Genomic DNA, 72,089 nt, shown 5'->3' with positions numbered 1-72,089 from the left:
AAACAATTAAATGTTAATGGACTTTTTTCACAAAAATATATTCAACATTTAACCACTGATATTGTTACGGACGTCAGAAAAGCTCAGCGGCACTTCATGGGGGCTTTAAATAATAACTAGCCAGAAAGGCAATTGAGATCATATACAACATTTTATCTTCCAACCTTCAACAACAATATGGCGCACTTTAAAGAATTATCGCGTATGTTAATATTGTATTATAATGTAGAAAGTAATGCTGATATTGATATCTTTAACGATACATTAAATAATTTTAGGAAAACTATAACGCAATTTATAAAATCAAATAGTTACTTATGTTAGTTAGGTAAAATAATTAGTAATTACCTATAAGTAATAATTTATTGTAATAACTTGTAAAACAGTCATAGAATTAATTTAAGCTTACCAATTTATTTATTTTTTTCTTTATTTGTGCATGCTGTGTTCACATTTAATTGATAAACAATATCTTTAATAAAATTGGTGATAATTTTACAAATGTCATATTTATTGTTTGTAAACTAAAAAAAAAATGGAAACCTCGGTATGTAACGCAAAATACGCCCCTTAATAAAAACTTTAAATTGTAACCTTTGGGGGTGGTTATTGTTATACCGAGGCCTATAGAAATTATTCATAATCAATAAAAATATGGCCGCGTCATATTCATTTTTCATGTAATATTTTCCTGTTCTGTATATGTTGCTCACCGTGCGGTATGCACCTTAATGCAGTCGGGTGGCGGGGGGAGGTAGTCGTTATACGTGGCGAGAGAGGGACATATAGAGCGGGCGACAGCGCGCTATCTCTCTCGCGACAAGATTGGTCGGTACGGTACTGTCCGGCCGGTATAGGCCGCGCATATTTTTTGTGTATAAAAAGCCGCAGCGCCAGTAGATAAATCAGTCTCATTCTACTGCTCGTGTTTGAATCATCTTTCGTTCTACCCTCCGCCGATAGCAACTATTCTACAAGACCTTCACCTGCCATTGGATTCGACTACTAGACTTCTCGCCTTACGGATACCGACCGTGGCGCTTTTCTCTGGAGTTAAAAGTCCTTTAAGAACTACGAGTCAGATCGGCTTTCCACTGCCCTACAACCAGCGAAAGGGATGACTTAATGAAAGTGGTGGACCTGCTGACTCGTCGGTAGCGCTTCAGCTACAGATATCATTGTAGACAAAGACCCAAAACTTGGAATAAACATGAACATACTAGAAAATCATCAGAACAATATAACATACACCATTCCAAAACGAGACAAAGACAATCGGGACAAACAAATCAGGGACTTAACTTATACAAAACTAAACAAAAGACTCTTATTATTATCAGATTATGAATAAAAATTATGTATTATTTTTGTAAAGTAAATAATAATCCGTAAGGGTTAGTAAATAAATTTCAAATAAAACAATAATATTTCGTACAATCAATTTATCCAAATGGCAAGCAACAGTTCATTATTGTTACATGAAGGTAAGATGATCAGTCTTACGCTTCAGATACCATTTTAGGGACTATGAAATATTCTAGTGTGAAAACACCCATTCAAACAAATATTTCACATCAACCATATCGGGAATCGAACCCGAGACCTCTTGCATGGCAGGCTAATGCGCTGACCATTACTCCACAAGGCTGAAAATTTATCATTATTCATTAGTTACACTAAAAATTATACAAATTGTAACATACCTGGCTTGGTGTAAGAGTTATTGGTTCTTCCGCAGTATCAGGAAGCTACAAAAAATATTTTTTTTATTTTTTTTCCTACACAAAAGCGTAATTTGCTACAAATGTGCGAATAAATAATAAATCAGAATCATGATCTCTACCCCATCTGCACCCAGAGGTGCATAGGGTATTGCATCGCTACATCAATCGCATGTCTTCATCATGACTGCTAGTCAAACTGCTGGTCTAGCACCAGCATCAAAGAACTAAGAAATATTCTTGTGTAAAAACACATTTTTATGCAAATATTTCATCATATCGAACCCGAGACTGAGCTGACCATAAGACCACTAGCTCGACTGTGGTGCATAAATCACTGCAATAGTACTCCAATTGCAGCGTATGTATCTGAATAACTTATATTTATTTATTATCACCCAAAGGGCTTTTACAAAATATATTGAAGGAATGTAGATGTTCAAATATGGGTAGAATGGTGAATGTTACACAGTATGTTAAGTGGCCACTTAAATCAGCCAATGACAGGTCATAAGCCCTTTAGATGCCTAGATTTCTATATTACCTTCTCTAAAATGTTCTTCATTTCTGTTGTAATATGTTAATATTATAAAGGTTATAAACAATTAATAAATATAAATACACAATTTGAAATGAAAAATATATCATCACCATCATCATCATTCCCTTTCCGCACATAATAGTGCATAGAGGTACTGCATTATTACACCAATCGAAGCGTATCTTGATTTTTTTTGTTACCTGAAGGTAAGATGATTAGTCTTACGCCTTAGGTACCAGTACAGGGACTATGAAATATACAACAACAAAAACAAACCGTCACGCCGTTTTCCCGTATGGGTAGGCAGAGAGGTTATTACGGCACATCACTCTATTATTAAATACGGATCTCGCTTTCTCTATATTCATACATCTTCTCATGCACGCGCGCTGATTATTCCGACTTTTAACATGTCCCCCTTCAAGTATTTGTTAGATTTGATCTTTATGTCTTATATTTATTTTATTTTATTTTATTCAGAAAACATACAGTCATACATAATAAGTATTAGAAACAACAATTTTTTAACATAAAAAGACCAATTAAGTTTTCATAAATTATGCAAAAGATATAAACATTAAATGTGACCAAAAAAAATGAATAAGAATTTCAAGTGAGAAAAAATAAAATATTTTATTAAATATTATAGTGTGAAAACTTGCTTCATATAAATATTTCATATTAACAACGTCGGGAATCAAACCCGAGACCTCTTGCATGGTAGAAATATATATATATATATATATTAAATACAAATAAAAATCCTATAAAATAAAATACTATTCAATTTTTTAAAAGAGTAATTGGCTCTTGAAGTTAGATAAAGTTATAGCGAATACATTTATTTTTTGGTCATCAGTGCATTTGTTCCCGAAAGAGTGAATTCTCGGGAACAGAGAATTTATGTGCGAATTTGACTTAGGATATTATATCAATAGATTTTTAATAAATATGATGCCCTATTAGGCACATCGAAATATATACATTTGACCAAATCAGGATCATCAAAAAGATTATTTACAACTTTACGCAATAAAATCATTTTTTTCCACATTCAGGGTATTATCAGTCATTCGCATTAGGTGCCAGTATAGGAGCAATTAATTATTGCAGTACGGAATTAATGTTAAAACTGATATTTCATATCTGCCCCGCCAGGAATCGAACCCATGACCTCAATTATGGTACGCGAATGCGCCAACCATTTTATTGTCTATTTAACTTTTTATACACAATGTTATTTGCACATTGGCGGGCTTATTGTCAAATGGCAATTTCTTCCAACCAACCAATACAATTATAGTATCATGTTTATAATTCAAGTTACAAAACATATTCAATAGAAATTAAAAATTGAAAAGCTAAAGATATATAAAAATAGAAATAAACGTATTTGTTTATAAATTACCTTAAATCAAAACTATTACTCAATGGGAAAGAAGAAAAAAGAGGAAAAAGGAAAGGAGGAGAGATTAAGGAAGAGAAAGGAGATGTTTTTTCAGACGTGATTTAAACTGAGACAATGTAGTAACATCTTTGATGGTGGATGGGAGATGATTCTACAGTCGAGCCTCATGGACACTATATGAGTTAGAGAAGAAAGAGGAATTGTGGATGGGTATTAAGAATAAGAAAGAATTAAGCCTTGAGAATTAGAACGAAGAGGTAAACCATGAACTGATAAGCGTTGAAATTTTTCATGCAGGTATATAGGAGCGTCAAGAAAATGAAGTACATTGAACAGAAGTGAGAGGGAGTGATAGTCTCTCCGCTGTCTAATTTTGAGCCATTTCAGTTGCCTACGATAATCAGAAACGTGGTCATATTTCCCAAGACCAAAAATGTACCTTATGCATGTATTCTGAAGTCGATCAAGTTTATTTAGTTGCTCACAGCTTAAATCAGTCATGGAAACATCAGCAAAAAAAGGCAAAAAAAACATTACATGGCGGACTTATCGCCATTTTTTTTCAGAATTTTTACCGGAGAGGAGCCATCGAGACTAAAACACCCATCCACGGATCTGCTTCTATTCTTGATTCCAACTGGATATTAGAGAAAGTCGACATTAATATTTTAGTTTTCGAAACATTTTCAAGGAAAACTTACCATTTCTTATTGTTATCTAATTACAGATTGAGTGTTGAACCTCTGAGTTGGCTCACGATACCAAGGGATCAAATAAAAAACTTTTTGTTTTATTATTTAAATATTAAAGACATATTTTTTTTAAATTTTGTATTATTTTATTTATTTATTTAGATATACGCCCAATGGGCATTTTTAAGGACATATTAATACATAGAAAATTATTATAAAGGAAAGAAGAAACACACAATGGTATATAGTAGACTTGGTGGGAGTGGAAACGGGAGAGAGGTGCTTATAATTGAATTTGATTCAGTGATCGTTTGAAATAAGACAACTTGTTATCAAAGAAATCAAGACTGGTATGTTTGTTGGCAGACCTAAGAATTCTGGGCACGGGGGATTTAAAACCATGGTCATTGGTATGAAAGAGTAAGTTTTGTCTGAGGTTTCTAAATGGGATATTTAATTTTACTGGGCTCACTATGTCGTGCGCATTAAAGAGTGAGTTGAAAATTTTAAATAGGACTAGAAGGTCGGATTTATTTCAACGGTCTTAAAGAAAATATATATTTACGCCAGTTTTAACTCATTATACATATGTATATTGGTCGGTGGATAAGCCCAACCTCCAGCCTATCTTTCTTAAAAATCGATGTTAAACTGATTCAATATTTTTTTGTGTGAACATCATAATATGAAGACCAGATAACAGAGGAATACTCTAGATACGGGCGAACTAGGGAACAGAAGAGAGTTTTAAGGGTATTGATGTTTTTGAAGTCAGTTGTGCTTCTGTTAATAAATCCAAGGAGTTTTAAGGAAGTTTTATCAGTTCAAAATTATTTTGTAGTAAGCAAATAAAAAAACTAAATCAAATAAAAGTGAGGACAAATCAAATAAAAGTGAGGACATACTTGCAGATTTTTGATAGTTTCTTCCTTAAACTTCTGGCCGGTGTTCTGGAATAAATAAATATATGAATGTAAATTGTTTCATTTGGTTTTTATTTATTTGATGTACAGTGATTGTATCAATTTGATTTTCTTATCAATAAGACCGTTGATCCAGTATTAAGATAGAATAATCCTTGTTTCATAGTATGTATCATTGTTGAATAACCTCATGAAATAAAATAAAATAACCCAACCAACAGTCATAAGCCGTACATATGACTAAATTTCTACATGTCTTTTTTCGGACGCCATATGTGGGAGTTAAATGCCAAACCGCTACTGTCCATAAACACTGTTTTTGGAAAGGCCAATAAAACTAGTAGCAAAAAGACGATTCATTTCAAGTTGAATGTGCACATTGAACTTAAATAAAAATGCTAATTTTAACATCTTTTTCTACTCTTCCATCTCTTGAAAACATGCTTTCCAGATACAAATTTTTCTACTTGCTTAAAACATTTGTTGTTTATATTTATTATGCGGTCAGTAACCTCACTTCCCCTTTTAAATACTATCACGTTCGACTTACTTTCGTTCATCGCCAATTCGCTCTTCAAGCATACATCATACATTCTAGAGACTATTTTTTGTAAATCCTCGTTGCTGCTTGCTAACAGAACTGCATCATCAACAAACAATAAGCAGCTTACTAAAAAAAATTCAATTATTGCTCCAATACTCATCCATTCTATCGGGGCTACATAGTTTAGAAATATTCCCAAATTCCACTAATATAATAATGGTAATTGAGCCAGCATCCTAAATAAAGACTTCCATATTCTCCCTTAATCCATTGAAGACGTTCGGATTTGTTATGCGTTCTGCCAGGGTTTTCGAAAATATCCGCGTACTTAGAACTCTTTACAACTCCTCGGTGCGAAGTAGACTCAAGAGCTGCTCGATGATTTGGGAGCCACATGAACTGAAGTACTCTCTTATGATAGAGAAAATCCAAAAAATGTTTTTGAGATATCTCTACATGAGAGAGTGCAGGTGCTATCCTTGGCTCTACCCGACCGAGTTTCTCCAGGGTATGCTTGGCTACAACAGTTTAAAGACTAGAAAGAATGTGTTTTGACCACACATTTTTATCGATTGTTGCGCGGTATGATCGATAATTCTGAAATTATGATAAGCATTGGTTTGTATGTTCCTGATAATTACCTAAGACAGCGTCAGCATAGATTGTTTTATATTCCGATATTCAGGACCAACCTGCCCATAGTTGTGCCTGTTGGAAGGGCTACCGCTATGCTGAACAACATCGCTCTGGATATTGATCTGTTCCATGTATTCGAAGGGGTTTTCCGGAGCAAGATTCTTCTACCACCTAGACATGAGTCTCTTTCGTGTATTTTTTTTTCTTTTTTATAATATGTACGTATTGAATATATTTTTGTAATGTATATGTTATATTTAAAAATAAATGAATAGAATTGAATTGAATTAAAAGTGCTCTCCGTCTTTATTGTAATATTTATTAATCCTAATAAACTCGCTACGGGATACAACCTAGATGACAGCATGGATTTCTACATCGTAAAATTTATTTTAATAAACTGTATCTCCCATCAGAAGTGCGAAACTCAGAGAGTGAAGTAATGTTTCAGAAAAAACTCAAAACCCACTTAGTAAAGTAAATGGTTTTACCTTAATTCCTTATTTTAAGTTAATTAAATTTATATTTCAAGAATCTATTTTGTAAAACGACCTTGATACATTGAATTACCAATAGGGGCTGTATGCGTTATCCATATCATATCATCATCATCATCATCATTCCCTTACCGCCCCAAATGGAGCATAAAGCACTGCATTGGTACACCAATCGTAGGGTATCTTAGTCATTTTTTTGTTCCATGAAGATAAGGTAATCAGTCTAACGCTTCAGGTACCAGTCTAGAGACTATGAAATATTCACACCCTTTTAAATAAATATTTCATATCAACCGTGTCGGGAATCGAATCCGAGACCTCTTGCTTGCTAGGCAAATATGCTGACATGACACCGCGTTTTATTATTATTATTATCCATGTAATAGTAACAACGATTTAAAAAAAAAAACAAAAAAGTACTATGAAAATGAAAGCATTTGATGTCGAAAACCTTTTAAAAATATACATAAAAAGGTTTCTTACTTTCGTGTGAGTTGTTATACCAGGGCTGGTATTCCGAACGCGTTTACAGCGCGCTATAATGCGTATTTAGTACGTAAAAACGCGCTATACCGCGCTATAATTTCGTTTGGAATACTAGCCCAGGTTGCCAGAATGGTTTTAACTAAAAATGTAAACAGAAAAATAAAACATGTAAAATTTTGATTTGAAGTTATTTTATTACTAAAACTTGAAAACCCAGATTATTGTTTGGAATATTAGTTATTATGCATCTAAAATAATAAATATTCAAACCGCTTTTTAAAACTGACATTATTTAAAATAAAGAGTGAAAAAAAAATTCGGGCTGTGGTCCTGTGGCTAGTGTCTTGGTTTCACAAATCAAAGGCCCGTGGTTCGAATCCCACCCTACCCTAACTTGATTCCCATTTTCTAATAGTGAGTTATTTACAATTCGTTGAAAATAGACCTCAAAAATTAATATTTAGGTAAATCATGAGAACGCAAAAATTTCTTTTTATAAAAAAAAAAGAAACATCAATAATGCAACAAATATTAATAAACCTATTTTTTTATTGTGCCCTGCGGATTTTAGCTGACATGACTTATAAGTCATATAGGTGTGACAAAATAAAATAAATTAGATACATAGCGCACCCCGCTGATGAAAGTGGAACAATTAAAAAATTCACAGTAAATAAATCACTGAAATTACTTGGCTTCATTAACAGAATATCCTTTGATTTTACTCATGTCCGTACAATCAAAACTCTTTATTGCTGAACTGTTCGCCCTCTTCTAGAATATGCTTCCGTGGTCTGGTCTCCATTCTATGTCAATCGCATAAATCACATTGAATCGGTCCAACATCGCTTGCTTCGAAAAATAGCGTGGATGCTCAGACTAGAGAGAGATAATTATTCTTATGCTGAAATAGAGTCAATGTTAAATATTTCTAGTCTACAAAAACGTAGAACTAATTCCAATTCCAAACTAACTCCATATATATGTTCGGCATACTAAATGGTATAATCGATGTTCCATCATTACTGGGACAAGTAAAATTCAATATTCTGACACGTAGATTGAGAAACAATGAAGTTCTGTTCATCGATCAGCATAGAACAAACTATGGCCTAAATTCTCCAATGACCCGTCTTTGTCGTATTGTTAACTCAAGACAAGATCTGGACTTTTTTGGTTTAAGTTTACAACGATTTAAACGAGCACTAAATAAATAGTCTAGATCTTGTCTCGATGTTCCTTATGTTTGTCAATGCTTCTTTCTTTTTTTTAAAAATGTTTTAAAATATTCTTTTATTGTAATATTTAAACCTTATAAATTGTACACATGGACAATGTCCGTTAATAAATAAATAAACAGTTGAGCAATAAATAGTTTTGATATTGCGGACATTAGTAAAATCAGAAAATATATTGTCAATGAAGCCAAGTAATTTCATTGATTTATTTACTACATTATCTATATGCTCGTTGTATGTCAGAATTAACGTTGCGTCATTTTAACTTTCTGTAATCCAAAGCAAAATAAATAAATTGTCGAAGTAGGTAGGTGTGAGGGTTTGGCAACTCTGATTGTAAGTATAGCAACACTTTCACAAATGGTTGCCAACTCTACCGATTTTTTGGTAGATCTACTGATTTTGGGAGCAATCTACCCATTTACCGAATTCTATGGTAATCTTACCGATTTTTGAATATGTTTACTGTACTGTAAATATTTTTGACAACAACACTATAGCCTCCCCTTCTCCCCGTCGCTCATTACGATTTTTGAACTGTTTGTGATATGCGAATCTGTTTTAAAAAAACAATAACAAAAAAACAACAAAACCCCCCTCGAAAACAATAAATTAGGCAGACAACGTGGAACTGTTTTCTAAAAAAACAGCAAAAACTGTTTCTCAGATAACAGGTTTTGGCAGCGTGGCTCGTCAAAAGTAACAGAGTTAATTATTTTTGTGGTACTTTTACAGCTGATAACGGATCTAGAATCTACCAATTTGTTTTTCTAATCTACCAATTTTAGCTTGATGAGGTTGGCAACTCTGCCCGCGGCACAGGTACAGAAAAATCCGGAATCCGGAATGGTCCGGAAAGCCTTCCGCAGTGCAATTCTTCAATGTTCTAACAATTCGTCTTCTAAAGAATTTCGGTTAGTTATTCAATTGAAATTATCTTTTCTATGTGTATGTTCAATTTAACCATATCCGCATCCACAATGTTTTCACAGTGTATGTTTGTTTTCGACTTCTATCTGCCAGTGGAGAGCTGAGTTTACATTAATTTTCGAATCGACTAAAGCGCCTCGATGGCAGCGCCGTGGGTGCTAATTTGTATCATTTTTCAGTCCCCATAACTATCGTCCTCAGTGGTGTGTTATTTACTTTTTTGAATTAGTTTTGTCTGTTTTCCTTAATAAAATATAGAATTGAACCATTGTAGTTTGCAGGTTCAATTTTATTTTGCGTTGCGTTTAAAATGGCGGCCGGACGGTAGTCGAGTTTTCATAATCGGAATCTTATGTTTGACAACCTTGTAAAATGTATATTCGCTGTGAAAATGTGAAAATCGTTGCAATTTGTTGTTTGACATCTAACCCTTGGATTTCCCGTTTCGGTGAATTTAAAGGGCGTTTTTTATTCATGTAAAACTACCTACATTGCTGTTGCAGTACGTACGAGATTGTTCATGTACCGTTGATTGAGACATTGATCAGCGATTATACTACGAACATGTTTACTTCATAATATATGTTATTTATTATGTATACGGATGTAACATAGCGCAAAATCGATATTTTCACTCGGTTTGGATCATGTTGAGATTAAACTGACTGCATTTGTTGCATAAATATTTAATTGTTTCGTGTTAAAAGTCGACATAATTAGCGTGTCCATTATCAATGACTGTTTTCACATATTATTATTTTATTTCGGTACCACTTAGTTTTATTTTGAAAACCTTCATTATGGATTCATCTCGACATTGATGGTTTGAATGCAGTTAAAAGTACACAATACCTTAAATTACGATCTCTTGTTTATATTTTGCTTTTGTTCACTAGTTTGTCCAATCGCGAAATATTTGTCTTCGGTGCGCGGTGTTGGTAATAAATTGTAACATTGCATTTCGAAAATATATTTCTGATGATCAACTGAAGTAACTATTTTGTTTCAGAAACTGCTCAATAACATCAGCAGAAGGCACAGCACTCCGGAAAACTGGCCAGTTGGCCGGCACCGCATTCACCATGAATTTAGAAGACAACTTAAAGTCTATAGAAAACAATGACCTGCATCGTTATTTTGTAAATTATCAAGACGACGTATCTAGTAATGAAGTTAGCATACGAATAACATGTGAGTTACCCTACCTCAACTATTACAGTGCCGTTTACCTTACTGCACATTGCAGAATTATATATTGTTTTTACCAATGTTGTATGATGTATAAGGTGTCATGTTTACGCACTCCGACACAAAGCCGGAGAAACGCTGAGAAATATCGTGGTCTTTAGCCGGTTCATCGGTTTCTTTTTAAATGTCATTTTTTTTATGATCCAAATTTGTTGCATCAGAAAGGGAAAACATTTTTGAGAAGGGAATATGGAAGTCTAGGCGCACACAGTGTGTAAAGTGGCCACTTAAACCGGCCAATGACAGGTCATAAGCCCTGTAAATGCCTAGACTTCCATATTCCCTTCTCAAAATTTTTTTTCCTCCTTGTTGCAACATATTTAGATCTAAATAAGTCCCCAGAAAGGAAATCCAGCCAGTCTGCAAACGTTTGGGCATACTCAAAACATTGTTTTATATCAAAATGCCCTATATTCTTTGAAAATAATCATTATTGAGACCTATTTCAATAACAGATAGGAGTTTGATAACAGCCACCGAGCTTCTTGCAGCTACAGAGCGCATGATGATGAGAAATTTAGTCCCCATTTACAATTTTGTTTAAATTGACAATCAGGTTTATTGTATTAATGGAATATAAAAATAAATCATTCATAAAAATAGGAGTCAGATTACAACACGTCTTGCAGCTACTAAGCTGCAAGTGTTTACTGCTGCCATGTGGCTAACTGGCTGCCTGATAATTCCCGGAAGATAGTAGGATCACATGTGTAATTACAGAGGGATGATGCCTATTGATCTGCATTGTTTTATTTTATTAGACGCAACATTCCTGTTCAATTTATTTTTTACATTAATATTAGACAAACACGTGTATGAGAGGTGATTTGTCATTTTGTATGTTATTAGAATTTAATATACCATCAATAAACATAAGTTCACTTTTAGTAGCACTGTTGTAATTGATGAATTATATATATATATATAATTAATTATAATAATAATAACTTCGATTTCGCATTTTAATTTTAAAATAAATAATTACGATACCAAAATGCATTTTGTATTTTAGTTTTGATATCAATTAGTTACAGTATTTTGTGAACAAATGTTTTTAAATTCGTAGTAGAATGGATTAATTTGCTTTTGCATTCGTTTTAAAGTTTGTGCAAATTCAGGACATTACTGTTCATGTCCTGGCATCCATAACTGATACTTAAAAATATAAATACTTATATGTTATAGTGTGCGTGCCCTCAATATCTTTTATATGGGAAAATACCTACACATTTTTTACAATGACTTCGGCATAAATATATTATGCAAATTCAAATTTCAGTTAATTGTTATATTCATATTTCTTTATCTTTTTTAGCTAATGAAGAGGGTGACATTGTCGAAGAAGTGAATGAAACCGGCACTTATTATATGGACGAACAGGGGCATTACTATTATCAGGCATCATCAGAATCCCAAGCCACCTTAATAGAACACGAGACAATGATTGAAGAGAGGGAAATCGAAGGTGATGAAGAGGTCTCTTTAGTTGATGCTGTTTCAAATGAGGAAGAGGTATTGATTTAATTAATTGAAAATAAATATTCATTATCCTCTTAAAGTCATTATCCTATTTAAAGCTTCCCTTTCCCTTGCCCTGGTGGAATGAATAAGGCTGTATAAAATAAAACCAGAGTCAGTTTTTTTTTTGTTGAGATTAGTCCACCTCATACTGATTATAGCTTTTGCGTGCTATGTCCAGAGTTATCACTGAAGTATTCATTTATAAGTTGGTTTTTCACTGTAATATTTCATAGTCTGCAATGGCGCCTGAAGCGTAATACTGATCACCTTACCTACATGCAATGGGTAATCGGAATACACTGAATTTGGCCTGCCAATTCAGTGCCCTATGCACCACTCGATGTGGAAAGGGGAATGATGATTATTTCAATTTGATTATTTTTCAGATTGTTATAAATGATGAATCTGGTAACCCAATGGTGATACCTGGCCAAGTCTACCAAACTGTGACCATCGTACCTTCAGAAGCTCCTAACGGTGACATCAGTTATGTAATTGTGGTACAACAAGGGAATGACAAAGTACAGGATGATAATAACTGCGAAGTTGTACAACCCAACAATAATTTGACTGTCTATGATTTCGATGAGTCAGAAGAACTTAATGAAGTTAGAAATATAATCAACTCCGATGAAGAGGATGATAAATCAAAGATTGTCAAAATTACTCAGAAGAAATCACAGCCAGTTGCACCCGCTCATATGTGCAATTATTGCAACTACACAACTCCCAAAAGGTATGTTAGATTAATATTATTGTTTTTTGCAGACATTTCCCCATATAGTTGTTAGTAATTTTTGATATTATCATTTATACTATCAAATTTAAATTGTGCACTTTTGTACTGAATTGCTCAAAATTGACTCTTCAAAGCAAAAAAAAACATAGAAAATTGAGTTTACATGTTTGACATTGTGCTTTGTATAATTTACATATCCAAATTTTGAAATCAGTAAATATAATTTCTTATTTATTTCTTTTACATGGTGCCTTTCTTTTTTATTTTCTATATTGGCTGGTTTAAGTGATCACATTACACACTGTTTATTACATTTACCATTCATAAAAGTCAGCAAATGGAAGAATTAAGGAAATGTGGACGTTCGAACAAAGGCAGAGTTGTGAATGTTGCACAGTCGTAAAGTGATCACTTGCAGCCATTGACAGGTCATAATCCCGGGTAAACCGTAGACTTCCATATTCTCTGTTGCAAAATATTTCAACTTAATAAATTGCCTAAATCCACACTACCGTCACAATAGATCTAGACTGGTCGCAATGACCTTAGGAGCTTATAAAGCACTGACTGGTCCCCATCTACAAGATATACATAATATACTTCACCATTCTTTTTCAGATATTTGTTATCACGGCACATGAAGTCACATTCAGAAGAGAGACCACACAAGTGTGCAGTGTGTGAACGTGGCTTTAAGACTCTAGCATCCTTGCAGAACCATGTGAACACACATACTGGCACCAAACCTCATCGTTGTCGTTTTTGCGAGAGCGCATTTACCACCTCGGGTATGTTTTTCACAATCATGCTGATACAAGTTTTGGGCGTGCATGAATATCATTTGAACGTAGTTATGCAGAAAGCTGCTATTCCACAGTTTTGAAAAAATTAGAAATTGATGTTATCGAATGCCATAAGGCCAATTCTATGTTCTGCTGAAAATAGCCAGGCCGCTTTCACACAAAAAACTAATGATCACCTTCTAAAAATAGTGTTGATCACATAAATGGCATTTCTGAATTTGCAGAAAACGCCCACAGCTCTAGAAAAATCTTGCCGTATAGATGCTGATTGGAAGATTAATGCCTCCAGAAATTAAGTTTTCTTTTAATTGTACATGGAATAAAAAAAGATGATTATATACAGAATGTCACCTCATACATTCAAAGTTTTCAAACGAGGTTTCATTGATTATTTTATCTGGCTGTTTTCTGCAAAATGCATATTTTATTTTGTGTGGTAGCCAAACTTAAAAAAAATCACAAAATTTCCTTCAACACATAATTAAATTCTTTTTTTTACTATATAATAATTAAAAAAACATTCCAACTGTTCTGTAGATTTGATTATTTACTCTTTTCACACAAGTGCTATTATCTCAGTTTCTATGGCTGGCTGCTTTCTGCATATCATTTTTACTCAACAAATTCCAATAAATCTTGAAAGACTGCTAAAAAATTTCTGTAAACAGTGCTGTAATGTTGTGTTACATTTGGCAAAAAACAAGATATTTTGAACTACAGAATTTTAAATTACATTATGTAATGCTGAACCCGGCAATGCTTTTTCTTTTTTATTTTCTTTATTTAAAAAATAAACATTCGCGTTCTTATAATATACCCAAATATTTTAATTTTGGTAACCATTTTCAGTAGCTGCTTGTACCAGATCTTTTATCCACGCTGCTCTAAACTATTTTAAAAACCATTTTAAAAAACTGTTAAATTTGTGAAACGGTAACTGTTACTGCTTCTCTTTTCAAATAACTGAAATGCCCATTTCTTGTGAACATCAGCATATTTTTTAGTGCCACAATGATACAAAGCTCGGGGCATTAACCTATCCAGACCGAAGGGGGAGATTTGAATCTCCCCATAGACCGATTTGGTCAATTTCACTTTATGTACATAAGCATTCGGCAAACGAACAAAAATTAATAAAATACACGAATGAGTAAAATATGTGTACGCGAAAACATGAATAAATTATTGCACAGTCATAAATACTTCCATTGTTTTATTCTCCTGGTGCCATATACAAGTAGGCGCTGGGGTCGTTTGGTCCCCCCGTTCGGATCAAGTGTAATTTTTGGATGCTTAGTGAGGGTTTGAATCGAACTTTCAATAAGTGGTGTAGTTTGAAAAAAAAAATCAATTTATTACACTGTATCGTTTACAGTAAAAGGCAATATTCTAAAGATGATATGCGTAGAAAAATACATTTACTTTTTTGATAACACTTAAGTTTTAACTTGGTTTGTAATCTAATCTACTGTACTGCTACTAAATTGATAATCATTATTAGCATTACTCAATTTTACTTCTCGACTGCTTTTGAAATATAATTAATTGACATTCAATACTCTGATGGATCGCTTAATATATAAATACTGGATTGTTAAAGTAATGGGACAATAATTAACCTTAGATTCATAAACATTTGTCTCACAGACCCACAAAACATGTAAACGCTTACAACTTTTATAGTGAAAGAGATGGAATGTTCAACTTTGAAGTATGTTTAAATATATTTTGCTCATTTTTATTTAATTTAATTAATAATTAACAAACAACATTTAAGATATTAAATGTGTTTAATTGTAACTTATAGTTCTAAAAAATGTAAAATCATCAATATAACATGTTCATTTGAAAGGCGAATATTTATGAATACAGTAACTCCCAAGTATGTTTATGAATCTAGGGTTAAGACTAAGATGTATTAAACAATTGAAAAGCGTACTGATTTGGTTAATTTATTGAATATAGATACGTATCTAAATATATTTTTATAATATTCGATTCATTTGCAATTTAATATTAAATAAATCCTAAAATAGTTTTTTTTTAAACGTATGTGGTAAATGAATGAATATGGTTTTCCCATCACTGCGTGTAATATTAAACCGTGTGATATATCAACAGGTGAGCTGGTAAGACATGTGAGGTATAGACATACCCACGAAAAGCCGCACAAGTGCAATGAGTGCGACTACGCTTCCGTGGAGTTGTCCAAACTGAAGAGACACGTGCGCTGCCACACTGGGGAACGTCCTTATCAGTGTGCGCATTGCACATATGCATCGCCAGATACCTTTAAACTAAAGCGTCATATGAGGACACACACTCACGAGAAACCATATGAATGTGATGTGTGCAAATTGCGATTCACACAATCCAATTCGCTCAAGGCCCACAAACTTATCCATAACAGTGAGTATTATATTAAAAAAACATTACTTAAACTATAATAGATTGTTTATATACCTAAATTCTTTTTAAATTTGACAATAATTCCAAATATTTTCAAAATTTAAAATATGACATATAAATTCATTCTTTATTTACTGTGGGCCATAGTTATAAACCTGGTTTAAAATTACGCCTAGGCATAGTGATAGAATAAGGATGGTATATATTTTTTTTAACTTACAAACCCCGCATAAAGTTATACCCTCTATATAGAGCTGGGATAGCAACCAACATGGTATAACGCTGGAATAAGCCAGCGATCTGTTACCTGACACATTTTTCAATTAGTAAAATGGATTGCATTTATCTCAAATTCAAACAATTTATAAAACATGCTGTCTTTTTTTAATTTTTTAAATGAAATATTGTTTATGAGTGTAAAAATGATCATCAAATTTACATTACATTCAAATAAATTTTATTGAGCATTCGTTTTGAAAATGATCCTTGTTGTATTTTGCAGTATTTATACATAAAAGATTTATTATTTTACATCTTTAAATTTATGAAATGAAAATATATGCGTCTAAAACATTTATCAATGGCATATTTCATTTTGTTTCATTTCGATATGTATTTTTTTAAATATGAGTAATGTCAATTTGTCCAGGGTGTTATATCTATGAAACGTCATTCTTCAATTTACATTGAACATTCTCTTGAAAGTTCATGACGCCCGGAAAATATGGTTTATTTATAGTTTTTTTTTTTTTATGAAATTCCAAGTCTTAAATACCACAATAATAAAATAAAACATTAATAAATAAATATCATATGGTTTTTTATTGACTTGGATTTTGTAAGTTATGTAGACATTTATTTACTTAGTTTTTTTTTGTTACTAACACAAATAACGCATTAGTATTTGTAACTGCACACACACACACACAGCTTGTTCATAAATGTACGCAGAAATGTGGCATAGGCAAAAAATTAACGATTGAATAAGCTTAGTATAGTTATACTAAGTTGTAAATATTTTTATAAGTAACCCTTTTCTTTTACCGGGTATACGCAGTTACACCGGGTTTAGTTATTCCGTAGTATAAGGAAATCCAATATGTAAGGCCCTATGAGAATTATAGTCTTTACCAAAATACAAGGTATAAGATAACAATAAAAAAGACCAATTAATGAACCATGCCTTAGAAATCATCCAATGGTCAAAATGGCCAAAAAAATACCTTGTACAAAACTGCAAAATTAAAATAAATGGTATTGGATTAATTCGATTAATCAAATGAGCATTCAATGGAGGTCTAGGTAATGTCCATGTCTGCAACTTAGAAGTGAACAATAGAAAAAGAAGAGATAAAGAAAAGTTTTATTTCTGATTAGTTATTAAAATTTTTAATATTCTAGTAAATATTTGTTTTTAAAATTTAAGTTGGTGATAAACCTATCTACCCATGTGAACTATGCCCAACAACTTGTGGACGTAAAACTGACCTTCGTATCCACATACAAAAACTTCACACCTCTGTTAAGCCCCTGAAGTGCAAAAGATGCGGAAAGTCCTTCTCTGATCGATACAGTTATAAAATTCACAATAAGGTATGATTAAAATAAGTTTGCCCAGTGAAATCTCTATCCATTGATGTATGATAAATAGGCACATCATTCCTATACTAGCTGCACATGGCAAAAATTTCAAAAATTCTTTAGTGAACTTAATACAAATAATATCCATGTTTAAGTAAAATATTGTTTTAAATTTGAAAAAAATCTGAGAAATGTGAGACTGACATTCTCATCCTTTTTTGTGGCTATTTTTGATTTGAACATCGAATTGAATGCCGATAAAAATGTTAAAGAAATTATTTGGTGTATGAAATATAATGAAAATGGTATGTTGTTTATGTTAACTGGTTATTGAATAACTATAAAAATCTATCTACATATCTTGTTTATAACATTTGCACAAATAATGAATTGTAATAAATTTGTTGAATACTGTTTCAGACCCATGAAGGAGAGAAATGTTTTAAGTGTGACATGTGTCCGTACGCATCCACTTCACAGCGTCATCTTAACTCTCATATGTTAATACACACAGATGAGAAACCCTTTACGTGTGAAATATGTGAACAAGCATTTAGGTGAGTTTTTATTTATTAAACTATAAGATATCTCAATAGAGATGGAATACTTTTTGAGCTGTCACTTTAAAACTGGCGATATTAAAATATAATGGCTTAACATATCACAAATTTTTAGTGTTGCCAGCGTAAAAGTTAGTTGTAGTTTCGATTCTTATTAACTTCTAGTCTTTAATGGAATACTTCTATTTATCTTTATGAAATTCCCGACAGTTAAACCCAGTACTGAAATCATTTAGATAATCTCGAGATATTGTTCTCAAATGTTTAGGCAAAAGCAGTTGCTGAAACGCCATCAGAATCTGTACCACAACCCAAACTATGTCCCCCCAAGTCCTCGCGAGAAGAGCCACAAATGCCAGGAGTGCAAGAGGCAGTTCCGTCACAAGGGGAACCTGATTCGTCATATGGCCGTTCACGACCCTCTCTCCACTGTCCACCAGAACAGCCTGGCCCTGAAGCTAGGGAGACAAAAGAAACTCCATATACTTGATGGACAGCAGGTCTGTTTTTGCGGTTTTAAATTTTACTTTTTCACTTGGTACTCATTTATAATGGAGAAGTTTAGTTTCCAAAATTTTATTAAAAAAATGCCAAAATGAAACTTCTCTAAAATGTACATAAAAAATATGCTTTAACTTTTTCTTATTTTAAACAAATGTTTTGAGTTGTCACCATTTCTCATTTCCCACTTAGTTTTCCAAACATGATTATTACACATTTTAAATGTACAACATTGGTCAGTCAAATTTGATCACCACAGTTCAATTTAAAATTTTTAAAATTGTCTTGAGTTTGCAAGCTGTAGGACAGGTGACAGTTGAACCTATGTTCTTACATTTTTTTGTGATTTCTGAAACTGAACTGGTCAGTTTGCATTGAATTGTTTCACAACTTTGCAAATGTACTCCCCTGTGGAGAATTGATGACATTACAAAGATTTAATAAATCTTTCTAAAAAAACTGTCGAAATAATATAAACAATATGTAGGACTGTTTAAATAAAACTAAACTTTAAATTTATTTCAACAGAGGGAAAAAAAAATTGAGAAGGGAATATGGAAGTCTAGGCATTTGAGGAAATGTGGATGTTCAAACATGGGCAGAATGGTGAATGTTACACAGTGTGTAAAGTGGCCACTTAAACCAGCCAATGACAGGTCATAAGCCCTGTAAATGCCTAGACTTCCATATTCCCTTGTCATTTTTTTTCCCTCTGTTGAAATAAATTTAAATATGAACAACTCCCTAGGGAGGAAATCCAACCAGTCTGCAAGCATTTGGACATAATCAAACATTGTTAAAACTAAACTTCTTCATTGATGTGTATAAAAACCTAAATACAAGAGAAATGTGTGCAAATAAACACTGTGCATTTTTTTGTTATTTACTAAGTGTTTTAGTAAACAGTTAAAAATAAAAAGGTAAAACAAAGTTCTTGCTATTTAATGTTGATCAGTTTTAAAATTTTTTAAATTTTTTAAAATTAAATATTTGCCTTATAATTTACCCAAATACTTCAATTTTGAAGTCCATTTTCAACTAGTTTTAAATAACTCACTATTAGATTATTTTTTTATAAAAATGTTTGTATGAAAATCATACAATTTAGCTCTGTTCATTTTGAAATTCATTGTTTACTACCAAAATTGAATGAGGAAATTCAGCCCTATGGGAAATTGGGTAAAAAAAATGAATTCTTATGCCCGGTAAAAATTAGAGTTACATAAATTGTACGGCGAAGTTTCTTGAAAATATACAAAAAAAAAACATAAAAATGATTTTTATAAAAACAAACTACTACATGACGTCTTTATTTCTTCCAAATCAGCCAATTATAAGAGAGCTATAATCAATTTTCATAAATCATACTACATAAAATACATTAAAACTGCAGAACTTCCTCATTGCTAGAATTTTGTCGGTATAAAAGCCTCTAAATGTCAAAATTTGAGAAAACAAGTTAAAAATGCAATTATATGTCATTTTTTTTCACTTTATCAACTGATAAAATTTCTCTATATCCTCTGAAGTTTAGTTTCAAAGTTAGTATCTATAAAAACCCACAATGGTTTTTTTTAATGTTTTTTGGTCAAAACCATTAATTAAATTTACCAGATATATATTTTAAAATCTAATTCATCAAATCAATATTGGAAGGAAATAAAATGAACAAATAACAATAGAAATGGAACAAAAATATTAAAAATACTTTTGTTGAGTCAAACATTCAAATGTATTTTTCTCTGTATAGTTAATAATGAATTTAGAGGGTTTTGTCCACTGATTTAATCTTAAAATATGGCATGCTTTCTGTCAATTTAATATAAAAGAATATTTTTTTAACTCTGATTCCACATTTAACTTGATTGTGGTTTTCAAAGAATCAATGAGGCACCACCTTTTTTTACATTTTAAAGAAAATGGTGGATGGACTGAGTTTAGTTATGGAAATTCGATTTGGAGTTTTGTTTTCATTCTGTCATTGGATGCGTTGGTAATATCTATTAAGTTACATTAAATTTAAACCGGCTCTCAGTAAGTAAAATAAAATTACCTGACATTTAGTAATTAATCTTATTAATAGAAAAACTATTTTTTGAGGTAATAATAAAATTCAATATCAATATATTGATGGTTAACATCCGATTTATTTTGGCCACCATTTGGTCAATTTTTCAGGAAATTAAATAAACAATAAAAAAAAAAAATAGCCACAAGATTGTCAATATTCTGGCATTATTTTATTTTTCTAAATTGATAGCTATCAATGGGCATTTAAATGTGTGTATATAGCTGATTTTTGGGTTGAGATAGTTAATTATTTAACCATCAATATAAATTATTCATAATTAGTAAAATGGCAGTGTTTTTTTTTTTTAAACTCGGTAAATTTATATGTTACTTAACAGATCTTACAAGCTTAGCGAATATTCATTATTTTTTTGCTATGTCAACAGTTGCGATGAAATTTAAGTGGAAAATAAATCATTGCGAATCCTGTTGTAGTAATTTCCATTTATTTATATGAATACATTTCATTTTATCCATCAGCGTAAACAACAATTTCAATCTTGTGAATTTATTGCATCTTACATGTTTTTTTTAACAAACTGCACTCTTTTACACTTGCCTTTTCTATACATAAGATATAGGTACCACGCCATTACTAAATTTGAACTAATTGAACTGCTTTTATCAGCGAACTAAAGTCCTTAAAATATAGCTTGATTAGAATGACAGCTGTCAAACTAATTTCATTAGTGATGGGAAATTACTGATTACTGATCAAATCGATTTTATCAGTTATTTCATGCAATCATAAAACTCTGTTTTTGAAAATTGATATAAAAAACGCAAAAACAAGCCTATTATAGAGTGTTAAACAAAATTATTCACCAAAAAATGAGACATTTATACTTTCATGAACAACGTCAAATGAATAATTTTTTTATTCGATCAATTTGTCCCATCTCTAACGTTTTTGCAGAATGATGTAACCTTGTATGAACGTCGTTAATAATTAGGTTTATTTTAGTTTTCTTTTAGTTTTAAAGCTGAATTTATATATTAATGTCAATTTATGTTTCAAGCATTGTATTAAAAAAATAAATGAACACGCCAGATACAAATAATTTTTCGTGTGTCAATATAAATAACTTCTTTGAAGTTACTACAAAGTTATGTCATCACTTTTTCTGACAACTTTCATTCTAATCATGTTACATTTGAAGGACTGTAAATTTGTGCACTTTTTTGTAACTTTGTATTTCTGCAGCATAATACTAAAAGTGCCTATATTCTGTTACAAATATTTAATGTTTTGTACATGTTGAAAAAATATTAATTTATAAATGTTATTTGTGCAAGCGCATTACCATTGCTACAAAATTTTGAAATTAGATTATGCATTTACAATAGATGACGGTAGAAATGGGGCAATCAAATTTATATGAATTTTTTTGGATTCCTCCAGAAGATGCAATATTTTCTTGGCAATTTTAATCACACTGTCTTGTAGAACAGTACAACATTCGAAGTTAAAGTACGAAAAAATCAACATCGAATAGTTGGATTGTGTTTTCACCAAGTTACTTTAAATTTAAATTGTTTGCCCTTAATTTGATACAAATTTTGTTTAATAACAATTTGTCCATATGCGAATGCATATGATTATGCCCACTTATTTCTCTGTTGTTATTTTTTGTTCTGTGGTTATTGTATTGGGTGTCTCAAAACCTAATTGAAGTTTGAATAATTTTAGTTGTGTCTAACATGGAACGCGGATATTTTGCAGTTGCCATCAGCAACGTTTCAGGTTAAGTCATGCAGCTTTTTTCACTTGAGCAAGACATGGAAATTGGGAAAATTCACTATTAAAATAATTACATTTTTTTTTGCACCACAACAGGCCAGGAGGCCTAATTACAGTGGTGAATTACATCACAGAGCACCCAGGCTTGAGAAAAATCACATTTTTAATGTTTGTGTTCTCACCGGGAATCGAACCCGGAACATTCCGTGCGTGAGTCAAGCGTCTTGACCACTACACCACGGAGGCCGCCGCGTAATAATGACAACTTAACAGAGACGGTTCGAAAATGTCGCACATTTTTCGATCATGATTAGGGGCCATCTCGAGCCGCTGTGGCAAATTGAATGAATAAATTGAAAACTGTTGACTCCGTTAATAAAATTAAAGCAGGTTGCCTTCCTCGTACCGGTCGATTGCTTGAAAACATTGCTGCAGTTGAGAAAGTGTACACGAACTCTTATCCACCTTTATTCGTCATTGTTGTCAACAATTAAATGTCTTCAGAAGCTCTTTGCAATGAGTTTTGACTCAAGACCTGCACACGCACACTGACAAGATTCAATTAACACATCTAAAGCCAACAGACCATGTGAAGTGCCGAACATTCGTCAATTGGTTAATGGAGCATCAACAAGTTGATGTTGGTGGTTTTTCCAAAAAAATTATCTTGGTGCACTTCCAACTTGATGGGTACATCAATAAACAGAACTGTCGAATTTGGGAGACTGAAAACCCACGAGTGATCCTTCAGCAGCCTATGTATCCACCGCGTGTGACCGTGCGGTGTGGATTTTGGACTGGCGGAATCATCGGCCGGTATTTTTTTGAGAATGCAATCGGCAATGCAATTACCGTCAATGGTCTTCGTTATCGCGACGTGTTAACTAACTTTTTGTGATATGCGTTGGATAAAATTGATGTTGATGAAATTTGGTTCCAACAAGATGGCGCAACCTGCCACACTGCGGCAGAAACAATGCAGCTATTGCAGACGAAATTTCCAGGATGAGTTATTTTGCGGCGGGGAAAAGTCAACTGGCCACCAAGATCGTGTGATCTGACACCTCTGGACTTTTATCTTTGGGGGGGTTTTTTTTAAAGAGAAATGTGTATGCAAATAATCCACAAACAATTCTGGAACTCAAAACGGAAATTCGTCGAGTTATTGACGAGATTCATCCACATTTATGTCAAAATGTAAAAAAAAAAAATTGTGAAAAGTGTGAACGTTTGCTAACAATGCCAAGGCGGGCATTTGTCGGATGTTGTGTTCCACACATAACCTCCATGTCTATATTTTACATTGAAAAGAAAACACCCTCAAAATTCGACTGCGGTATCTTTTAATAAAAATAGTTAAATTAGGTTTTGTGACGCCCCTTTATTAAGCCCAAAAGAAGCGAATGTGCTAATATTTTAACAAGTACTGAATTCAACTCTCTGGGAAGCTTATCAACATTTATTTATACTCCAGCAGAGATAGAGATCTTTTTTGAGAAAAATTTAATAGCTGAGGCATTTACAAGGTTTACGAGTTGTGATTGACTGGTTTAGGTAGAATGGAAGAATTTAAGAAATATGGATGTTTTATATAATATGAAAGATATATCATATTATGCCTTTTAAAATTTAATTCTCAAATGTTGACACTTCTAAATTAACAAGTAATTAAACAGAAAACTATTTTCACCCATTATGTTGCAGGTAAAATAATTCAGTATACTCTCACCTACCTCGATAAAAGTTTCAGTTTATTTACTTCAGGAAAATCAGTACACGGAAGGAATGAAAGAAATACAGGTGTTAATAATTACATCTAAATTTTTTAATGTTCCACCAAGTGTAAATCGATCACTTAACCAGCCAATAACAGCCCAATAAGTCTAGACTTTTTATATTATCTTTTTAAAAAGGTCCTCCATATTTGTTGAAATATCAGAGGGGACACTTAACTAAAATTTGTACACAATGTTATCATGTATATTTTATTTTTATTTATTAAGGAAAAACAACAGTTGTTGTATAAGAATACAAAATATAAAAAATAGTACATACATCCAGTTAAAGTTTTTCACAAATATAATGAGAGAACAAGTAACACAGTAAAGAGAAAAATAATATATTATATAAGACATGAGAAAAAAAGAGCTCGTAAGAAGGTTAAGGGATGAGGAAATTGAGTGGAGGAGAGGGATTTTCATAATATAGTTGACCAATTCAAAATTTTAATATCATAAAATAAACATAAGTAAAGGAACATAAACTTATTACACACTGACAAATGTTTCATTTTACAGTGTTTCAAAAAGTTTTTTTTTGAAGTCACAATATTTTGTATTAAAAATATCGAAATGGGGACAAAGTAAATTAAAGTAAATTAATTTTGGAGGCAATGAATTATATAAAAAATGCACTTGTCGTGTTGACTTTACGGGACAATTGATTGAAATACGCTCCAAGAGATATGGACTATCGATAAAATTGTTTAAAATTTTGAAGAGGAAAGACAGATCAGAAATGCTTCTATGTTTAGTAAGGGAAGTTGGACTATGAAAGGAAGAAGAGTCTTCATACGAGTCAAAATATGTAAGAGATTTATGATCCGGAAGTTTAAGGAATCTATTTTGTATTTTATCTAGTTGTGATATATAAATTGTATATCGAGGATTCCAAACAACAGATGCAAACTCAAGATGGCTGCGAACGTATGCATTATATAAGATTTTGAGGGATGCGGTTTTGAATGGTTGAGTGGTGCGTATAATAAAGCCCAGATTTCTGTAGGCCTTATTTATAGACTCCTGAATATGGGAATCAAATAAGAGTTTTTCATCCATAATCACACCTAAATCTCTCAGCTCGTTTTTCCGGACAAGACAATTACCGTTAATTTCATAGTTGAAAATAATTTTATTTATGTTTCTAGTGAACGAAATAACGAAACATTTATGAGTGTGTAAGAATAGCTGGTTATGGTAACAGTAGTCCGCTAGTTTATTTAGGTCGTTTCCCAATTCCCAACAATTATTTTCTAACTTAACTTTTAAAAATAATTTAGTATCGTTAGCAAACAGGAGAAAATTAGAATGTTTAATAAATTTGCCAATGCCTTGCATATCTTGCGAAGTAATATATTGTTGATTTTGTCAAACGCCTTAGCAAAGTAGGTATAAAGTGTCTACTTGGTAACCTTCTTGCATGGCAGATATTATTAAGTAATACATAATAAATAATTTCCACTGTAAAAAAAATGTATTTTGCGATACTGTTATATGTAGTTTTCTTTGTATTTTGGTGATATGTTCTCAGTGGTGAAAAGATCAAAGTGAAAAATACTTTACACCCTTTTCTAATAAACTTTTTAATGACTTTTATTTTTTAAATTGTTGTATGTCCGGTAATGAATATTTATTAAAGGTTTCAATAACCTAGCTCAGCCATACTCAACCTGCGGCCTACCAATCTTTTTTGTGCGATTCAAAACACTTATTATGGAACATGATAAAAAATATAACTTGTTTTGAATATCTTGAGATACGCGCGACAATCATTGCTCTCTGATGTAACAAAAAAACCTTCATCTAAGGAAATACGCTGTTAATGTTTGAGCTGGTACGCTGATAAGCGATAAGTATTATTTTCATTCTGTTTTCTTGAATCAAAAACGGGTTGCAACCATTATTTTTTATTCCTATATTTTTTTTCCTCATCTGTATAATGTTGCAGCCTGCATAACATGTGATTTTCTTCACCTTCATGACAGCGGTTAAATTTTTTTTTGAGCCCTCATGTCGCAACTTGACGACCACAAAATAATATAATTTGGTACTTGGGGAAGTTATATATTTTTGTTTTTCCAAACCTGGAATTTAAAGCTTCAACATAACCTCTTCCAGATAAAATATTAAAGAAAGCTGATGTCCCATTTTTTGCACATCCTTCATTGTTTTGCGATCACGACAATATGCATGTGACCCGAAGAAAAACATGGTTGAGCATGGCTGACTTAGCTGAAAAAATGTCGGTACTATGACTGAATGATGCATTTTTGGTAAATGAGTCTACATAATAGTTATTTTTCTCAAAACTGTATCAATTCTTTCCACCACTAAGACGATAATGTATTTTTTGCCATTTTAAAACGAGTTTCAATAGTTCATTGGCTTTAATATTCTTTTACAGGTAAAAGTCATTCCTCGTTGTTCCGGACAGTCTCCGAATGATTATATACTAGTCGAGGTTTTCCATCTTCCGAGTGAAAATAATGACACTGAAAGTAACTATTCCTTCGAGCAAGGTATACAAGGTAACACTATTAAGTTAATTCATAATCTTTAACGTTTATTGCGCACTATCCTGAGCATCTGTCCGGACGGATTAAGAATACAGTTCCGAGTGTGAAATAGAACCAGAATCTCGGACAAGTGCCTTCGACTCGATGGCTACTTGGGTAAAATCCCGAATGAGGAAATAGAGTGGAAATAAGTCCTGGAAACGTAAGCTGATCACCTGAAGTGTAAGACTGATGACCTCACCTTCATGTAACAGATGATCGATATACGCTGCATTAAGTGTACCGGTACGGTGCCCTATTTAATCTCATTTTCTACCACCACTACCACCGTCCTATTTTCCTGTAGGGGAAGGCAAAGAGGATGGATCGCCTCATGTGTTTACCCTGACAAATTCTCCTAGCTTCTTCAACATTCGTACATTTTGTCATATATATGCATTTATATATTTTGTCTTATTTGTCATCAAAATTTTCCAATCTATAGTTGAGTTGTCTATTTAAATTTTAAAATGTGTTTTTATTTTAAAAGATGTGTATAGTATAATAATTTATTATGTGAAATGTTATAGCACTGGAAATGGCCTTAAAAACCTAAATGATGTTCAAAAACTGTTAATTTAAAATTAAGTAAATTTCGAACATCAGTTATCGGCACCAACTGAAGATTAACTTCCTTTACTGTTTTAGTCAAATAACAAAGTTATCTCAATATGTGTGTATTTTTTTCATCCTTATTTTATCCATACAAAAAACATTACTCAGCAATCTTTAACCCTATTTCTTCGGCCCCAGACATTTCAAGCGCAGGGGACATCTCTACGCCAAGCAGTTTTGCTCATTTTTAAATTTGAAGGTATCGCTTTCTACATGTCAGTAAAATGCAAAACTTTTTTCCCAAAATCAAGAATTACAATAAATCTTTTGCGTAATAATTTCTTTAGAAACTAATACACTCAAACAACTGTAACCTGAGCCGGCATCCGCCAGGTGTCATATTTAGCCAGTAGCATTTTCTAACGACTGCTGAAAACAATTTTTTTGTTTAGAAAATATTTACGTTCTACGTAATTGGGTAATTGGAATGTTTTTTTCTCTCGGAAATTGTTCTATCTACCTACATTATGTTGTTACATTATAAGATTTAAAGACATTCTATTCCTAATAAATAAATAATTAATTCTAGCCATCGAAGAGATCGATGAACAAGAGAAAGACGATGAAGATTCCGAAGATGAGAGCGATAAAAATGATATGAAAGTATCTTCAAACACGGAGAGTGACATGAAGACATGTTTCGGATTTGATGTAAGTTTATGTCCGCATACTTTCTCATCACAACAATATAGCAATTTAAACAAACAAAAAGTTTTGCTATTACTGGTTAAAAATGATTGGTCCTAGATATCATCTGTGACATAACGGTGAAATATACAGTAAATTTATTAATACGTTATAAAATAAATATTAAACTGATTATATGTTTATGGAAACAAGATTTAGGTACTTTTTTTTAGTTATTAGCTGATTTGTGGCGCCGACACTTATCTTAAAAATAATAAAGCTAATTCTAAATTCGCAGTCTAAATATCACTTTCACACATTTGCACTTATCTACAGAATTTATGAACTTGTTAATTTTAATATAGTCACTGGTAAATTTACCACACGTAATAATACTTTTAAAAAAAATTTAATTGAAAGTATACTTACAAACAATAATTTAATATTACTTTTAATATACCTCACAAAAAATAGAAAAACGCTTTATTTCAACAAAACAGGGTTTATTTTTAAATCTCTGAAATATGAAAATGACACAAACGGTGTTAAATGTTATGATTCACAAACGACTTATGACTCCAGAATATCAAAGAAGAACTAAGAACTGAGTCTTTTAGAGTAATATTTGTATTTTCAATACCAAAAACATTCCATAAAAATATCTTTATAAAACCATTACTCTTCCGTGTCTTCTCACAATTAGGAATTCAATTTGGAAGATAAAAAATATGCATGTTCATAAAATGGTTAAAAATAACACAATAAAATATGCAAATTATAAATTATCGTTGTTCTAATTAAAGGGCTATTACTGTATTGCCAATTAAAAGTTCTATCATACCAACAACAAAAAACACCTGTTACAACTATACATTCTTTAAAGTTATATTTTCTTCAATAAATACTACAATATATTCTGGCAGTAATTCCATTATACGTCCACCAACTTTATCAATCATTATTTATAATTACCAAATATTTCCATTTCAGGAAGAAGAAGGTGACTGCGAAGAGATAGTGGATAGAACAATATGGAAAGAAGAAAGTAACTCAAGTTACTAAAACCCAGATTACTATGATATTGTGCAGATTTGTTTTATTATAATGTATATGTTACATAGGTATATATATATATATAGTAAAACCTCGTTTTTACGTTCTTCGATTTTACATTTTCAGCTTTTTACACCGAAATGTTCAGGACCCATTTTTCTTCATACCTTCCTTATACAAATATTCCCCCCAATTAACGTTTTTTACACTTTTCATAACCCCGGTTTTACTCTTAAAAATTCATTTGATGTGTCAAAAATGCCAAAATTATGTCGTAATAATGACGCCGCGGCCCGCGCGCCACCACATGTGCCACGCGAATGAAGAATAAAAACAGGTAAACAACTAATAAAGGATAAATTATTGTCTTAACCTAAATTCAAAGCAGGTGCATTGTTATGGAACTTTTTATTTAAGTGTCTTCCTTTAGGGTTAGTCTTAGTTTTCATTTGAACATAAACGTCATATTGACTCGTACAAATCATGATACACAGTTAACAAACGTTGAGAACCAATAAAGTTTTCATATCATTAAATTGCGATGTTTAAAGCATAACAATATTAATATTTAAAGTTATAAAAAAGATGGTTCAAAAAGCCGCGATCTATTATGATTTTTTTTTTAGTAATGCCATAGAAAAAAAAGTGATACCGTATAAATAAAATTTCCCAACATTTAGGGGAAAAATTATTTTATATTATTTTTCAAAATTCTATTTTTTTCTTTTTTATTTACACATAAAATAATTTTAACAAGCTGTTTTTAAATCAAATAAAAAAACAGATCACATAACATTGTTTGAAAAAATATAAAAATATTTTTAGTGAAATCATTGAAAATAGGTAAAAAAAATATTGTCAATTTCCACTTATCACCGTTTTTACTATTTTTCTGAAAGTATATGTACACTATAGTGTAGCAAATCAATTTCATTTTTATGTTATTCCTATTTTTTCCATACATTTTTCATTTTCTCACTAGCGTTTTCCTCAGTTTTACACTTTTTTCCTACTCCCTTGAAAAACGTAAAAAGGTTTTTTTTTACTGTAATATATATATATATATATATAGGCAAAGACAGAGTGGTATGGCATTCTATCCTCTCTGCCTACCCCCACGGGAAATGGTGTGATGGTTTGTTTGAATATGGAAAAAACAATCATGTTAAAATAATCTCAACCATGAGTTCTTCTTTTAAAAGTAAAAGTATTGTAAATTGTAAATATGTATAGTATTGTAAACTTAGAAATTTAAGATTAATAGATAATGTGACTCCGTAATTCTAAATGTATGATATACATAAGATATGTTTTAAGTTGCTTGCGTGTGGAATGGATATTGAGAGGATTTTTATGTGTTGTTTAATGTTCAAATACATTTCAGTCAATCAGCCATATTATATTAAAATATCTAAAATATATATATGTTAAAATCAAGTACATCATGTTTTTTTTCTAAAATTTTATTCTTTGAATAATAAATCAATTTTCAAATCTGCGCTTTTGAAACTGACAATTAAAACATTCTTTAAATGTTAATGAGAATCAGGAAATTGGTTTCTCATCTTACAAAATGTAAATATTGAAATATTTTATATTATAATACAACATTATATTGTACCATTGCTTAATCTAATAAATACGATATAGATATGAATAGATAATGAATAAACCTATTTGTCGAGAGTAAATTGTTCAAATTGATTCACAGTTAATATGTACACTGCCATCAAGCGTTAGGCCGTGATAGCAGCATGTTTTTTCTATTTGGCAATATTCACCAGCAACTGTCGTGGTAAATTGTTCATTCATTGGCACTGCGTTTTGAACTGAACTTTGTTATTTTACTTTTTTTTAAATCACAAATACCATATGGATATTGGCAATGAATAAAAAATTCACCCACGATGCATAGATTAATTGAATTTTGTCAAATTTTGAGATTGAAATATTTCTCAAAAACCTACGAGAATTAGAAAAGCTATAAGTATTTTTTTTTCCATTGTAAAAAGTATAAATATGTAAATATATTAATATTAATACATTATTCGATGAACTATTTGTATAGATTAAATTATTTAAAACTGATTTACTAGTAATATTTAGGTACATTATTTTATTTATTTTTAAAAATATATTTTTGTTTCAATTTTAAATTTGAAATCTGAAGATTAAATTTTTTCTCAAACATGAAAATTGAGAAAAATATTCGTAAATATGATATATTTACATATTATATATGTGAATATATTATAATATGCATGTGTATATTAAACCATTATTATTCAGAAAACTTAAACAAATTGTTTAAACTTATTCACTATTAACAAGTACATTATGTTGTTTTCTATTTTTTTTAATACGATGAAATAAAAAACCCTTACAATTGACCTATGTTCAAATTTATTATTCCATTGTGAAAATGCTTGGAAACTTGTAGAGACAAGTCAAATACTGACATTATATGGATTATTGACCTATGTTCAGATTTATTATTCCATTGTAAAAATGCTCGGAAACTTGTAGAGATCGAGTCAAATACTGACATTATATGGATTATATCATTAATTTTAAGACAAGACCCATAAAATGTAAACATTCCCTATTTTCTCACTTTATTCTGGTTTCTTTTTGAATTTAATCATTTGCAATATACAACATGTTATATTGAGTTTCGGTCAGTTTTGATTCTGAAAATCTAAAATTCTCCAGAAAGGTATTAATTATGTTTATATTACTCCTCTGGCTAATAGCTTAAATGTGTACTTTCTTAAAAGTTTTAAAGAAAACCTCCAATGTGACATGTTTTATTTCAAAGAACAAAAATCTAAATGCACTAAAATCTACAAAATATATTGACATAGCCAACAGAATATTATGTTTTGATCATGTTCTTTAATGTTTTTATTTCATTTCGCTTGTTATAAATGTATGTATAAATTAATCAATAAATAGTAAAAACTTTCATAATAAGTCTTCTTTTTAAAAGTAAGGGATTTTGTATCCGAAGGGGTTAATAAAAGGAAGCTATAGTCAGGTTGTGTAAAATAAGAGGTCGTTCTCTTCGTCGAGTTTTAGGCATGATCAATTATTATCCATTACAATATAATGTTAATATTTTTATTTTTCCATTGATTATATCTTCCGTGAGTTTATGTATGTATATCGTCAAACTAATTGAGTTTAAATTGTAATTAATTATCACATTTTTTAAGTTTCTACTAAAAAAATATTTCAGTTTTACAATATTGAAATACGTCATTAAGAATGTTTTTTTTGGCATTCTACATAATATTCTAACGAATTTCGGTTGTATTGGGTGGTTTTTTTTTATAGCAAGATACAACTTTAAATTGAAATAAAAGTTAACATATTACAACAGAGATGAAGAACATTTAAGAGAAGGTAATATAGAAGTATAGGCATTTACAGGGCTTATATATACCTGTCAATGGCTTCTTAATCTTAAATGTTCTTCATCTCTGTTGTAATATGTTAATATAAACAGCTCCCCAGGGAGTTGAATCCAGTCCTTGTCTACAAAAATTTGGACAAACTCAAAATATTGTTGAAATAAAAGTAGCAAATATTTGTTGGAATTAGTTTGTATTTATTTTGTTCAAAATGATGAAAATACACATTTTTTTTTGCAAATGATAACCTCTTATGTCTTCTGTTTAGTCAAGAAGTTGATATTTGTGTACTTATGACTTCGTATTACAAAAAAGTTGTCAAAAAATATTACTTAAGAAGCAAATTTTATAAGAACACTTACAAAAATCACTTATCTCCTAAGCCAACACTTCATAATCATTTTATTTACACATTTTTATTAGCCATTTTTTGAAAATTATTGCAATACTTCAATATGGCTTTCATATTTATTCAATCCATTTATTTTTTATGTGTAAAACGGGGGTGAGTCAAAAATGATCTTCAGTTTTCCTTCTATAGTTTATTTACCAAGTAATTGGTTTTCAATATGAATATATATAATAAGGTAAAAAGAACTCCCTTTTTTTATTCTTTTTATATCCCGCTAAGCCTCTATTTAGAGGCTTGTCGGCAGGTGGGATTGAGAGGATATGGAAGGAGGTAATGAAAAATACACCACAACACCCAGACCAATTGAGAAAAATCTTTCTTGGATTATTTTACTTGCAAATGCGGGAATTGAACCCGCAACGCCAGCTTCACAGTTGGCCGTCAAACCAACTGCGCAACGGGGCCTTAGCAGTACAATTGGTCCTGTTGTTTACAAGTTCGTATATTCCTCGCAAGAAGGTTTTAGGTCGGTTGCGACTCCATTTTTGCATTGCTTTCTGCATGTCTGTCTGGAAAATCCACAACCTCGCAAAGCATTGCTGCCCTCGCAGAGTTGCCCCTAACAGATACAAGTTAGACGGAGCAAGATCTGGGCTGCTGGGAGGGTGTTCCATTACCAGTTGTGATAAAAGTCGAGGATAAATTTCAGCTCACACCTTCTGACCGCAGAAATGGGATCACTGCTCGTTGTTATTCCTCGGTGCAAACTTAAATGTTTACACTGGTACAGTCTGAAGACAACTGGTTACGGTAATACCAACTAAACAGGCAGTATGACAACCTTTATAATATTTATATTGTAATAACCAAAGTCTAGATACATTTTGACTCCCTTGTGTTCGAGTGCACACATAAAAAAATGTGTTAACTATCTAACGCTCTCCCTTTTTTAGTATTGTAATTCATTGAGAAAAAAAAATATGGTTACTGTTAAAAAAAATATACTCTTCCTACTTATTTGAATTTTATAACATCACTTTTGGTGATCTTGTATTAGGTATATTCGTTTATTATTATTTTTAATTACAAAATGTTTCTAGCAGTACATATTTCAGCTACATAACCTATCGAATTACCTTATCAGCATTTGATATGTTAGAAATATATGTCTATCTGTACTATATATGTCTATCTGTAAATTGTAATAAATGTTTAAAATTTATGTGTGGAATAACCTAACCTAAGTAGTAGGTAATATAAACAAAACACATTTACATCTTATTCATTATTAAGTTAACTTCAACAGTCACATTATGAATGTCTGCATAAATATTTGTGAATAGGTAAATTGTAAATTATAATAAATTTGAAAACCTTACCCCATAATGTATCGGCTTTCCCTGCTTGTTAAAAAAAAACAATTTCATAGCATCCAAAATTAAATGTTAGTATTGTTTTGATCCTTGTTACAATTAGAGATATTGCTAAAGGAGCTTTAAACGGGAAAAATAAATATTTTGAAAACTCAGTTCTAACTGAGAAAAAATTACTCTTCAAAGAAAAAAATATATGTGTAAATTTGATTTAATTTATTTTTGAACATTTTTCATGCAACTGTTTGGCTAATACGTAGTTATATTTTAAAAAAAAATATTTTTTAATTCCTGCAAAATATATTCTTAGAAACTCCAACTGTATAGTTAAGTCTCCTTCAATTCTATTTTTAGCAATACATACATAATAACTCCCGAAGTTGACTTAAAATATAATATGTACTTTTTATTAAATAATAAATATGCCAAATATTTCCCAAATCGATGTTAGATAGTAACCGTCACCCTTCAACTAAAAATATAACAAAACACTTTACTATTTGGTTTTATTTTACATATCCAATTTTTGTCTGAATGAAAATGTCTCAAGTTTTAAAGCTTTTGTATTTATTTTGCTAAGGTACATTTAATGTAAAAAAGTTACGAAAATTCTATTGTTCAGCATGACTATATTATTCAAATATAAATATTACAATAAATATTGCTTCATTTTGTTTTATTTCAACCATTTTTTAAATTCCAGAAAAATATTAGCGAGGTTTTAAATTAATGTGTCCATATTGGATAATTTGCAAATCGAAATAATTTTTTGCTTGCAATATTAGATGTTTAAGGCTGTAGTTAGGTAAAACGCACGAAAAATGAGGAAATCATACAATTTTGCTATTTTAAAACTAACGTTTTTTTTAAATCACGCAATAATAAAAAAATTACACAAAAACAATAATTTTTAAACTAAATTCTATTGATAAATATACTAAAAAGTTTTACATAACTAAAATATAATTACTTTTCGACTGGCAGATTAAGTCATTTCAAATTTAGACTAAAATTTGGTATCTCGATTCTCTAAACTAAGTATTGAACTAAAAAAAATCTAATGATTTAAAGGTAATAAATTGAGCATTAAAATAGCTGAGGCGAAGTCTTAATTAAAATAAAAAAAAAGAAATATGAGCATATTAAATCACATAAATTTTTGTGACATTTTCATTTATTTCTATGTAAAATTAGGCCTTTGATAATACTTGGTTAAAAAAAAAGTAATATAAAAAAAATATTTTAGTTGAAACCCTTTTTTTTGTAGAAGTGTATTCTCCTTCTTTTTGAAGAAGATAATTCTGGTTGTAATACTAAATTTCTAACAATATCTTATTTAGGTTTTTATATACTGGCCCTTAACGGTACAAAATGGTAAAGTATTACTGAAGGCATAATTTTACATAGAAATAAAGGAAAATGTCACAAAAGTTTATGTGGTTTAAAATGCTTGTATTTCTTTTCAAAAACAAAAAAAAAATTGCTTTCACTATTTTAATGTCCAATCATTAAATGTTAAAGTAAGGTCTTTTTCCTCTTATTCTTTTAAGGCTACCTCAAGGTTCTCATTTGGGTCCGGTGCTTTTTTTACTTTTTATCAACGATATTACAATTTTTTTTAATGACGTCATGTTTTTACTTTTTGCGAAAGACCTTAAAATATATAATGTGATAAAGACCTTTGAAGATTGCCTTTCCGTTCAACAGAACCTCGATTCTCTAGATGAGTGGTGTAATGAAAATAAAATGTACTTAAACACTAAAAAATGTCAGATCATTCGTTTTCATCGAATAAGAAACCGCTCATTTTTTGTTACAGTATTGGCGGTGTTAATCTTTCTACAGTATCACTGATGAAAAAAAAATTGAATTATCTTTATTACTAGACCATGATTGTGTGTGCTCTTTTATGCGTGTTATAAAGGCTCTACCCGTTTGGTCTACGTAGCATGTATTTTTACAGTCGTTACAATTAAGAAGGTAAGTTCCTGAGTTGGAAAACTTATCTTTTTTGTCTTTAGTATTTACCAACAAATTAGCTAAGGAATTATTGTAAAAGGCTGCAGTGCATTTATTTTTAATGCTACGTAGGCCAAACGGGTAGAGCCTTTATAACACGCATAAAAGAGCACACACAATCATGGTCTAATAATAAAGATAATTCAAATTTTGCCAATCATTTAATAAAAAATAAACATTCCTTCGAATTAAAAAATAATGTAAAAATAATTCATATTGCACCTAAAGGCCATAAACTTGACAAATTAGAAATTCTCGAAATTAGTAGATTAAAAAATAAACCCGACATAGAATTACTTAACGAACAGATAACACATGTGCATTCTCCATTACTTTACCCATTGTAATATAATTTTACTAATGACTTTTTACCCTTTGTTTTTCAGAAATCATTATTTACAAAACCACACTCACGAAGGATGGGACACCAAAAATAAAATAAAATACTTAATCTCATTAAAATAGCATTATATCAATTCATTAGTTAACCCAAAGAAAATTTGTTGATAATGATACTTAAGATAAAAATAACTTTATTTAATTTACTTACATATAACGTTGAATTACCTATCCTTACCTCTGTTCTATAAAAATACATTTTACTTTTTAATAAGGATACCAGTCTCGAAGATGTCGCGAAAGCGATGAAACCGGTCACTGGATATTCCAAATTTGTGGATTAAAGTATCACTCGTGTTTTATTTATATAATAAATTACAATGAACTTCCATCAAGAATTTTCACTTACAAACTTAAATGCATAGGTAAGGTAACACTTATGGAACGGCTGCAGACATTCTGTCCAATTCTTTACTATCTTATAAGTCCACAATGTCAAGTTTATTTGTAGCTGCTCGTCAAACTATTATTGACAATTCAATTCCATAAATTAAAAAAATACTTGTTTATTTTTATTACCTTATACTTATTTTTTTTATTTTTTACTATTATATTAAATTGCATTGTAGTATTGGCAAATACGCATTTCATAGATACATATTTTTATTTCTTATTTTTTTGTGATAATATATGCTTGCTTGTTTATTAATTTAACTTAAAAATGTCTTGCTTGCTTACCGTAACACTTTATTTATTGTTTGCTTTACAGAATTTATTTCATAAGCTTATATCTTTGCATTTTTTGTTTATATGCTTACTGTTTTTTCCTGCAAACCTTTGTTATTATTGTTTTTTTTTTTTACTTTGTATAACTTTTTATCATATCCTTTTTAACTAATTTCACATATTTTTTCTGTATATTCTGTGTTTATTATTTAGTATGTTAGCATGTACTTCATTTTTATTTTTTGTAAATGCCTTTTGGGCGTTAATGAACAAAATAAATAAAATAAATTAGAACAATGTGATGCCAAAAAACAAACGTGGACATCTCCACCGTTCGTCAAACTGAGTAAATCAACTTTTTTTTCTTTGAGCGATTAATATAACCACTGAGTTCCCGTAGTGCTATTCTATAAATGTACTTTGATTAAAAAATACGATATCGATAGTGAGTTATAGTCACAATTCGTAAAAAAAACTAGGAAATTGCATTTAAATTTTGGAGATGACCATGTCTGTTTTGCGCTGTCTGGATTTGGCCAGTTTTGAAATAAATCACATTGAAGATAGACTGTTTTGTTTTGCTCTATCATTCTTGTCTCTCCTACAACCAACAGGGATGTGCTAAGATAAATTACACATTATAAAAAAAACATGGATATTAAAATGAATAAAAACAAAACTTGATCTTTAGCAATAATTAAAAGTACAACACTCTAGACAACGCAACGTTAAAAGAATTGGAAAATACTCTTAAAAAGGAACAATAATTTAAATCGGATACATATGAAATCGTATTTTTAAAATGCAATTCAGTACATCACCAACATTATCATTTCCCCATCTGCACCCAGTGGTGCATAGAAAACGTGATTATATGATACATTAAGGTAAAACTAAAAGAGTTTAACGCTTTAGTTCTAGTCCAAGAACTATGAAATATTACAAAATAAACCCATTTAATTGATATATTTATCTCAATGTTGCCGGGTATTAAACCCAGTACCTTCATTGCTTTTAAGGGTTTTACAGCACACGGAACTATATTTTTTATTAGATACTGGGCTGGGTTTTCTTCATTCGGAAGTTAATGTTTTGATAAATTGTGGAAGGAAATTGTTTTGCTCAATTTTGTTTGAATGCTTTTAAAAAGATATGTGAAATTCTAAAATATCGCTCGACTTCAATTGAGTCAATGAAAAGCATTTTTGTTGTGACCACATTTCGACTTTCAAGTAATCCCGGAGCCGAGTATTTGAAAATTTACGTACGAAATATCTTTAATTTTTTTTATTTAATAATATTGTAATTAATAATTTGATTAAAAACAGTCGAAATTCCTATCATGCACGTTTAACAACTTATAATACAAAACCATTTAATTCAAAGACAAATAATACAGTTTTGTGTTTAAAAAAAAATAAGATCCCTAAAATCCAACTAAGATGGATTTGAATTAAAAGTGTTTTGAAAATTGGACTGTATTATTGACCGAATTTCATAATAGGGGAGTTCGGTGTTTTACAGGTCATAAGCCTAGACTTTCTATATTACCTTCTCTTAAATGTTCTTCATCTCTGTTGTAATATGTTGATATAAACAGCTCCCCAGGGAGTCGAATCCAGTCCTTGTCTACAAAAATTTGGACAAACTCAAAATATTGTTGATAAATCCACCTGGTCCATGAAGAAGTATAGAAATTGAAAAAATAATATTTTCAGGCGTTGCCTAGTATGTAGGTGAAATAATTCAATTAGATGAATCTCACCCGCATAAATAAAGGTTTCAGCTCTTTAACTTCACAAACATCAACAGATGAAAGGATTTAAGGGATATGGGCATAATGGTGAATGTTACACGTGTGTAAAGTGGCCACTTAAACCAGCCATTGACAGGTCATAAGCCCTGTAGATGCCTAGACTTCTATATCACCTTCTCTTAAATGTTCTTCATCTCTGTTGTAATATGTAGTTAGTTTTTATTGAAATATTTTTTTATTATTTTTTCATTCATTTTAAAGAAACTCTTTTGTGTCTGATTTCCCGTAGGGCTGAACTTTGTCATTCGGAAGTTCGGTTTCAAGCCTAAATTTCCAAATTAGACTTTAGCAAGTCAAAATTTCTCTCAAATATCTATAAAAAAGTTAAGTTTTGCTTTATTAAAAAAACAGCAAATATAAAACACTCCTAGCCTACGTCATCGTTACGATACGCAGGGAAAACGAAAATTGGAACCCTGTTGTTTTTGGGCTCAAAATATCTTCTTAGACCATTTATTTATTTTATTTATTATGGTTCACAAACAATACAAATGACTTTGGATAATAATTACAAACTGTTATTTTTAAAAATTGTTCATCAATTATACGTGAACACAGCATGCACAAATAAAGAAAAAAATACTTTTATAGAGCAAACACAATTGTCGTTCAGTGTTAATTTTATATTAAAGAAAATTGTACTTGGTTCGAGTTCAGTAATTTGGTAAAACAGCGATGATCTAATTAAATCACAATAATAATTATTAACACAGTTTGACAGTCGCGGAGTTCACAGGTTGAGGATCTCCGGGATTCTGTTTACACTTGACGGGTGAGATTTGCGGCCGTGTATTTTTTTAATTGGCTAGATTAATTGAATTAAACGAACGAAGTGATTACAATAAATTATTACTAACAGGTTTTTACAAATTATTTTTATTTAAGCCATTAAAAAATATAGATGATTTGAATATATTTTTATAATGAATTTTTTAAAAAAACGCCGTACTTCCTTATTTATCTCAAAAAAGTCAATTAAATGATAACAAAAAAGTCATGTAGATAGGGACAGCCCTAGCAAGTTTAAGATGCTAAGGCCCTTTTCACACATGCCACGCAAATCCACCTGGCCCGGTAACTTTACCCCGTTCCCCCTACAAACGCATACACAACGTGTCAGCTTAAGGGTAAACTGGGCAAAGCTCAGAAAAGGGCCTAACTGTCATAAAACAGTTGAATTTCGAAATCACCTTCCAGTTTTTCAGTCGTATTTGTACGTTTAATGCTGAAATTAGATATGGTAACCTTTCGTGCTTTATCTGCAGTCACTTTTTCTACATTAATCGTATTGTTTTCCATTGTTATACACTAATTTCGAATAAAAAAATCAAAGAGCACATACCGCAAGCGACACGACACGACACGACAATTTTTTGGGCCATTGTCCATTGAAGCCATCTTGATAAAATGATACGATCTGATTGGCTCAAACGAATATGGACACGTTTGATTTAAAACAATCGATGGACATAGCCACGTTTGAAAAATTATACGATTTTTAAATTGTTTTTTTAGTAAAAATAAAAGAGACTGATTTGTTTAAACTTAATATTATTATGTAAAACGTCTTAATCATTAATATAAACTAAAAATCTCAAAAATAACGGTGGCTGGAGATGGCCACGTTTGTTTTTTAGCGTTATAAATTGAGTTAGTTCTGAGTCTATATGAGAATCGAGATACCAAAGTTTAGTCCAAATTAGAAATGGCCTAATCTGCCGGTCGAAAAGTAATTATATTTTAGTTATATAACTTTTAAGTATATTTTAACTAGAAATACCTTTAAAAATTATTGTTTTTATCTTATTTGTTTTTTTATTATTTTTATAATGGCGTGATTTTTAAAATACAATAGTTTTAAAATGCGAAAATTGTATGATTTCCTAATTTTTCGTGTGTTTTACCCGACTACAGCCTCAAACCACAAGATAAAAGTACTAAATCAGTCAATTTAATTTGTACCCTTGAGCTTCTTTGACAGTATTGCGCTTGGCCTGTTCAATCGTGAACTATCGTGCGTCTAGTATGGAGGTTTCAACGGATGAAACTCGCCATATTTTATATGTTTACTACCTGAAAGGGAAAAACGCGTCAAAGGCGACCAAATTTGCAATGTATACGGGGCCGATACTCTTTCGGTTCGTGCTGCACAGCAGTGGTTTGAGCGATTTTGTTCTGGTGTAGTGGAGGTAAATGATGCACCACGCTTTGGCAGGCCTGTTGTCGAAAATGTCGATAAAATCATGGAAAATATCGAGAAATACCGTCATATTAGCAGTCGTAGTATCGCCCAGGAGCTGAATATCGACCATAAAACCGTTTAAAACCATTTGCAGAAGGCTGGATTAAAAAAAAACTTGATGTTTGGTTGCCACACGAGCTGACGCAAAAAAACCTCATGGACCGAATTTTGAAATTCTAAAAGCGGATGGTGACTGGTGATGAAAAGTGGGTCACTTGCGACAATGTCAAGCAACTGAGACAACAACAGTTGAAAGCCAACGAAGCGGCCCAGACCGTGGTTAAGCCAGGACTGACAACCAGGAAGGTGTTGCTGTGTGTTTGGTGGTATTGGCAGGGAGTACTCTACTATGAGCTGCTCTCCTATGGCTAAACGCTCAATTCTGCCCTCTACTGTGAACAACTTAACCGTTTGAAGCTGGCGATCGAACATAATTGGCCAGCATTGGTAAATATGAGAGGAATTGTGTTTCATCAGGACAACGCCAGGCCGCACACATCTTTGATGACGCGCCAAAAGCTCCGGGAGCTCGGATGGGCAGTTCTTTTGTATCCACCCTATAGTCCGGACCTGGCACCGAGTGACTACCACCTGTTTCTGTCTATGGCCAACGCGCTTGGGGTACAAATTTGGCCTCAACAGAGGTCTGTGAAAATTGGTTGCCCGAGTTTTTTGCCAATAGTAATATTTTGTTTGTAATATTGCTCCCATTTAACATATGTAAACACTGTTTGTTTTTGGCTAGTATTACCAATAATGGTTAAGACCATAATAAAGGGGAAAAAAAACCTTGAGGACGTGAATTAGAAAATTTGCAAAAAAAACGCTTGTAAATCTGTCAAGCCATTTTCGAGTTTTCGCGAGACACAACACGGCGATTCATTTTTATATATCTAAGATAGATAAATAGATAGATATATAGATAAATAGATAGATAGATAGATAAATAGATAGATAGATAGAAGATAGATAGAAGATTGAAATAAACTTTTTTTTTTTTTTTTAAATAAATATTTGCGTTCTTATGATTTACCCAAATATTTCATTTTGAGGGCCATTTTCAACGAGTTGTAAATAACTCACTATTAGAAAATGAAAGTTGTTGTCTACGAGTTGGGGTAGAGTTGGATTCGAACCTCGGATCATTGGTCCGTGAGTCTGAGACACTAGCCACAGGACTACAACCCGATTAAATGTTTACTTACAATCAATTACCTCTATGGAAATAAAGCAAAATATACGAAATAACTTTTTCCTCAACCTATTATTATGAGGATGGTAAAACCGGACTGGTCCAAGTCACATTTGCATACTTTAAAAAAAATGAGGGAGAAACGTTTGGGCCCCAAAATCACTCGCAAACGAGTGGAGGCGTATAAAAAAAAAAATAAAAAAAAACGTTTGGGCTTGCTATAAAAAATATGTTTTTTCATGGAATGATGCCTCAAATATTATAATAAGTAAAATATATATTTTTTTAAATTATTTTTATTTAAAGGAACACAACGTTGTTTTCTACAAAAAAACCACCACTTGGTTCACTAGCACAAACAGAATATAAAAAATTTAATCGAGTCACTCACATCAACCTACTCATATTATGAGATTAGTATCCAATAAAAACTAAACAACAAAGCATTCAACCAAATTTGATCATCTCTAAATCCAGCAGGTAGCATGTCAGCTTTCTCAGCCCCCTCACCCCCACCGTGTCGGGGTATGTACGGTATCGTAACGGTAATGAAACCACCTACCCCTTTTCCGAAACACTTTTAAGAAAGACAAGTGTCTTTCTTCAGTTTCACATATTCACTATAATTTTTTTGAAACTAATTAATAAAATAAAAAACCGCGAAAATAACAAACCATAGAAATTTTAAAAGCTTTCACAGTACCTCTCACTGCAGTATTGTAAATTTTTCATCAATCAAATACACACGGTCAGTACAATAAACCTTTTTCTGATTTCACAGCATGAAAGTGAAGGAATACAGTGTTAGTTCCAAATTGAGACCGCGGCCGTATGCTCCAGATCGATAGATAAAAGGGGTGATGAATTGGTGGAATAAATTTTAGAATTTTTTAAATGTATTAAATCTTTTTTAATAGAATGGGCTTGTTCGAGCATTCTATATCTTGTGCCGGTACATAGCTTCTGAGGTTTAATAGAAATGCCTCCAAGTCAATTTCATTTAGTTTGAAGTCAATTACTTCAGAATATTTATTATTTTAATAGATGGGGCTTGATCCCATACTGATTTTTAATTTACGCATGTTTGATATTTTTTATCCTTCTCACAAAAAAATTTGGTAGTCTTTGAAATGGGCAGCAAGGTCTTTAAAATCAAAGAACTTGTCGGTCATATATTTAATTGAAAATGGTTTATTTTTTCTACAATGTTGCACAAGATCCATCCAGGCTTTTTGGTGTGAAGATGTCTGTCTTCTTTTGCTCTCTACTTACAAAATAAATCCGTCTCATTGGGCAAATATGTATGGCAACTCACGAGGGTAGTGCATGACAATGTTATCGAATTGGTGTACTTTCAAAAATTGAATGAATTCCAAACTGAGAAATTGAAACTCACTAAGGAAAGGGGTATACATAATCAGTTACATATCGTCGCTTAAGCGGCAACATGACCAATCTAATGTTTTTACCAGATTGAGATAAGTATGTAAAAAGCTTTGTAGCCTTCTGAATCGACCTGCATACTCAGTTTTGACAAACTCTTACTAGAGGCGCCACAAATCGACTCATATTAACATGACATAACAAAATTTTCTAGACAGCATGACGTATGTCTTATTCAGTTTTTTGTCTTTCCTGCAAAGTGCAAAAAAAATGAGATGTCATGTTGCCGCTTAAGTGACGATATGAAGTATTAAATTTTTTTCATGCATATTCGCCAAAATCTTGATTTGAAATGAAATGATTGATGTTTTAATGTAAAATGGTACTTATACGTACCCTAGAAATACTTACCTTATAAAATATTTGTTTTTATCGAACATTTACTTTATTTTTTTGCGCATTAAAAAAAAACGATGTTTAAAATTTGAAAATTCTTACGCTGGTCTTACTTTTCATGGGTATTACCAGACTAAAGTACATTCACAGAGACTGGACCGTTGTGGACGTGCACACCGCGAGCCCACTGCATGATATGTCGATTATTTATTGTTTTAGGCAATAACCGGTACACCATGAAACCGGCTAATCTCCAGTCGATTTCATTTTGCAGGATTTTTACCTGAGAGTACTCGCTAAATTTAAATAATGATTTTGATAAAATTATCATTTAACTCTCTTTGTTAAGTTTTACTATACTATTTGAATCGGGTTGTGGTCCCGTGGTTAGTATTTCGGACTCACGGATCAAAGGGCCGAGGTTCGAACCCCACTCTACCACAACTTGATTTCCATTTTCTAATCGTGAGTTATTTACAACTCGATGAAAATGGTCACCAAAATTGAAATATTTGTGTAAAATATACAAACGCTAATATATATATATATAAAATGTTTACTAAGGTATTTTCACAGATATTTTTATCAAAATCATTATCTATGGAGTTTTATAAATAAAAAAAAACATTATTGAATTTAAATAGGTACAAACGAATCTAATAAATGTCAATCGACTATACTTTTACCATGCCGTTTAGATTAAGATGATATGTGTGAAATAGGCTATTCTCCGTCGGATATCATGCGGCTGGTTTGTTAATTTGGAAATTCTTATAATAATGAACAGGTGGTAGTCTATCATATGGTATATATAGTTAAATCAGTGGGTAGAACCAATAAAAGAAATCTTATTGCCGTTTGCATATGTTTTATTTATCATGCTTAATAGTAATACATGTAACACGTAGATAAGAAATTAATATTTAAATAATGTACCTTGAAAACCCATTAGCATTACCATCCTACCAACAAATTCATTCCTCACTTCAAGAGATTTTTAAATCTTTCTTGTTTCCATATCACAGACGTCCAATTTTGAAGTAAGCGGGTTTTCAATGATAACAAACAACGCACATTTTTTTATCTATGATTTTTTTTATAGGGCCTTTTCACATATTAGTTTCTATTGCAAATCCCAAACTATGGGTTGACGAGTGTCATAAAAAATGTTAAAAAGATGTACTTATCGCTCAAATTTATTTGTATTTTATGGGCAAAGCTGGAGTTGTGCATAATACTTTTTATGTTTATACAACAAAGCTGATAGTTTGAAAAGAGTCATTACATGTTAAGTATTTGGGTAAATATGACTCATCACCTCTATGTCACTTAACTAATTCTACTAAAACTTAAACTCCGGGAAAATTGGACTCTTGATTTAAATCTGTCTAAAAAATACTGTTTCTTCTTATTTTTGCTCTTATCTGCACAACGGTGCAAGAGCGCCCCATTAGTACACCAAATTCAGGGTATCTATGTCATTAATATATAGTACATTGCAATCCAAATACTGCGTTGTAATGAAAACTGCAGTTTAACGAGTCAAACGTAATAACCACTACAGAACGAAAGGGATGATGTTATATATTTGCCTCAAACTACGAAGTGTCATTAAACTGTTCAAAATTAAAAGTACTTCTAAATCCCAAAGAATAATCTTTACGAAATTAGGGTTGATCGCCGCGAAAATGAATATTATTTCAAATGTTTTAAATCTAACCGGTGTCTGCATCACACGAACAAGTTATTGAAATGATTTATTCGGTATTACTGTTTATTTTTCATTAATAAAACCTATTTAAAAGCCCCGATTTATTTTTGTCCAATTTTCCCGCAATTGCCTTATATTAAGTACACATAAAAATTGGATTATCTACTACAACATACAGAATTATGAATTCACAAATTTACCATTAAATTCTTATATTTAAATTTCACATTCAAAAGACAGTTTTGTTTTTATAAAAAACTTTTTTATCACGGACACTAAATTTTACAAGTTCCGAAACCAGATTCTTTCAAATATGAATTAAATATGTTATTTTGATATTTTATTTAGTCATATCACAAGATCCTGCTAACCAATTATGTTAGTATCTCCAGATATGCTGTAGTTTAGGAATTTATAAAGCAAAAAACAATCATTCATCATGAAATCACAAATACCGTTTTATCAGTTTTGTAATACGTAAAAAAAATATTTTATCATATTTTCTTATTTTTTGTAGATGTGGGTCAGTGCTTTATAAGCTCCTGACGTCACTGCGACTTTTGATCTATTTTGATGGGGGAACAATATTTTAGAAACACATTTCAAAAACATCTTCAAAAATAAAAAAAATCAAAAGATCGTATAAATAACCATAAATCAAATTGAAAAATACCCCTTATATCCTTTTACATATATCCTTTTAGTACAAGTGCGTCGGAATAGTTTGGCCTTATCGTATTAATTATATTCATCTCATTCTACCGGGTACTTAATGCTAAATATTTAATTAATAGGAATAATATTTAATGAGTCAAATTCATAAAAATCTTTGCTTTCAGAGTGGTGCTCTCGCACAGTAAACAATACTAAAAAAAGGATATAAGATGTTTGAAAATGACAAAAAACTTGCAAGGAACATTAGAAAATCATAAATCGCTTAAATTCTAAAAGATATAAAAAATCTCAATGTTATTTGGTATACAGCCTTAAAAAAACTACATGACAATAATAAAATCGTATTACTTTATTCACTGAATACTTACGAGTTCACCACTTATAAAAGTCTAGTAAAATAATCTATAACTTTTATAGAGTAATACGAATATCTCATAGAGCATGTTAGAAACCGGAAAATAATTCGTCATTCCACAAAATTCTCAAAAATAGCCCAGTCGAGATATAGTTTATATTCAAAGTGTTTATTTGTATAATAATTATAAATTAATCTTGAAAGATAGACAAATATTTTTTTTCTTCAAGTAATTAAAATACATATAAAATGGTACACACGTATTTAAAACTCTGGATAACATTTTAAGCATTTTCAATGATTGAATTATGTTGGTGTTTTCTCAATTAAACAACTTTGATCATATTTTGAAAATTTTTATAACTAGTTAATTAGCAATGGTTATACTTATAAAATTGGGTACAAGTATTGTTCATTTTGTCATTTGAATAAACCTCAGGAGAAAAGCTAAATATAAAATGAATTGGTCAACTCAACACCAAATAGTTAGGCAAACGATGCTCATTATAAAAAAAAACAGTATTGTTGCTTATTCTCCAGCGGGAAAAAATATTTTCCTGACATAATTAATTTATTTAACCTACGCAATATAATTAACAGTTTATATTTTTAGCGGATATTTATTTCAAGTCTATTTTGAAAAGAGTTTTTAGCAAATATGTAATTTAGTATGTATATTAAATAAAAACGTATGACATGTTTTTTTTCACATATTTTAAAACTTTAACGCAACTTGTACTTCCAATTGGGAAAAACTAGTTTATTTGACAAAAACATGAGTTTGTTTAAATTTAATTTTGAAACAAATGTAGATTTTTAAAACATTGAAATTTTCTGGCAAGAGAGTTTTTCTATTAGGTTTTTTCATAATACCTGGATGCTTTTAAATGAGATCTAAACAACCGTCTTTTAAATTATAAAGCAAAATATAAAAGCTTTTGTTGACGGAATAACACCACATCACTTTACATTAAAATTTATCTACTTTTTTAGTATTTCACGAGTGTACTTTTACAAAAATTTCTTTGAAAAATATGTATTTTTAAAAAACATTCAGATAATTGTATGAGGTTTCTACAATAAGCATCAATGATATACAATGTAATACAATGGTGTGTAGTAATGTATACATAGTATGTGAATCAGAAGATTTATTGATCCCTTTTACATTAAAAGCCGAAATCAATGTAAATTTACCATTTTCATTAAGCTGTGAGAATAATATAACTTCTATCGATTATAACTGTCTATAAATAGTAATAACAGTACTTTGAATAAGTTTCTACTACACTGATAATTAAGTAACCCTCGCTGACTTTCCTTAATATTTTAGTTTTCAGTTTATGAATCGCCGAAAACTCGACTTAAAATTACATTAACATCGAAAGCATTTTAAACTCTATATTTTAAATCATCCTCGAAATATGACTGCCGCTGCTCACACAGTTTGACCAACGCCATCCTTTGGTTGCGCACTCTAGACCTGGGTTCTGCAAACAAAGAAATGTATGAATTAAACAAACAAACAAACGTTTATAAATATGTAACATCTAACACGACCACATTAACAAACAACAATAAAAGTTAATTGCAGCAGATAACACTAATTATCTAAAGGACTTTATCAACAATGTATTTTTTTTTACACCCATAAATAATTTAATAATATAGAGAATTCACGACGCTAAGGCTTTACGTCTTCTTTAGTTACTCGGGATTAGAACCTTCTATTTGCGGAACTTCTACAATTTCCGCAAATTGTAATAGATTTCAAAAGCAGAGTTTTTTTAATTTAAATAATTATTATCTAACGCATAACAGCTACAAATGTTAAGAATTGCCTTTTAGAAGATTTTTAGTACTGTCCCTGGACTTGCACCTGAACCGTAAGACTAATCATCGAGCCTTAATGTTTGAAATGTTTAAGATACGCTACGATTGGCGGGCCTACAAATGCATGTTCCTATGCAACACAGGGTGCGTATAGGGAGGATGGTGAAAACGAAATAGCTTGTCATAAGTCTCATTTACATATTATATATAAATCTTCTTATTCATGTATTCTATTGTTTTAACCACTTAACTATTTTTTCAACACCCAAATTCTACCAATTTCTTCCTAAGTGGAATGTAGAATAAAATGAAATAATATTTTTTTTAAATATTATAGAATTAAATAGTAAAATTAAAGTAGGTGTAAATGTATCTGGGGTGCTATTCTGAACCGCTCTCGTGGCACGAGAAAACAGAAAACAGAGAGCGTTTGGAATACCACCCCTACACATTAATATTTAAAGCATTAACGTTGTGGTCAAACGTTTTACAAATTTTTATGAAATATTTCGATATAGCCACTTACCGAATTTTCTATATCTACCGGTTTCAAGACGTACCCTTCTCTTTGTCAGGACGTCAATTAAAACAACATGCAAAACCACACATTAAAATGCATGTCTTGGTGATTTTATTATAATTTAATATTTTTGTGCAACAACTATGGTGAAGGTGTGTAGTGGGTTTTGCATGTTGGTTTAATTGGTGTCCTGACGAAGTGACGGGTACTCGAAACCGGTAGATATAGAAAAGTCGGTAAGTGGTTATAGACAAATATTTAATGACATTTAGTACTTTTAGAGAGTTTAATGACCTTTTCTTCCGCATCATTTTGAAGATAAAATATAAATTTATCTTCCTAGGTATGTTTGCATGGTAGGTATGTATATATTTAACTTTAGGTATGTATGTATATATTTAACCTACAATGTTATCCAATAGTTTCATATTTTGTGTTACATTTTTTTTCACCCCTTTTTTGTAATCATATTTTTTATTTCTATTGTTCGAATTAAAGGGTTTGTATGTATTAAAAAAAATCCTTTACATACCTGATTAGGTATACAAAAGGTTACTTTATGTATAGTAATTTTATGAATTTTTTAAATAAAATGTCAAATAAAAAAAAAACTGATATTTGATGATGACCACATGTGTACAAACATACTATATTTTATTTAATGTTAGTCAATAAAACAACATTTAAATTTAATCTAATGATAACGTCAACTCTATACAGGAAACAATAAATCATAAAAATAATAAAAACACAACATTAGCTATAGAAAAAAAAGGACTATATGAATATTGCTAACTAGAAATGAACAGTATTGTTAAGGACAGTCAACTTGTACTTTATTAGTTTTTGTCCTTTTAGCCCAGACGCCGAGCGTCGGGTAGTTTTGCTTAAATTTCAGGGAGTTTTAATAACCAGTGTGTTAGGATAAAGCTGGAAGTTGCTAATAGCATATTCTGTTTGCGATCTTGAATTCTTAGTAGAAGTTTTTAAAAAAATGCAAAACATTTTCGAAATTTTGGTTTTTTGAGCATTGAACATAGCTTACATAATTTTTTGTTAAAACTTTTCATTTATTACATTATAGATCAACAAATTTGCTACCTTTAGCTGGCTACTTGTCTCTGCCTTCCTTCCACAAAAAACCTTCCATTTATGTAATAATAATTATCAAGTACTTATATTTAATAAGCTATGCATTAATAATGAAGCAGTTTCAGTTTTTTTGTTGTTATTGTGTTATATTAAGAGTCAATACAACATTTCTAGTCATGCGATTACAAGAGGAGATCCCAGCAGAATACTCCTATGAGGTTCTCCTGTAATTTGAATTTCAGGTAAACGTCGTTTTGCGCCGGTTCGATTTACGCCGATTTACAATTACGCCGGTTGGTGCCGGCGTGGGATTCCCCGGTTCAGCCGACACCAGACGACATTAGACGACATTACGATTCTAATAGCAGATAAACTTTTATACGTTGTTTTATTCTATAATTCCCGCAGAAGAAAAAGAGGAGGATGAGAAAGAAAATGATAGGAAAACCTTAAAAACGGGCGATCTAACTCGTATCCTTTCCTCTATAGAAAGGCTAACAGATGAGCTCTGTGAGATAGATGGGGATTTTAATCGAAGCGCAAATGTTAAAAGAAGCGTCACAGCTGCCGTTCGACCTTATGCTATGATTCTGCAAGAAATAAATCAACAATCAAAACAAATGAAATTGGAAGCTTTTTTAAAAAAAGTGTGAGAATTCAATTTAGTACCGACAAACTGGTGAGTTAGTGTTTATTATTAAAAAAAAACATTATTTATATCAAGAGATTATTATTTATTTTGTAAACGAATTTAAACTGTATTTGTTAAATACATTTATAATTTATTTTGAATATATATCATCATCATTCATCATTCCCTTTTTGCACCTAATAGTGCATAGAGCACTGCATTGGTACACCAATCGCAGCGAATCTTATCATTTTTGTTACATAAAGGTAAGATGATCAGTCTTACGCTTCAGGTACCAGTCCAGGGACTATGAAGTATTCTAGAGTGAAAACACCCTTTTAAAAAAATATTACATATCAACCATATCGGGAATCGAACCCGAGATCTCTTGCATGGCAAGCTAACGCGCTGACCATTACTTAGATTGTTAGATTGTTCTTAGAATTTCGACACGGAACCTAACCTAACCTTATATCTTCTATTATATTTGTGTTCATTTTACGCCGATTTTTTTACGCCGGCGTCTCTCGGAACGGAACCCCGGCGTGAAACGACGTGTACCTGTATTTCGAGTGCTATTTACCGACCGGACGTCTGGGCTATTTTTCCATCTCTTAAAATGAAGAAACATGGATATTATGTTCTTGCAATTCGTTTGAGAAGCAAATGAAATGGGTATCGCGATAACCTCATAATGACTGAGGAATCACGGTGTAAGACTTTGCGTCTATTTTACTTACTCAGGATTAGAATCTTCTATTTGCGGAACTTCCACATTTTCCTTCTTATTCCCAAAGCACCCCATGTCCGTTTCGTCTTTTCTGTAAATGTGAACAACAAAAAGGCAAAACTTAACAACTCGTAATATTTACAAAGAAAGATTGCCTTTTGAACGATTTGTGATATTTAGTACAATACTATGTACATACATATTATGTTTTGGCATTTCTGCCCCCTGATGTTTTATGTAAGTTAAGATTTACCATGTGATACTGATTTCGTACGTACCCAATTTCCTGAGATTTAAGCCGGTTGACTTCAGATGAATAGTGAAAAGCGGAACTTCTCCTGGTTTGCATACGCTGCTCCCTCATGTCCATGTACAGAGAAAATTGTTTCATAATGGCAGCGCGAACCTAGAAATAATGTTTTTATATCTTACACCTTTCTAAAATGCTTAAAGCCTATTAATGATTTCCTTCCAGACACAAGCCAACAGTGTATAATGAAAAAAATAGAATGTTTAATAGGTAATGTAGGTAAATTGTGTCCATATTTTAAAAAAATCACATTTCACAAGCATGTACACAAGTTAAATGTTTATCAGATAGTATTTCTATCATGGTAATGTTTTTGTTTAATAAATACCTACTGGACACAAAATTCATATTCAGCCGCAATATATAAATTCGAGTTTGTGAATCTCCTAAAAAAATGTCGGAATTTTTAATTAAGCGCTTTGAGCATTTTGCCATTTTATTCTTTGAAAATCGAAATCAAGGAGCTTACTGAAAGCCAAACACATATTAAGGTTACAAAAGAGATAAATAATAGTTTTTGGCAAGTTTTTTTTTTTGTTTTTTTTAAGTGAGCACTTTAAACACAGGGTAACATTCACCAATCTGTATTTGTTTCTCACTCTAGATAAGCCCAATGACCCATATATATATATATATAGTATACTAATATGTTTTCACAACCTGCCGATCAATTTTGTATGAGTAGTATTTAATCAAGTATTAAGATCTGGAAGAATCGCAGTATAACCATTGACACCAAAAAGAGACTGGCGAAGGCCTTGGTTTTCTCAGTGTTCATGTATGGTGTGGAGTGTTGGACACTGAGGAGAAAGACTGATGTGCGAGAAAAGAATCCTGCAGTTTTTTGGGCATATTTCCAGGGGAGATTCTGATAGTTTGGAGAAAACTATTCTCCTGGGAAGTGTCGAAGGGACAAGGTCGCGTGGACGTCAACCGACAAGATGGAGCGGTACAGTCACTGAGTTATCAGAATCGTCACTGACGAATGCCTATAGAAGAGCACAAGACCGTTCCAGATAGAGGGAGACTGTCCACATACGAGCCATGCCTGGAGTCAGGCGTAATCACCATCCTCAGACATGAGGCACGGATTGAAGAGAGTATTTAATATGCAAATTGTCATGTATGTAACTAGTACTGATTAAAAAGACATTTAATTTGAAAAAAATATAAAAAAAACCAAATTAAGCTTCGTTTTATTTGTAGATTTATAATTGAAAAAAAAAATATTCACCGAGAAACGAATAAGCATATCTGAGTTAGACTATTTATCAAATTGGTTTCTACGTTATAAATGTTCTTGATATATAATGTTTGTCGATTTTTTAAGCAAACTGGATGAACAGTTGGTATTTAAGTAAAAATATTTTGAGTATATCAAGAACCTTTATTGGCTAAAATAGGTTTTTAACCCTCTAAGAATTTTATTTAAATTCATTGATATCTCGACTTCGGCGAAGAAATTACAAGATATAGGTCTGAAACTTTCAGTTTTATTGCTTGTAAAAATTGCCCAAGTATACACAATATGTTTTATACACGTTCAATTATTAGATATGTATTAAACATAAATAACTTTACGCAGATACTTAAGTACAATGTGAAATGAGGTTCCTAAAACGAGCTTTCATTTATTTGCCTATTTGACACTTCACTGGTATTCCGATATAAAAAAAAATCATTGCATGTATGTATTTAAGATTTATTAATTTTTTTGAATATACAAGATACAATATGATTTCACAAAAAAACTTCAAATAATGTATCCGTTCCGAGAAACTAACTTATATTCAAACACTTTGTCATCGGGAGCTCAAACATCAGTGAAAAAGTATTATATATGCCAATATACCAATATTACAGAACCGTAGTCAGAATTTATTTTCAAGGCTGGTATTTTGAACAGATTTAAAGCGCTGTATAACGCGTTTTTACGTACTTAATACGCGCTTCACCGTTTTATAAATGCATTCGGAATACCAGCCCAAGGTAGGCTCAAAAAATGTCGAGGCAGGCGGATTTTTTAAACATTTTATACATATTTACGTATGTATAGGAAAATATAATAACCATCTCCGCCCGCATCAAACGGTGCATAGGAAGCGTCAAATATCTGCTACATACTCACCCTCAATAACATGTACACTAAAAAAACTGATACACTAAAACGAGCACTTAGCATAAATATTATTATGTTGTTATGAAAGTTATCCTCATAATGTAATCGAGACAAATTTAATATATCTATTTCTACCGACACATTGAAACCATTGTATAAATTCTTTAATCTGTTTTGTTTTTATGAGAAAAATTAAATAAAAATAAATAAAAGTAAGGGGCTCTGCCTTGCACTTCAGATATACATATATATGTCCAGGAACATAAAATATTGCATTAAAGAACCACACTTTTAATCAATATTTCAATGGTATTTCCGGAGATAAATACATTGCATTAGCTGGTATGTATTTAGAGCATTGCGCAAATTTGATAAATTTGTAAGAAATTTATAATAAAAAAAGACTGCTAACTAAACTATTTTCGTGATGTTCCGCGATATAAATGGCAAAATTCTAGTTCATTAACAGACAAAAATGTAATAAACTGTGCAACCAACCAACCTCATGTATGAGGGTCATCCACAAATAAGTTTAGTTTATATAAGATGGTGTTTTGTGTTTCTTATACAATAATGTTTTCTTTTTATTTCGGATGTATTAATTTGTATGATATTATGTATTTTCAAAAAATGTTTTTTCTTATGTACGGTCCCAAATGAGTTTATAATAACTCCTGGGTTTCTAATATTATATGTTTTATTAATAATAAAAAAAAGGTTTTTTTTTTTCGAAGGAAATTTTTCGTTCCTAAGTTAGCATCTGACGTGTAGGGGGGATCCTGACGGTCAGTTAATTCGGTCACACGTGTTTGTCGGCCAATTTGTTTAGTCGCCGTAATTTTTTCCGATGGAGAACACGTCACGCTCTCCCGCCACCTTCCGACCGTGCGCAATCCGCGCGGTCATCCGTTTTTTGACTTTGCAGAACAATACCGCCGCGAATATCCATAGAAAGTTTATGCTAGTGATTTGATCAGTCGATAAAATGTCACGTGGGTTAGGTTGTTCAGAGAAGGCTGTACTGATACTCACGACGAGGCAAGGAGCCCATTCCCGACCATCAGTGATTTCTGACGAACTTGTACAATAAATTGAAGAACAAGTGCAAAAAGATCCCCGTGTGTCTTGTCTGCTTGGTGAAATTGTGTCAGAAAAACTTGGTGAAGAAGTTGTGTGCGAGGTGGGTGCCCAAAATGCCCTCACCGGAATACCGCCAAAATCGCGTGACCACCGCGTGTGAATTTTTGGATCGTTTTGCACAGAAAGGAGAAGCTTATCTGGATTCTATCGTGATGAAAGATGAGACGTTAGTGCATCACTACACCCCAGAATCCAAAATGCCATAACTTTAGTGGCGACATTCATCTCCCCTATCCACCAAAAAGTTCTTAACGACCCATTCAGCCTGAAAAGTTATGGCATCAGTTTTCTAGTACCGTAAAAGGGGCCCTTTTAGTTGATTTAATACCTAAAGCAAAGGCTTACTGCAATATCCTAAAAAAACTAAAAAGAACCACACAGAACCACACAGAACCATAGAAGGGGATATTGCCACCCGTCTCCCCTATTTACCCAACTTGGTGCTTTAGGAATATTACATTTTCACTAAACCTTAAGAGTTTTTAGGTGAGAAACGTTTTTCCAATGATCAAGAGGTCGAAGAAGCAGTGAAGAAGCATCTGAAACAGCTGGCGGCTGATTTCTATGACACTGGCATACAAAAAATTGTGCCCCGACTACAGAAATGTCTCGATCTCGACGACAATTACTGTGAAAAATAGTTTAATACATTTGTGAACTATCCTGTGAATTTCTATTAAATACAAGAGTTTTTGTACTTTAAGCTTGTAATCGTACTTAAAAAATAAAATATTACATCGTGTATGGGAAAATTTTAAGCTTAATTAACACATTATCATTACTTGACAGACCTTACTTAAGATAGTAAATTTCATAGCTATAAGTATAACATAAAACCAAAAACAAACTATATTTGAAAATTATAGTAAACTTTCAAGAGGAAATTTCGCTTTAAGTACAACATAAAAATATTATATTATTGTAGGTACATAATCAATATGAATTTCGCCAGAAAATAAATTATAAATTGAGACACTGAAATATAATTCATAAAAAATGAACTCTTAATACTATAATTTGATGACAGAAGGGCGAAGAATTGTTTTACACGTGACGCTATTTTTTATAATTTAACTTGGCATATTGATTGCCTTGATATTTTGCATAAGATACATTTAAATGCAGAGTTATCTTCAACTATTTATAAAATAAAATTGAGCTTTTCTTTACGAAAATTAGAGTTTTTGTATACAAATTTGAAATATCTTTATCAGTAACGTAAATTATTTTTGTTAATATGAACTCGTTTATTTTTCATTCAGGCAATTCAATTTTACTGCAGAGGGAATTGAAAATAACTCTGAAAACTTCCCATCGTAATCGAGGCCCAGGGGCCTTATGCTGGATTCCTTTGTCTTTGGAACCGTATGCGACATACGTATATTAACGAGTGACAGCATTATTGAACCGCCCCACCCCCCCAGGCGACTGAAGCCGATTGAAACCCAGTCGATTTTATGTATTATCATCGAGATTTACAATCAAATGTAATATTTTGCCGTCCACGGTCAACATTATATCCCCTGAAATGCTCCTTTCCATCTTTGATTTATTTAAGGTAAAATGAACTACAGCGATAAAAACATTATCATGATGGCACTGTAAGAAAAATGTGATGAATATAACTACTGTAATTATTTCTGCTCATTTACATAGATTTGATATATTATTATAGATAAGATATATATTCCATTTCACTGCAATGAAATGAAATGGCACGAAGAGCAGCGGAGTTAAACTCAATTATAATCACGGCTTATGATATTGAAAATTAAAAAAGTAACTTTATTTTTGTCAAATAATATGTTTTTAGAATCATCAAAACCAATATAAAGACTCTTTTAAAAGAGCCTTTAAAACGATTTTTGGCATGTAAATAAAATACTTTCTAGAAACATGATTTTAATAATATTTTATCAATGATTGGTTTCTAAATTAGTTTTTGAGTAGTTCTTTTTTTAATTGACTATTATTAATATCCAAAATATTTCATTTAAATGTATTACTATCAAAGACATACAATAATAATTATGAATTTCTTAATAAAATATTTTCTTTTATCACAAATGTATTACATACACAAAGGATACCCAAATAAGCAACTTTCACAAAAAACCAAGATCTCGGAAGATGATTGATGTTTAAATATGACAGGAGAGCCATTGATACATACGTATTTTTAAATGAATTGTCGAAAGGTTTTCAAGAATAGCATGACAATGTAATCGAGATGACCGCTCGACTATTGACGAGTGAGCGACAAAATGTCTCGCCCTTCCAGCATAAGGTCCCCGGTTGCCGAGTTCGACCCTACCCGCTTGCATATCCACATCGCACGAACTTCGCTCTAAATGGAATGATTTTGCAGACATATATGATCTTCAGATTAGTAACATGGATTTTGGAAATTTACATAAATACACAAAGGCTGTAGAGATATTTATTTACCAAAATAAAATAAAATAAAAATACCGCGTTTTCATTTTTAATTGAGGAAATAAGTGCCTGATTGCAAAAAGTCAATTTAATTAAATATACCTATTACACAGGTACCTACGAGTAAACATATTTTATTATTGTATAAAATATGCAATAGGATACTACAAATACCGATAAAAACACGTAAAATGGATTAAGAAAAATTAATTGTATTTTCAAAATCAATATGGATATTGGGAGAAATGCTTTCATACATAGTTTTAAAAATAAAAAAACATATTTTTACAAAAACGCGACATGTTTGGACTTGAAAATTGTGACGTCAAGATGATATATTTAATTTTAAAGGTCACAAAGTTTAAAATTTGACCGAATCGTAACGTATTAGGGGCATGGCCAATGCAATGGACCGTTTTCGTAGGAATTAAAAAATATTTTGTATGCTACTAACAAGGACGAAATTTTATTTTTTACTAAACAGTATTTCTCGGGCTCTTATTAATTTAAATCTGTAAAAAAATATTAATAATTCCCTATTGTTTTAAACCAATTTATGTTTCGGAAAAAATATCAGCAATTGTATGTACTAGAACATATTTATTAAAATGAATTCATATTCAACAATGTTTGAGTATATCCAAATGCTTGCAGACTGGCTGGATTTCCTCCCTAGGGAGTTATTCATATTTAAATTTATTTCAACAGAGAGGGAAAACATTTTTGAGAAGAGAATATGGAAGTCTAGGCATTTACAAGGCTTATGACCTGTCATTAACTGGTTTAAGTGGCCACTTTACACACTGTGTAACATTCACCATTCTGCCCATGTTTCAACATCCATATTTCCTCGACTCAACAGTCAAAGTCAACAGTCAAAAGTCAACAGGATGGAAGAGTTGAGGAAATATGGATGTTGAAACATGGGCAGAATGGTGAATGTTACACAGTGTGTAAAGTGGTCACTTAAACCAGCCAATGACATGTCATAAGCCCTGTAAATGCCCAGACTTCCATATTCCCTTCTCAAAAATGTTTTCCCTTTGTTGAAATAAATTTAAATATGAATTAATATTACCTAAATAATTCATTTAAAGGTTGATTCCTTTACATTCCAATCCGATTTCTATCCCCATATTTGTTATAAATCATAAGAGCCCAGTTATTTATTTTGGAAAAACAATTTAGAATAGGAAGGTCTTCGGTCGTTAAAAAAGTTACCGGTGTGTAGATGACGTTTCGCCGTGATCGTAGAACAACGGCGGGTGTGCGAAAACTCGACATTGACTTTCTTTTATATTCAATAGTGAAGAGGTTATATAAAGTCTTTATATTCCAGGTGTGAAAATAATACATTTAAATAACTCAAATATCAAAAAATATACCCTTGTACTTATCAAGTTGTGACATAGTGTCAAAAAAAAACTCAAACCGCTCTCATGTAGAGTTGAAGAATATCACACGCGTCGTTGTTCAACGGCCACGACGGTTCGTGCTAAGCATCAGAGAAAGCTATTCAAGCTATTCTGTAAATATAATACTCATTTTACGCAATATAGTAATACGCACTTTGTCAAATTTTTCAATTTATTATTATATAATCGCCTAGTTCATTAGCCAGACACAGACATATCTAATGCGATATTTTTGACAAAAAGTAAGAAAATGAATATTCAAATGTGCACCAAAGATTTTTTAATACTTGTGCTCGAAATTTTGGCGAGGAACTAAGATGTCTTTTATTTTTATTTATTGTTAATTTTATGAATTACTGTATTTTGTTATTTTGTATTATTTTCAATGTTAAATTAATTATTCAATGGCTGTAAATACAACAAAATATATTTATTTAGCGTCACCGTAACTGATAGGGTCTGGACACGTCACACGGCGCGGTACGGTGACGTGTACGGTGCGCCGCGCCGGCTCACGGCGCATCCGCTTGTTAGTTAATGTTTCTCAAAATATTCGTATTACGGTTCGTACACAAATTTGCAGCTTTTGTCTAGATATTCGTATTCTTCTCTTGTTATTGAGAATACGTCTTTCGCAGTCCACATCTAGACAAAAACTGCTCGGCGCCGTGCCGTGGTGATGTGTCCAAACCTTAATTGCAATCGATCTGTTTTTCATTTAGTTTTTAGTTGACTAAAGTACACGAAGAACCGTAAATTTACAAGTTTTGTAAAGAGGAACTCTGCCTACTCAACTCAAATGTCCCCCTTTGAGTGTGTCTGACTAAAAACTGGACGGTGGCGCAAAAATACAGATATGAAATAGTAACCTCTCCGTTCAGAAAGCAGTAGATAAGAGCGATGAAGAATCCTTGGAATGAAGTCAGGAAGTGGGTAGTGTAGGACCAGAGAGCGAATTCCCACGGAGACTTTTCCAAAGGAGCCTGGGTCATGTTGAGGAGGTTGGTGATTCCTAGTAGGGGCAACAGCACTACGGCAGCTCGGACGGCCTTCCTGTTGGAAACACATCCACAGAACTTATCAAGCAACTCATTTATTTATTCAATTAACACGGTTTCATAATATACACTTAAGTATTAACATACAAATCCTACTTAATTCGTCTAAATGTCATATCCTCTAAATCTAGAAGAATTTCTCAAAATACGCCTCATTCTCTTAAAATTAAGTGTTAGACACTAATTCGCATACTTGATATTTTTTTTCGCCAAAGACATGGAAAGTATTGACAATACAAGCTATTTTCAATAAAAGAAAAATAGAAACAAGTGACAAAAATAACAGTTAATTAAATAAGCGCTGCACTCAATATTTCTATGACGTGTGGCTTGATTTTGTTATAAATATCGACCTCGGTAAATAATTCGTTATATTGCTCGCATTTCTCCCTTTTATTAATGTAAATGACCATGTTAGCAAGACGACACATTTTTAAATAAAAAATACGAAAAATGATACCAAGATGACTTTGTGAATAATCATTTTTACTTTCCATAGTATATTTTTACGCAATAACCAATATTTTCTTAATATAAATTAGATAGTAATGTAAGCAAGCAACAAAAATCGCACAATATTTATCATCAGCAAACATTTTTAGAAAAATACAATGGAAAAATTCGTTTATAGATGCACCACATAATAAAATATATAGTAAATTATTCAACCACACCATCAACCATTATATCCAACCATTTTAAAGACACCACCCCTTTTACAAATAATTCAATGCACATATTATCACCTAGCCTCAACATATTACGGGTTGGTTACCTTTGATGAATCCCGACAGTCAAAATGAAATTGTTCCAATCTGTCGCGTATTAAATCAACAAATTTGGAGAAATAGCATAGGCAAATTAGACAAAACAAAAGGTGATCGAGGGAAAAAGATTCCAGAGTTTTGGAACTTTGCATGATTGTTAGTATCTACTGCATAACGTATTAAAAGTCCCCGAGGGGATGGTTCGCTAAGGGTGGGGAGATTAAGGTTACCTTTGACGGTTTTCTACAAATATCTACGAAACTATCACTGAGCGAAAAATATTCTCCAAACAAATTAAAATGAACAAAATTTTCTACGAAAACGGATTAGTTTTTTTGTTGTTGTTGGATTAACATTTTTGAAAATACGAGGCAGACAAAATAACAAATAAAATCTAAATTATTTGAGATTTCTCGAGTATTCACTGTGCACAGCAAACGGCTTGGTGAGTAATACTTTTAATTAAATAGTTTTTTATCTCTCTTACAAGCGTGCGTGCATCCTTACTTTTTTTATTCTGAACATTTACTTCCCCCCCCCCATCTTTTAAAAAGTTTTGTAATCATTTCGGCGAATTGATCATGTCCAATAAATTTAATCCCAGGTAGTGAAGAATTCACTTCCCACTTTTTTTGATCCAATAAAGTACATATTATGTGCTCCTGGATTACCTTCTTTCAGCACAAAGATGCTAAGGCCACCAGATTACAAAGAGCTCCTTCGGGCAGCTTTTCTCGTTTGAAAACGAGCATTTTTTCCGTGTATGTGGGCACCGCTAAGGTAGGAAGTGGTCTCAAGGACGTATTGAGCACAATTTTTGCTGCTGACTCTGTCGACAAAATATAAACTGGACATGTATTTAGCAGAGCTGTACGAAGACACTTGCTTTTTCAGACTGTTTTAGCTCGAAATATTCTAAACTGTTTCAAGATCTTTAATGAACTCTGGGCTGAATTCAAGTAAATGTTGAGTTAAATAAATATAAGACGTTGACCCGAATTATGCTAAAAGAGAGTAGCCAACAAGCTTTGCTCCAAGAAAAAATTAAAAATGAGCTGAGCTCTTTGAAAAACAATGAACCTACTGCCACGCTATGGGTGCAATACATTCACGTGGTTTCTGTTAAGAAAACTTTTATTGCAGCAGCACGCTTAGGTGATTGGGATTCCCATCTTTGCTGTGTTCAGCAAATAATTTCCCATTTTCATGCCAGTGTGCACTTACAGAGGCCAAGAGTGCCTTTTTATATCTGCAAGATATGAGGGCTCTTCACAGTAACCTGGCTCTTCATAGTAGCTGAACAAATGCGAAGAAAAAGCACCAATACATCAGTTAACATTAATTTTGACGAAACCATGGGGGTGACAGTTCAACAAGGACAATTTCTTACAAACGAGAATAACTAAATAAAGTTAATCCGTATGCTGTGTCAGAAAATGGCAACCATGGGCATTAAAACAGAAACAGCTGATGAAGATGCCGACACCAGCATTGTGCAATGTGGTATTAATAAATCATTAAATAACACTTACACTGTAGTTAAAGGAGAAGATATTGATTTGCTCGTCTTACTGATTGCTTTAGCTTTACAACAAAAAAATATTTTTGTGGCAAACTAGAGGGGAAAAGTTGACACAAAAATATACTCATCCTTGGAGTTATAAAAACTTGAAAATATCTCACAAAGTATTATCTTTAACCATGCTTTGAGTGGGTGCAACACCACCTCATCTTAAATTAGAAAAGGTAAAACAAATATTGTTAAACTTTTTGTGAAAAATACACGTCTTTGAGCCATTGCCGATGTATTTTACTACGCCTTATCAACACCAGGGGAGGTGTCGCAAGCCAGCGAGCAAATGAATTTTGAGCTTAATCAAGCTCGTGAAGATGAATTGATCAGCCGTAGATACTCCGCATTCTTGAAGTCTGTTAAGAAGGTGAAACCTGATTTTCCGTCACTACCACCTACGAAAGGCTCTGCCCAGCAATAAGTTTCTAGAGTATTTTTGCAAGTGCAGCAGTGGTTAAAAATCAAACTGTCACCTAAAAAGTGGGGGTGGAAACAAGGTAACGATGGAACACTGGAGCCCCTATCAAAATGAAACTGTGCGGCACCTGATCCAGGATAAAATGCACTTTAGTCTCCAGCAACTTTCAAGAAACTTATGTGGTGAGATTCCTTTACCATCAGACGATGAATCTCGAAATTAAAATAGTAAAAGTTGTAAAAAAGATACGATTAAATTTATAATAATTTTGGAAATCTACTACTTAACGTCAAGTGTTTTTAGCCGTACACTAGGACGGAAAATCTGCAATGTTTTATTTTTCTTTAAACTTTTTTATTTTGTCTGCCTTGTATCTCCGAAAATATTGCTGCTATAAAAAAATACAGAAACATTTTTTGGATGGACAATTTCAATTGATTTAATTTGTCCTGAAATATTTTTCGCTAGAACTGATAGTTTCGGAGATATTTGTGAAAAACCGTGAAAAGCGACCTTTAAACCCTCCTTCCCACCCTAAGCGGGCCGCTACCCTCGAGGACTTTTATATACAGTAGATACTGACAAACAATCATGCCAATTTTTGAAACTTCGTGCCTTTTTCCCCTTAAAAAGTCTAATTTGCGTAGGCTAAAAATGTTCATTTTAATATAATTATATAAAGATTTTGTCAACTATTTTATGAACTGGGCCCCGATCATAACGGAAAGTTATCAGAGTAACATTCAAATGTCTATACAGTAACATCCAATTTTCTCTACGAACGTGTGTATATTTAATAAATCATTTTTAAAGTATCTTCGTCAAAAAATTGTTATTCAACATGTCCGTATTTTTATATATTTTATTTTCAGACATAAAATTCACTTTTATTTAATAGATAAGTTAAGATTACTCTTTTAACTTCCCATTCTAACAAGGACCCTTATGGATTTTCTAGCCTATTAAACATGCGATAAACAAGTTAAGAATACATCAAAGCACGCTTCTGCAGATACGATACCGATGTTTACAGAAAAGTATAAGTTATATCGATTTATGGATTTATAGATTTCATGAGCCTAATAGAGCATCGTATAATTGTTAATTTTAATTATTAAACTCCAACAGTTCCTCTTATTTTTTTAATTGAAATTTTCATTTTTTTTGTACACCTTTTTAGTAAATCAAAGTAATGTTAGTAACTTCGTTTGTGAATTATTTACACTAAGAATGTAAAATATGAACATCTTACTTTATAGCCCCGCACTAGAGATGAAATAATAGTTACAATATCACGCGTTCATATGAGTTTTCTAAAGCGTGCATTTCGAAACGTATCGGGCAAATTGATGATCGGTATATCGGCAAATATATATATATCGGTGATTCTGATCAAAAACATCTTCGCCGATATATTGTTATCGGACGCATCCCTAAAAAGTTCATGGTAAGTTTTTTGGTAATATTTACCTGACTTGGTCGATCTCACTAGTGTGGCTTTGTCGGAGTTTCATCACCAATACGCGAATAATGTTCAGTAGGAATACAAAGTTCAGCTGAAAATTCAAACAACAATAATTATTATCGGGAAATCAAAACGGCAACATAATAATATCACAATCAAGGTTTCAACTCTTTACTTGACTAAAATCAACATTGAGAGGACTAAAACGCCCTCCATCCACCGGCCGTTATAAGGTCCCTAGCACTCTGCATAGAAAAAATATTATACTCTATCCAACCATTTATTTAACTTTTGACAGCTCGATTATGTATCGATTAGGGATGTCCTAATGCGTTACCGAATCGATTTCTCATAAAAATCGACTTTACTTATGAAAAAGTTTTAATCTCAACATTTTGTAGTTTATAAACATACCCAGACGTTTAAAGCAGAGTTTATATTACGAAAGCGCTGTAGTAAAACTTTTTTTTTTTTTTAAGTCTTCATTCAATAAATAATATGGCAAAAATTACATCATTTCTTTACAAAAGAAACTTTAAATACAGTCTCGATAAACTCCTGAATTGGAGTTTGTCATTGGGTGCAGGAGCTACAGAAAACCCAAATATGCATAGGACTATTTTATTGTCGTAATGTAAATTGAGAAATTTTGTGTCGCGACACTGTCAGTTTGTCGGCGACAATAATAAATGACAGCGACCACGGCGCCATTAAAATTCAATATATTCTGACGAACTGTCAAATTAGTTTTGGCCATAGACAATCGATAAGTAGTTTTTAATAAATATTTGATATTTTCACAATATTGAATCAGTTAGACATTTATATTTCATGTAAATTAGTCGTATTCATTATTAAGTGAATAAAAATACTGTGGCTTTCGATAGAAAATTATTTTTTTAAATTTCTGGTTCATCTTGTCAACTTGTACAATCCTCGTTGCATAAGTAGTCTCAATAAACATCGATATCGATAAATATCGGAGCAAAAGAACATGTCGCTTCACTATCGTAATGAAAAAAACATGAAGTATTGCATTTTTCGGTCTATGGTTGCCTGTCAATAATTACGGAACTTTATAGGCGCCCATGTGTCAAAAGTTAAATAAACGCTTGGAAATACTGTAATTATTCCTAAGGAAGTACAACTAACAACAAACAACAAACTCTACGCAGGTAAATGAGTGGGGAGAAGGATGCGTGGACAGAGGCCGTCACGTCAGCGTCGGGTCGTCCCCACCCGTCGGCGTCGCGTCGATTCCTTTCAATGCCCCTGTAGATGTTTATTCATAATTTCAAATGTACCAAAATGTAAACACAAATATTAATTCAATTTTTACAAATAACGGTGAAAATATACACACGGTGTATCAGAATCATCAAATAAAAGAGCCGAAGAAATATGTTCGACATGCGAGTAGGCACATCTATCTATATGAAATTAAAAACGGTAGGTTTGAAAGCTCGTAGAATTATATTTGAATACATCGGACTGTGACCAATAATCCCCCCACTATGCCCCACCTTTGCCGCGCGCATTTTTGATGTCACCGCGTAATATTGCAGGATGGGAAAAAAAATCATAGCACAAATGTAAGGTAAAAAAAGCAATCTTTTAATTTCTCTAAAATTTTATCGTTCACGCGAAAATATTGATTGTCACAACAGAGTAGATAAGTAATGGGTCATTTAATAAGATTAATTGAATTGTTGAGCTTTAAACTCAAAATATAAAACAAATTTTATTTGACAAGGGCTATTGCGTCACTGTATAAGGACAGCACAGCATGTGTGAAGGTGAATGGGTCATTCACATCGTGGTTTAATATTCCGAAAGGAGTCAAACAGGGATGTGTAATGTCACCATGGTTGTTCAACATATACATCGATAAGATAAGTTTTAAATCTTATACGGATAGAGTCTTGAGGTACAAATTTTACAGGTACAAATTTTAAAAATTATCGTACCTGTAAAAATAAAGAATGAGGCAAAAGACAACAATAAAATATTATTTGATTTTGTTAACGTTTTGCCAATTAACAAACAGTGTCAATATAAGATAATGACAGATCACTTCCTCGATTGCAATTTCAAATCCAAAATAAACCACCAGATCATGACCCGACAAGTATCGGCACAGCAGCTGATGGTACCACGACAGAAAAACTACTATGGTGACAGAACAATGGGTAGTGTAGTACCAAAACTGTACAATTCAATACCAGCCAAAAATCGTGAAGAAAAAAACCTAATTTCATTTAAAAAAATAGTCAAAAAATTATTAAACAGCAAGTGAAACTTAAGTGTATAAATATATCTTATTCTTTAATTATTATTAAACTATGTACTTACTTATAAATTAAAAAAAAAAAAATGTAATGTAACCCGCAGACAAGCTTCGGCTTTGCGGGAACAAAAATACAATTTTGTATGTTATTTACTTGTTAAAATGGATAAAACTTAATAAAAAAAAAAATAACTCTATGAAAGAACTGAAAGATTTAAGAATGGGAGCAAAAATGAATGGTATAACTGTTAACTGTCTTCTGTATGCGGATGATGCCGTGCTTCTTGCTAGCAGCAAAGAAGACCTTCAATTCTTAGTAACAAAAGTCTACGAGGTATGCAAGAAAAGCGATTTGCTTATGAATGTTGGTTTTTGAAAGGGGTGAAAATATAACTAAATGTGAGATCAGCGTGAACGGAGATATTCTGAATCAGGTAGAAGAATTTGTGTACCTGGGAAGTATGTTTACTAGGGACGGAAAGGCCGATAAAGATATTGAAAGGAGGGTGAGTGCCGGGAACAGGGTGAACGGTGCACTAAAATCTACTTTGGCAAACAAATGTTTATCGCAGGAGGCTAAACTAGCAGTTCACAACGGAGTTCTAGTTCCAACTCTAATGTATGGGAGCGAAGTATGGAATTGGAAAAATAATGATGAAAGTAGGTTGAATGCTGTCGAAATGCGATCCCTCAGGCGAATGTGTGGTAAAACGATGTATGATAGGTGCACAAATGTCGAGATCCGTGAAGTGTGTAAGGCTGAGACATGCATTATTGACAGAATTAAGAAAGGGGTGCTGCGTTGGTTTGGACATGTAGAGCGAATGGACAGCGAAAGAATGACTAAAAGGATCTACGATGCAAATGTTGATGGATGCAGAAAACGAGGAAGACCGAGAAAGACATGGCACGTCAAGTCCATCAAATACTTGAAGATGGACATGTCAAAAGTAGGAATAATCGGCGTGCGTGCATAAGAATATGTATGAATGTAGAGGAAGCGAGGTCTGTATGCCAAGATAGAGGGTTATGGCGTTCTATCCTCTCTGCCTGCCCCTACGGGGAAACGGCGTGATGGTTTGTTGTTGTTGTTGTTGTTATTAAAACGGATATTTTTATATCATGTTAAATAATATTTGATGTTTTGAAGATAATGTCGGTCAAATGTCCACCACAGAGTTGTTTAATCCGAGGTCCAATTTTTATTATTTCTCTTATTAGATGATCAAAGTAGGGTAAAAAAAATTACTACCCCTAGCAACACTTACGAAATTTCAATTTTGTTTCTTCGACAATCTGACAGATGGAAAAATAATTCAATTTTTAAGAAATGCCTTTGCTACTTAAACATTCGTTTGCTAATTACACATGAAATGTGATACCATCCTTTTTCTTTAAGATCCTAGCAGTATTTCTACACTTTTAAACGATACAACACGGCATAGTTGAATTCAAATCAGGAGTTGCGTACTGAGCGACGTCTACAAAGAAACTAATGGGTCAAAACGTAAACCTACTAATTTATGAGTAGTTTAGTCGCCTTCTGTTTGATGTGCGTATGCGGTTTCTGGATTATTCTTAATTCTATGTGTTTGAGTAATACTCCTATTAAAATAAGCGTTTTTAATAGCCATAACTTTAAGAACCCAAAAACGTTTCATATAAAATAAATCTTATCTAGTTTTATAGTTTAATGCCTGAAAGACATTGAACAAAAATTCATTTTTTGTCCTATTTGAGACGGATTAATATCAATACTTTCCTAAAACTCATTCCCGATTCCTATCAGAGATAATGTAGAACTATTACTAGTTATTCCTATTACAGTCTTATCACTAGTAGTAGTTCTACATTATCTCTGGTCTTATCAAGTCTTATATGAAGTTTTCATTGTTGTTCATTTGTCTTTTTTCCACCGGCAACGTACAAATTCAAATAACGATCGAAAATTCATTCGATTCGTAATTCATGTTAAAGGTAAGTAGGTACCTGCACAATATTTCTAACTTATGCGTAAGTCAATGAATTATTTTCTTATTGCTAATTTAGATACGTTATAATAAGAATTACAACATAACAGAGATCTCAATTTTTTGTATCAACTACTATTTCTAAATATATCATAGATTTATACTACGTAGGTATACAAACTCGATGAATATTTATTTTTAAATTACCTTACTACAATATTAAAGTGTATAAATCTTGTATTTTTAAATTATGTTACCATGTCTTCTGAAATAAGATACCGATTGACTCAATTATCATTAACTACTTTATTAGCTACTGCAAAATCTGTAAATGACGACAATACAATAGAGGATTTTAATATACAATATACTGACTGATTTCCTCGAAAGCCATGTTAGTGTCGAGGCTTCTAAAAAGGCTGGTTTCGACCCTGCAGAACACGAACGTAGAGATAGTTCATTCATGAAACAGTTTTATAAAATTAAGAAGATATACTCGAATAACTCTCTTCCTTAAGTGAATCCAATACCCAGTTCAAGCGGATCCACTAGTCTCGTCAATAATTCTAAAATCATTTCAATGGTTAGATTACGAAGCGGTTAAATTTTATTTTAATGTTTAAGAGCCTCGTCCATAATAATGACGTCATAAACGAAGTATGAAAAAAAATGCATTACTTTATTGGATGTTTAGCGTTAAACACCGTAAAACATTTACCCATAACTAACACTAATTAAATTGTCGCTATAAAATTACTAGAAAAACGTAATGAAAACCGACATCTTATTGCTAACAACCATCTTGAAAATATTACATCTTTACCTAATCCAGGTATAAAAAGTGAAATTACATTAAGAAACTTTGAAAAATGTCACTGCTGTAATAATGATCATTTATTATAATAATAAACATTCGTATACAGTTTTTTTTATTTTTTTAGAGTCTTTATTCAATAAAATATACATATTATTACAATATTAATACATTATAAAGAAAACAAAGTATTAAGATATATTTTGTCCCGATAAACTATTCAATAATAGTTTGTCATCGGGTGCTCAGACATTAGTTTTAATTAATAATCAAATAAGAAGAGTACAGACATAATACTGTATACGTATAAAATAATAAACATAAAAATAGTTTAAAGATTTTTTTTTTTTTAAGTAAGAAAATAGAGTAAAATAATACAATTAAAATTAAAGAACAGTAATTTACTTAAATATATTTTAAATATAAGAAAAAAATAATAATAGACACATATTAATAGTGTGTGCTCATAAATGTAATCAAAACAAGATAAAAAAATAAATTAAACAAAGTAAAGTAAATCGAGAATTTCAATTCATATCTACAGAAAAAAAAAATAGTAAGAAAATTAAAAGTACATATTAAAATTAAGATCTAAAAAATGTAAATGAAATAAGAAAGTAAGAAAGTAATAAAAGAAAAGAAAAGGTTAACCCAAGAAAATAACAAAAATGTATTCAATGAGGGATAAAAAATTTTTTTTTTTTTAAATGTATATATGTAAAAAAATAATAATAAATAAAAAATATTAAAAAATGTATTACATAAATATTACATAAATAATAAATCAATATAGGAACGTTTTATCTACTAACCACTTACGTAATAGAAACTTAATTTTATTTTTACTATGACATGTTTTCATGTCAAGTGGCAACAAATTAAATACTTTTGGAACAATATAATCCACGGTACGTTGTCCATATTTATTTATTTTATTCCACTTTTATTTATAATTTTTTACCAGTGACCGGGTTTCGTCGTGACCGACATCGTCAGACAGACGCCTCCATAGCCCTCTAGTCTCTTCCAGCTTGTTGAATTATGTTCCACCGCATATAAAAGAGAATTCAATTTATTCGATCGCTATAGTTCACTAGGAAAAATAATAAGGGTGACTTTATTGTGTTTGCGATTCATAAAAAATACAAAAGTGAAAATGAAAATATGCGGTCCTGTAACTCTTTTTAAATGGAATTTTTCATTACATATTTTAATAAAAATTGCACAACGTCAAAGTTTCACAGAGGATATCAAACTCAAACTCATAACAAAGTAAACTTCAACATATTATAACAGAGATGAAGAACATTTAAGAGAATGTAATATAGAAGTCTAGGCATCTATAGGGCTCATAACCTGTCAATGGCTGGTTTAAGTGGCCACTTTTCACACTGTGTAACATTCACCATTCTGCCTATATTTGAACATCTATATTCCTTCAATTCTTTCATCTGTTGATGTTTATGAAGTTAAAGAGCTGAATCCTTTATTTATGCGGGTGAGATTCATCTAAATGAATTATTTCACCTACATACTAGGCAACGCCTGAAAATGTTATTTTTTCAATTTCTATACTTCTTCATGGACCAGGTAATTTATCAACAATATTTTGAGTTTGTCCAAATTTTTGTAGACACGGACTGGATTCAACTCCCCGGGGAGCTGTTTATATTAACATATTACAACAGAGATGACGAACATTTAAGAGAAGGTAATATAGAAGTCTAGGCATCTACATTCCGTTGGCCACGCCCTTAATACGTCACGATTCCTGTTTGTTTGTTCCTAACCATCCAAATTTGTTTAGAACATTATCACGAATCTTGACATCAACCATTCAAATTTGTTTAGAACATTATCACGAATCTTGACGTCACAACAACCAAGCCCAAAAACGGAGCGTTTTCCTGGCAATGTATTTAATTATTTTTTTTACATTTATGTACGAAAACATTTCTCTACAATAAGCATATTTATTTTGGAATTACAATTAATTATTCTAAATCCATTTCATATGTTTTTGTCGGTATTCGTAGTATGTAATATTTTCCTATTACTCGTAAGCAAATATTCACCAATAAAATGTTACACTATACTGTTTG

At 31.7% G+C, this 72,089-nt stretch overlaps 2 protein-coding genes across 3 annotated transcripts; one reads left to right on the top strand and one right to left on the bottom strand.

Annotated features, from left to right (window-relative positions):
* The first annotated feature begins 9,511 nt into the window (after window positions 1-9,511).
* Window positions 9,512-29,676, top strand: LOC148273674 (uncharacterized). Of its 2 annotated transcripts, none has more exons than XM_088238359.1 (12): window positions 9,512-9,600; window positions 10,626-10,807; window positions 12,180-12,376; window positions 12,772-13,121; window positions 13,743-13,912; window positions 16,049-16,336; window positions 17,763-17,929; window positions 18,338-18,474; window positions 18,746-18,977; window positions 26,972-27,095; window positions 28,267-28,388; window positions 29,355-29,676. In XM_088238359.1, the coding sequence occupies exons 1-12, from the start codon at window positions 9,533-9,535 to the stop codon at window positions 29,424-29,426; spliced, it is 2,109 nt and encodes a 702-aa protein (XP_088094485.1). In that variant the 5' UTR covers window positions 9,512-9,532; the 3' UTR covers window positions 29,427-29,676. The 2 variants fall into 2 exon arrangements, with proteins under 2 accessions (XP_088094485.1, XP_088094486.1); XM_088238360.1 differs by lacking the exon at window positions 9,512-9,600 and adding an exon at window positions 9,715-9,819.
* An 18,280-nt stretch (window positions 29,677-47,956) lies between these two features.
* On the bottom strand, window positions 47,957-65,006 carry LOC148273673 (PDF receptor-like). The gene is made up of 5 exons (XM_088238361.1): window positions 64,922-65,006; window positions 60,505-60,688; window positions 52,494-52,621; window positions 52,226-52,306; window positions 47,957-48,899 (listed from the first exon to the last, which is right to left on the bottom strand). Exons 1-5 carry the CDS (start codon window positions 64,963-64,965, stop codon window positions 48,887-48,889), a joined length of 450 nt encoding a protein of 149 aa, XP_088094487.1. The 5' UTR covers window positions 64,966-65,006; the 3' UTR covers window positions 47,957-48,886.
* Window positions 65,007-72,089: the final 7,083 nt, after the last annotated feature.

Source organism: Micrasema longulum, unplaced genomic scaffold, assembly GCF_059751315.1.
Source record: "Micrasema longulum isolate JH-2025_06_02 unplaced genomic scaffold, ASM5975131v1 h1tg001876l, whole genome shotgun sequence".
In the NCBI taxonomy this organism is placed as follows: Eukaryota; Metazoa; Arthropoda; class Insecta; order Trichoptera; family Brachycentridae; genus Micrasema; species Micrasema longulum.
The sequence above is the reverse complement of the archived record's forward strand: the minus strand, read 5'-3'. Positions and strand labels throughout refer to the sequence as shown.

What these genes read in the sequence shown, in the direction of transcription:
- LOC148273673 (XM_088238361.1), bottom strand. Translation starts at nt 64,965, where the DNA reads ATGAAACTCCGACAAAGCCACACTAGTGAGATCGACCAAGTCAG. An exon ending in AGTGAGATCGACCAAGTCAG is followed by an intron (nt 60,689 to 64,921) that starts GTAAATATTACC and finishes TGTTTCCAACAG; the next exon opens with GAAGGCCGTCCGAGCTGCCG. An exon ending in CTTAAATCTCAGGAAATTGG is followed by an intron (nt 52,307 to 52,493) that starts GTACGTACGAAA and finishes TCACATTTACAG; the next exon opens with AAAAGACGAAACGGACATGG.
- LOC148273674 (XM_088238359.1), top strand. Translation starts at nt 9,533, where the DNA reads ATGGTCCGGAAAGCCTTCCGCAGTGCAATTCTTCAATGTTCTAACAAT. An exon ending in GTTATAAAATTCACAATAAG is followed by an intron (nt 17,930 to 18,337) that starts GTATGATTAAAA and finishes ATACTGTTTCAG; the next exon opens with ACCCATGAAGGAGAGAAATG. An exon ending in AGACATGTTTCGGATTTGAT is followed by an intron (nt 28,389 to 29,354) that starts GTAAGTTTATGT and finishes TTTCCATTTCAG; the next exon opens with GAAGAAGAAGGTGACTGCGA.